Source organism: Mytilus trossulus, chromosome 8, assembly GCF_036588685.1.
Source record: "Mytilus trossulus isolate FHL-02 chromosome 8, PNRI_Mtr1.1.1.hap1, whole genome shotgun sequence".
Taxonomy (NCBI): domain Eukaryota; kingdom Metazoa; phylum Mollusca; class Bivalvia; order Mytilida; family Mytilidae; genus Mytilus; species Mytilus trossulus.
In genome coordinates, this window is record NC_086380.1 from 6,663,195 (window position 1) to 6,735,283 (window position 72,089).

The 72,089-nt window shown below is 32.0% G+C and overlaps 2 protein-coding genes across 2 annotated transcripts; both read right to left on the minus strand.

Annotated features, from left to right (window-relative positions):
* Window positions 1-22,031: 22,031 nt before the first annotated feature.
* LOC134681613 (fibrinogen C domain-containing protein 1-like) lies at window positions 22,032-53,820 on the minus strand. Its single transcript, XM_063541263.1, has 5 exons — window positions 53,719-53,820; window positions 50,593-50,732; window positions 47,025-47,121; window positions 28,784-28,948; window positions 22,032-22,683 (listed from the first exon to the last, which is right to left on the minus strand). Exons 1-5 carry the CDS (start codon window positions 53,786-53,788, stop codon window positions 22,430-22,432), a joined length of 726 nt encoding a protein of 241 aa, XP_063397333.1. The 5' UTR covers window positions 53,789-53,820; the 3' UTR covers window positions 22,032-22,429.
* Window positions 53,821-55,780: 1,960 nt separating this feature from the next.
* LOC134681614 (toll-like receptor 13) lies at window positions 55,781-57,970 on the minus strand. Its single transcript, XM_063541265.1, has one exon. The coding sequence runs from the start codon at window positions 57,967-57,969 to the stop codon at window positions 55,837-55,839; it is 2,133 nt and encodes a 710-aa protein (XP_063397335.1). The 5' UTR covers window position 57,970; the 3' UTR covers window positions 55,781-55,836.
* Window positions 57,971-72,089: the final 14,119 nt, after the last annotated feature.

Consider the following 72,089-nt stretch of genomic DNA (forward strand, 5'->3'; position numbering starts at 1 on the left):
GAATATCGTAGAAGTGGTCTTTTTGCAATACATAGGCAAAGCAAGACAGTTTATAATGTGTTGTTTTACACGTTTAAGTAGTGTCAAAATGGTAGATATTTAAAAGTATGAGAAAACGAGATAATTCAAAACAGTTAAACGAGTTAAGTTTCCTGACAAAGTTGCCAAGCACAAAATGATTTTAATGCGGATGAAATGTTTTAGAACTGATTTTTTTTTCAATTAGGTTCTTCAATTTAATGAGCACTGAATCTTTCTTATTTTTGGATGGTAGATTACTCATTTTATAATTTGTTATTTCAAAACTATCAAATAAAGAAAAATAGAACCGTTTCAATTCTTCAATTCTTCATATTTCTTATTTTTGCGTTTTCTTCTACGAAGATAATTATAGTATAACTAATCGCCGTATTTGAATATCAAAAATAAGACAACACGTGACCGAACGACGCGTGGATTAAACGAGTGCGCAGCACGAGTTTAATCCATAGCGGCGTTCGGTCACAAGTTTTCTTATTTTTGATATTCAAATACGGCGATTAGTTATACATTTTATTACATTAGCTAATGGCTTTTTTTAATGAAATTAATGTTAGAAATGTAAGGAACCAGGGTTTCCGCTGGTGGTCGCCATTTTCGCAATTTGCGAAAAAATAACAATTGTGGCGATTAAAATTTGTCATTGGCGAAAGAATTTGGCGAAAGAAATATATAACGATTTATATTCAGCCATCTTGGTTATTTACTTTTTTTCGGGTTTCTCTGACTTTACCGATCAGACAATACTCGGAATTCACCCTGAACTCGTTAAGATTTTGACCGAAAATCAATAATCGGCTGATTGCATTCATAGCTATCGACATCAAAGGACTCATTAATAAAGGTTTTGATTGTATGATATGACAAAATGATATAGTTAAATGGCTTCTGTCATATGTCACAAAAAGGTTTCTGAACCACTTTGCGACGCACATGTTTAAAGCAAATTTTTTACGCTTCCTCTCCTTCTTTTGTATGATAGTCCAGAAAAGAGAATTGCTGTTATGACGAAAAATGTTCAAAAGCAAGAAAGGTCTCTGATTTAAAACTTTATCATTTAACTTTCATGTAGATTATTGATTTGAGTGGGTACTTCAAAGTCGTTTCAGTGATACACGTGTTTCAAGCATATACTTTTACTTATTTCCGATGGTCTAGAAAAGAAAACTGTCGTTATGAAGAAATCTATTCAAAAGGGGGTATTTTTTGTTTACAAAACTTTGAATTTTTCGAAAAAAATAAGGATTTTCTCACCCCAGGAGTAGATTACCTTAGCCATATTTGGCACAACTTTTTGGAATTTTGGATCCTCAATGCTCTTCAACTTTGTATTTATTTGGCTTTTTAACTAGTTTGATCTGAGCGTCACTGATGAGGCTTATGTAGACGAAACGCGCGTCTGGCGTATAAAATTATAATCCTGGTACTTTTGATAACTATTGGCACGAGAGTAACCCTTCAATGTAATGACTACACCTTACACGAGGTATCAATTCCAAGTGATAAGATGCTTCGTTTTGTTGTAAAAAACACTTCTTACTTAGTATGTGTGTGTGTGTGGGGGGGGGGGGGGGGGGGTCGGGCTGAAAAAAGGAAAATTTTAAAAGAAAAATATATTTGTATTACTTGGCGAAAAAAATAATTAAGTGGCGAAAAATATATTGTTTTGACGAAAGAAGTGGCGAAAAAAATAATTGACCCAGCGGAAACCCTGTAAGGAACTATATGTTTTTTCCAACGCATTCACAATTTGTTTTGATCCGACGTTATCGACGTCTTGACAACGCCTATTGTTGTATGACGTCAAAGAGTGAAATAACCACGTGTATTTCACATGTTAAATTATTGGATTTTATTCAACTGGGAAATCAATGTAATTCATTGCAACCAATGTAATAATGTGGTTTCTTACAGCTATTTCAACTTTAAAAGAAGTTTTAAAAGAGCCAATTTCACTTGATCCTTTTATGGTTGTAGGGTTGTGTTTGCAGACATACATGCGGTCGGCTTATTGACATATTCTATGTATACAGAAACGTAAGTCTAGATATAACCGAGAATAAAATTGTCCAAAACAACTTTCCTTTCTGTATGCTTTAGAATTGTGGTCGGTTGTTATTAGTAGAGAAATCCGTTGTACACAAAGAGCAGGCGAAAATATTGGAAAGAAATCTGGCAATCCAGTTGGTCACTTAAGATAGACGTCTAACAAACAAATTGCGAGGGTTTGAACTTATAATACAAATGGTGACATATATGATAGTGATTGATTGGATGTTGTTTAATGCCTCATTCAACACTGATTTGGATAATATTATATTCACCTAGGATACTTTTAAAATAACAAAACATTAGAATACCAACATAAATGTTATTTGATATAGGCACATGTCTTATTGACTTGTTGTAATGACTATTTAAAATTTTAACAATCAATATACTGACCAATTAGCATCAAATATGATTTTATTCCAAAAACTTTATATTCATTGCATTGCTGGTCTATGACACTTTTAAACCCGTAAGCATATTACTTATATGAAAGAACAATGAGTCAAACATGGTTCAATCCACTGCATACTGATTGAAGCTATAAGAGAAAGACGGACGATTGAGTTTAGTTCCCGTGTATGGTAACATATCGTATGATGAAATGTTATTAAATGATCATATTTGTTGATGCCAAAATGATCAAAGTGTTATCGAGGATATATTTGTGTTAAACACATCATTACAAATATTAAATCCGAGTTAAGTACATCCGTGTTACATTATGTAAAAATGAGTTTACAATTTCTCACTTAATAGCATTTAAAAAAATCTTTTTATCTCTCAAAAAGTAACAGCTAATTATCCATGTTTAATTCGGTAAAATAGTGTAAAAGTGAAAGGCATTGATATGAAAAAAACAATTATTCAAATATAGACACATTTATCAAATCATGAACGTTTTTTCAAGGTGGATAGGTTCCTTCTCTAAAAGTATTGAAAGCCTTCAAGGTCAAACGGAAAAACAATATTTTGATTATATTTAGATCAGGAATTTGTATCTTCAAAATTTGTTTATTAGTTGGTTGTGTACTGTGGGTTGTGATGAGTCGAAGACCTTACGTTTACAATTGATTTGTGCAGTTTGTTGTTACGCTATGACCATTTGAGTGTCGTGACATTCTCCTCCTCCTCCTCATCATAATCATCATCAAAATATTAAATAGAAGAAGAAGAACGAATGTCATACGAAGAGCCGGACCTCATTATGGGCACCCCTCCACCAGTGGGATTTGTATTCTCTTGTTGTGTTTGGAGTCTTTATGGACGTGTTTGTCTTTTCGTAGGTTTTTCTTTTTCGAGTTGACTACAACGTTGATAATACTTACCGACTTTTGAATTTGGATATTCTCGTGGTAAACTCGTTTCATTTTTAAATGATGAAAATTATTTACAAATTTAATATAAATATGATGATAATTCTATAAATAAGGATATCAACAACGCATAAGTCACAATAAATATGAAACTCAAATTGTTATAAACTCAAACTTTATTTAGAATATTATTGTCAAATAAAACGTTTATCTGTTCATAAAATGGCCGTTGGTGGTAACATTAAAGACTTATTAATACTGTTAACGACAGCATTCCAAAACATACGTTCACCTAAACCTTCTGTAAATATTAAATGTGGAGTTGTGTTAAGAAGTGTTCTGAGTCCACTTGTCATGTGTTTTGAGTCAATTTGGTGATACATAATTAACACTAATGAATTCATGCCTTGGTGACGTCTTCTTTCCAGGGCTAAGTTCACTTCCCATTGACACCATTCACTTTTGGCGAAATCGTTGGACATAATAACGATAATTTTCCAACTTTTTTTCATAAATTTCTCAATATTATTTATGATTGATTCTCCAATTTCGAAATCTCGATGGTGAATACAAATCTTTAATCCATTATCTTCCAATCTATTTATCAAGTCACCATGAACCCATTGACGATCGGACTCGCAATAAACAACAAAAGCGTCAAAATCGAAATCGTCGCTGGACGTTAGTTTCAAATAACCTTTTTTAATGCGGTGATGAACACGGGCAAAATAAATCAAATTCTTTATGTTAATGTGACATCTATACAATATTACCGCTGAGAAGAATACAAATATTAAAACAGAGCAAACAGCAATTATAATAATGAATGTAAAATAACTAATTTCACATTCTGCATCAGTTGGCCTATAACTTTCTAGTAAAGAGTTCTTTAAATTTTCAGGATACGCACACGAGTAAAATTCAGGCCAATTACTAATCTTTTTTGTAATATTGGTTGATTGCAAGAAGTCTAAAAACCATCTTTGATCACATGTACACCAAAATGGATTGTGTGAAATTTCAAATACATCGAGTTTATTCAATAGCAACGCTGGAAATGAAGTCTTGTTTATAATGTGAATTAAATTTCCATCCAAATGCAAATTTCGTAAATTAGTCATATTTGCAAATGTTGATGGATTCCATCTAGCTATTTTGTTGCCAATTAGAATTAAGTCTTTTAAAAAATGCATATTTTGAAACAGTCCTTCAGGTATTGTTGCAATTCCAGTAGTTTCAATATTTAATGTTCGTATCTGTTTTAACGGAAAAAACATAGCAAGTGTATGTTGCGGTTTATGAGGCAGGTAATTTTTACTTAAATCCAATTTTTCCAAATTGTATGTGTTTATGAACATGTCTCGGAAATAATTCAAATTATTGATCTTATCAAAACGAAAACTGTTTTTGATTAGTTGTAGAGTGCAAAGAGAAGTACAGTTAAACGCATTTTGTCGAATATTCATTCGTGGAATATTATTAATAGATAACCTAATCAGACCAGTCAAGGTATAAAAACTGTTTTTATTTAGGTCTTTCAATCTATTGCCGTCGAGAATTAAACTTTGAAGACTTTGTAAACACTTAAATGAAGATGGCAAAATGAGTCTTATTGCATTGTCTGTAAGTATCAGTTTTCTTAAAACTGGAGCTAGACTATTTTTTCCTAAATCGTCACAAAAATTCGGTATTTCGAAGATATTATTACTTGTCAAATCAATTGATTCCACTTTCTGTAACCCGTTTGCCTTGAAATATGTCATGGAGCATCCAACGCAACGAAACTTCTTTAATCCAAAAATTGGATTAAATATTGAAGCATTCATTATTCTAAAATCATTCCCATTAAAGGACAATACTGACAATGAAACACCTTCTAAGGTATCGAGAAAATTTACCGGAAGTGAAGTCCAACCATTACTTTCTAAAATCAATTCGCAGAATAATGTTACGTTCACACTTCTCAATGATGATTTAAAAGTCAATGCATCTAACTGGCGTTCAAATGAAACTTCCAACGACTGCAAATATCGAAGATCTGTAAACGCGTCGGTTGATATCACCTGAATAGAATTATTCATCTTAAATGCTAATCGAATGATTTTGTTCGATGAAATATTTTGAAATGTTTGTCGACTGATATTTGGTAAATAACATAATCTTAATTCCAGAGCCGTCACAGATTCTTTTAAAATAGGTATATAATGTAATTTTCTGCATTTTGCGACAGTATTCTTTTTATAGTACTGGCACGGGATGACACCTTTTCGATAAATGTTATAGTTTTCTGTACAAAAGATGAATTTGATACATACGTAAAATAAAATAAGAAAAATCCTATTCATATACATCACTTAACAGAATTGTCGCTTTCACGTTATGACAAATATCGGAATGCAGTGTTAACTTACCTTTTAAAGTATAACAACTGTTTCAGTTGACTAAATTTGAATTTAAAAATCACAATCATTTCCAATCACATTATTTAAATGTTCAAATACATTTGAGAGGCCCAAAAGAGGTACGAAAGATACCAGAAGGACAGTCAAACGCAAAGATTGAAAATTGACGGACAACGTCATGACTACAAATAAAAAAAACAAACAGACAAACAATAGTACACATGACACAACATAAAGAAAACTTAAGACAAAGCAACACGAACCCCACCGAAAACCGTGATGCCAGGTGCTCCGGAAGAGAAGGCAGATCCTGTTCCACATGTTGCATCCGTCGTGTTGCTTATGTTATTACAAATCCGGTAAATATACATCAAAATCAAGATAAATGATGGCTTATACTTTAATTGCATGAAGATCATTAACACAATATAGACATCTGTTGAAATATATGACAATGTTATAGTATGCCAGTCTATTTTATTTTCTGATGACAAAATGTGTTGTTGTTTTGTTTTTCTGATAATTTATCCAATTTAAGAATATTGGTCCACTGTTTCATCTCCTGAACTGCTTGGCCATTGTTACTGCCGCTTGACGTAAAGCAGGCAATGATAAACTCACCAAGTATTTTTCAAATTTGGCCGGTAAATGTAAATTATTGAAAAAAATATCAACTTAGTGATTTTAGCCTCAAGAGTCAACATCTTCCATGTTTATTATTTTGTGAATCTTTATAAGATTGCACTTACGTGGAGTGCCAATATATTTAATTTTAAGCATATTTAATTATTTGTGTTTTCTATTTCTGCACATTTTTCTTTAGAACTGTATTTGCATTGTTTTTGCATGTCATCAATTTGCAATTATTACAATTTACAAGTATTTTTACTTTATAATAACCTGTTCAACTTACATTTCTTTATAGCAAACAAACTTTTTTTATTCAATGTAAATTGTTGTAGAGAAGATGTTTAAATTAGATGATAACATTCGGATATCGTTGTACCCAAAAGATACATTTTCAAAATGTATAGATTTTCTGTTTCCTTTTAGTAAGGTTAACATACTATTTATACTGTTCTTATATCAACAGATACGGTCAGGGAAGGTATTGTTCATTATATTTAATAATTGATGATTTAAAGGTTCTAGGTGGTTACTGTAACTAAAAGAGTAGAGATTAACGAGGAATAAAATGACTTAATATTAGTATGAATACAGAACAAAAAATTCATCGTGAAGACCCTCATCAAGTGTGTGTTCACTGAAATGATAAATTACGTCGACGTGAGTTTATGATAAAAACATTTGATATATTTCCTGTTGAAAATGGGTATTACCAATGTTATTTCAACTGATCGGGCGGAGCTAGGTTTTAATTTGCATAAGGACAGTCTATTTGAAGATGTGTGTGATAAGGATGATTGCCGTTATAATTATTATTTATTTCTAATCACCTATCAGTGTCATCAAAGGAATTTACAAAAGAATTACTGGACACTTCATTGATGAGTTTATCCTAATACACCTATCTATAAATATGGACTGGTTTATTATGAGCGAACCGGTTAAACTCCGCCCAGTCAAGTGAAATAAATTGAGTAATACATATAATGAAATTCATAACATCTTTTAAAAAGGTGTATTTTCATGTGTATTTCCTTCAATATTTTATTTGATAACACAGTGATATAGTGTCCGATTGAGATCGAGTTTGTTGGACTAAATCGATCCAGTTTTATTCGACTGTTTGTTCCGCAGTTCTATTGTTATACTTCATAATTTCTATTTCTGAAACAAGTTTAAATCGATTAGATTCATTGATACGAATACGAATGGAATTTGACCACAGGGTATGACTAGCGGGGTTTCGGGACTTCTTCATGCCTTAGAAATATTGTTTTGTAATACCATGAACAGAAGAGATTACTAATAGTGTTCACTACAAATTGTTTAAAGACATATTAAAAAACTTATTTCACGTAATTCCAATAGTTACGAAAAATATGTAATATAAATTTTTAAATACTTCTTTGCTTAAAGCTTGAATTTGATCCCAATTGGCAATGTCTTAAAGAACATTCATGCAAAGAACTTTTATTCGAATTATTCATCAAAAACATATAGTATTCATTAAAACAGTATTTTAATAACAAAATAAATTTTAATGTTTGGATTGTTGAAGACAAATGATGGCACCAGGGGCAGATCAAGTCATTTTTACAAGGGGATCCGCCAATATGTCCCCATTTATAAGCATCGATCGTGAAAATATGGGGTTTTGATCCCCTGATCATATCCTCCAAGGATAGCCCCACAACAAGTAACCACAATTTACATCCCAGCTCCTTTGTTCTAACAGGGATGATCTGAGCCGGATCACCCCTACCAGATCACCCCAGTTTGAGTTTCTTTGTTATGAATGCTTTCCTTTGTTCTGTAACATTTTGGCGGGAATGTCAAATCCACTATAATTACATTTTCCCACGTTTCAACGAATAGCGGGAAACATTTGTATTAACGATGCGTATGAATTTTCTTATTTAGTCACGTGAAAATGTTTTCATGTGCGGGAAAATATTTCGAAAGCCTTCACTTTCTACCCAACAGTCGTAATGTCAAGATGGACACCGGGATAGATTCTCCGATTCGGGAAGCATTGCAAACGAGGTAAAACGTGTCATCGCTAGTTCTCAGCAGGGTATGTTGAACAATATGAGCGCAATGATGGACTCAAGATTGAATCGTTTACAATCCAGCATTCAACAGTCTCAGTTTGATATTTCTAACGCACAGATCAACAAAATAGAGGAAAGTGTATCAGACAATTACAAGTTTCAAAGGAAACGGAATGAAAACCAGTTTCGACACAGTGTAAAAGTAATTTCCAAGTTAACGGAGGCCCGTTCCTTGCTGGATACTCCTGATGTCAGCCTCTCCAAAGTAGCCGCGGCGAAAAGACAAAATATCGGAAGGTATAGACTTAGTTCAAGAGCGTCAGAAGCTTATTAAGTTAGCGGATTCTTCCGAGTTAGGATGGCGTGTAGTGCAGGAATATGTTACAAATCCTATAGCAGACGATTCTGAGGACGAGAAACGTATGAATAGAGCCCAATCTAGAGCTGAAAGAAAAACTAAAGCGGAAAAGGCAAAAAAGCGTCCAAGACCAGTTCCATATAACAAAGACAGGCACTCTGAAGACAAGAACTCAAACTACAAGACTGGTAGATGTTTCACTTGTGGCAACAGAGGCCATTGGAGTGATAATTGTCCACAAAATAAGAAGTCAAAGATAAGTACATTCAATTTATTACATTTAAATCTGAATCAAAGATAAATAATGTTAGTTTTGATCATACATGTACTATTTTACCTTCTGTCTCAATAACGAGCAAGTACGATTTACAAAACAAGAATGTAACGACTGAACAGTTGTCATCTGATACTGTTTTATACTTACCTGGCACACCTGTAGGTAGATTAAAGATCAGGTTAGATAAATGGAAATTGATAACTGATAATCAATACATTCTCGACATAATCGAGAACGGTTATAAAATACCGTTTAAAACAGAACCTGATCGTATACATATTAAGAATAACAAATCTTCATTAGACAACAAAGATTTTGTTTCATCAGAAATTTTAAATCTATTGAAAAAGGTTGTATCAAAGAAGTAAGCACTATACCGTTAGTCGTTAACCCACTTACGGTAGCTTTCAACAAATCGAGTAAACCCAGACTCGTCCTTGACTGTCGTCACATAAATCCACACTTATTTAAATACAGGTTTAAATACGAAGATTGTAAAGTCGCTAGAGAATTGTTCAATGAAAATGATTTCATATTCAGCCACGATTTAAATCGGCATATCATCATCTTGAGATATTTAAAGAGCATCAACAGTATTAAGGGTTTTCATGGCTGTTTGATAATACAGTAAAATATTTTGTGTTTGCTGTTTTACCCTTTGGAATTTCAACCGCAGGGTATATTTTTTCAAAGGTTTTGCGAGAAGTGGTTAAAGATTGCAGATCTCAAGACAAGAGAATTATAACGTTTTTAGATGATGGTCTTGCTGGTGATAAAGATTTTACCACTGCTTTACAGTGTAGTAAACAAGTTAAACTTCAATTAGAAGATTTGGGTTTTTTAATAGCGCATGAAAAATCGCACTGGTTTCCTTGTCAAAAGTTAGATTGGCTCGGTTTCACATGGGATACAAAAAATGGTAACATATTTGTCAAGGAAGAAAGGATAGAGAAATTAGAAAAATATTTGAATTTTGTTTTGTTTCAAGTGACTAATGAAAAGATTTTGTTCAGAGCTAGATTTATAGCAAGTATTGTTGGTCAGCTTATTTCCATGCACGCCGTTTTTGGCAATGTAGTACGTAGAAATACTAGATTTCTTTATGATTGTGTTATGTCAAAAGCAAGTTGGTAAGCGTGTGTAAGAATAACGCACGAAGCTTTAAGCGAATTAATGTACTGGAATCTTCACTGTAGAAATATGAATACAGTAGGTGCTAAGATAAGCACGGTAACAGTCAATACGTTGTTTGACTGTGAGATTTTTTGTGACGCCTCAGATGTGGGCTTTGGTGGTTATATTACACCTTTTGCTGATTCTCATTTTGAGAATTTTGAAACATTTGGTAATTGGACCAAACCGGAAATGGGTGAAGATTCTACATGGAGAGAATTAGAATGTGTCAGAAGGGTATTAAAGACATTTATTAATGTCACTAAAAACAAACAAATTAAAATTAATTCCGATAACAAGAATGTTGAGCATATTTTGAAAGTAGGTAGCAAGAAATTGAAATTACAATCAATTGCTACCTCTATTATCGATTTTTGCGAAGTTCAAAAGATTAACTTAACACCTAATTGGATACCAAGAACTGAAAATAATGATGCAGATTATCTGAGCAGAGTCATGGATCATGACGATTGGGGAATAGAACCCTCAATTCATCGTTATTTGTGTAATTTATGGGTCATTTGTACGGTAGACAGATTTGCTACACACTATAACTCTCAGTGTGAGAGATTTAATTCAAAAGTATGGTGTCCAGGGACAGAAGCTGTAGATGCTTTCACACAGTTTTGGGGTAACGATGTAAACTGTCTTGTACCGCCACCTATCTTAATTACTAAAACTCTGAATAAATTAAAACAAGATAAAGCAAAAGGAACACTGGTCGCTCCTGAGTGGACTTCTGCCCCTTATTGGCCTATTTTACATAGAGATGGTGAATTTATTTATTATTTACCACAAAATAATTGTATCGTCAAAGGGGCAGGAAAAAATTGTGTTTTCAAGACAGGGTTGCTGAAATTCAGATTGATAGCTATGAGGCTAGCGTTTTGATTAAGAAATTCTATTTTGCAGGAATAGGATTGAAGCGGAATGTCGGAGCAGCTGTGGAGGCAAGCGGAGTTTCTAAAGACCATACTCTTTATGATTTAACCGGAAAGATGTCGTCATTTCTTCTCAACTCAAGAAGTAACAATACGAACAAGACATACTTTTCAAGTTTCAACAGATGGAGCGCATTTATCAAAGAACATGGTTTTAATAATTTACCCGCTGCTCCTATGCACGTCGCATTGTACATAACTTATTTGATAGACAAAAACTGTTCTCCTAACGTTATTAATAGTGCTATTTATTCTTTGAAATGGGTACACGAGCTGAATGGTTTTGCTGACCCTACTGATAATTCATTACAAGAATCAGCCAAGCGGTTAAATGGAAAACCTGTTAACAAAAAAGAGCCTGTTAGTATCGACATTATTATTGAACTATGTACAAAATTCAAAGATTCTAATGATTTATTAATTGTAAGAGATTTAGCAATGATAGTGTTAAGTTTTTCAGGATTTCTCCGTTTCGACGAGCTTAGTTCTTTAAAATGTAAAGACGTAACTGTGTATGATGAATTTTTGAAATTATTTATTTCTCATAGCAAAACGGACCAATATAGACAGAGTAATGAAATTTTGATTGCAAACGGGAAAACTATGGCATGTCCAGTCAGTATTTTCAAGAATTATATTGATTTGGCTAAATTGAACCTGAATTCAGATTTTTACATTTTTCGACCTATATTTAGGCATAAGTCTTTAGCTAAACTTATTATATAAGAAAATAAAATACACAGCAGCTAGAGAAAATATATTGAAAAGACTGAAATTAATCGCACCCACGTTGAATTTGGGTTTACATTCTTTGCGTGCCGGTGGGGCGACCGCTGCTGTTAGTTCAGACGTTAATGAACGATGCATTAAAAGGCATGGCAGATGGAAGTCTGAAAGTAGCAAAGACGGCTATATTGCCGACACTTTAGAAAAGAGACTTTCAGTATCTCAGAGTCTTGGATTATAGTTTTTTTCACTCATATTTCACCCCTTTCTTTGTATGTTTTCTAGCTGTCTGGGTTATCGGCAATATGAATATATTGTTTTGTTTTATTATAGCCTATGCATTCAAGGGGGAAAAGGTTAAGGTAAAACTTACATTTTCCCGCGTTTCAACATATAGCGGGAAACATTTGTATTAACGATGCGTATAAATTTTCTTATTTAGTCACGTGAAAATTTTCATGTGCGGGAAATATTTCGAAAACCTTCACTTTCTACCCAACAGTCGTAGTGTCAAGTTTATTTTTACATATTTCAGATATGTAACAGTTTAATTCATGTTTCTGATCATGGTTAGTGGTTTTTTGTAACGAATATTGTAACTCAAATTTTGTATATACTGTCCAAGTATACCTCTGGAGACGGTCTTCCGAGCACAGGGTTTGGACGCAGGTTTCCAACTTTTTTCCACTACATATTTGGTATTTAATGTAGTTTGACCCGAGATAACTCGTTTTGGTTGTTTTTTCCTGGCCGGCGGGATCGTTGATGAAAGAGCCTTTGCTAGTATTTGGTATTTAACTAAATATACTACATGTATGTCATATATCAGCATCCAGTAATCATCTATAATTGTATTGATTTATTTATGTATTTATGCTTATGAATTGTATTTTCAACTAATTAAATCCGCTGTCCATCAAGCTGTCTGGGTTATCGGCAATATGAATATATTGTTTTGTTTTATTATAGCCTATGTATTCAAGGGGAAAAAGGTTAAGGTAATACAACTTATATTTAAATATACAAGTATACGGAAAAGACTATATCTATCAAAATCACGTAGAAAAAATCCAGTGTATATGCTGGGATTCGAGCTCAAGACCTTTAGCATATCAAGTCACGTCACAACAACTACACCAGGACGACTGGATACGAACATTCTGTAATTTAACATACTTAAAGGAGGCAAGATATTTTTATAAGTGGGGCGGTTTGGCAGACCTTTGACCTTTATTCAGTGTGGTTTAAACCCTTTTCGTTAATAATTGAGTTGTCAGTGGTTGTTCAGTTTGATTTTACACTTTTTCAATAGTGGGGCGAGTCATTAAACAAGAGTGAGGCGATTTTTTTCATAAAGTGGCGATATAGGTTGGGCCGATTGGCCAATGGGGCGAGTAAACATTGTTTGATATCTACTCATCGTGTTCGGGGGTCAAAAAGGGTATTAATCATATAGTAATGTATAAAGTATATTATAATGGTTGTGTGGCGTTCTAAACTAGATTTTATGAATTGTAAATGGTTTTTCGTCAAATCTAAAACAGCTGGAATGTAAAATAGTAATCCCACTCGGACTTGGTGTGTCAGTGTAAGATCACCCTCTGGCCTCCGGCCATCTGGGTGATCTTACATTGACACACCGCGTCATCGTTGGATAACTATTAACTACAATTTGCTTTTGAAAAGAAAAACGAATTATAGAATTCTGGTCACTTCATAAACTTAAAACCCTCTTTCGCTGCGGACACAATTTTTGGCAATCTAATAGAAAATTCGTTCGTCGAACATGCAGATGAGCCTGCATTGTACTGTTGTTTTCTGAATTTTGTGAAGCTTAGGTTTAAAACAAAAAAAGTAAAATCCTCTAATTTGTTGTCCAACGTAATGGTTTTTGAAGCAATAAAAAACTTATGATTCGCCCAAATCTTATCCTTGTCAAATATAAATTGCATGTTCTTTACAATGAAGTACAAGCTATTACACTACACTGATTGCTTAACTCTTTGTCAGTTTTCCACAATAATTTTAATGAATTTTCCTTTTACAACGGAACTCATTTGTCTTTTTGTATAGTATGTGTATTTTTAAAAGATATTATTAACAAATGGTTCTGTGTACATATCGAAAAAGGCAAAATAGAAAACCTTTATTGAAAATACAAAACGGAACGTCATTTGTCGAATGGTCGATTGCCTTTTTCGAACTATTATGTTACAATAAATCTGTTAAACATGGGATTACATGCACAGATGAAAACGATTCGAATATGATTTAAAGTGTAATAATATTTACCGTTATAAGTACATGTAAGTAAACTTATTTGAACTCTGCGATCTATCTTCCTCCCTTCCACGGAGCAAAATGACCATGGACATGACAAACTATAAAAAACACTAAAAAGTGAGACAAGATAAAACTGAAAACAGATGTTTTCTACTTTTTCCAAAATTGTTGTGGTGTATACAGAGACCGAATGACAGGAATGTACAATGTACAACGGTTCAAACAAATTTCGAAGTTGAAAAGCATTGCGGATCATACATTTCTTTTGCCAAATACAACTAAGGAAATCTATTCAAGAGGTAGAAAATACTCCAATTTAGGACTACGACCATATTCATGATATTTTATGTCATATAAACAGTATATTATTTTGTATTTTTTACCTTAACAATAATTCACAAAGTTATTTTTTGAAATTAGCATTGTACATCTACTGCTAATGGAAGTAAGTTACTTTAGTTATCACAATACGTCTGTTTTCCAATTAAACAATTGTCTAAATCTTTTTTGCTTTCAAGTTGTTTATTTCTATTGTTCTGATTTTGTTTACTACCGTTCACATAATAATTAACTTACACAGTTAAGCAAAAAGAAAAACGCCATGAAATGAAAAAAACTGGTTGTTACAAATGTATCTAGAGAATTATTATGACAGTAATAAGGTCATACATAGAAACCCGCATATAAGTTGTAACACGATATAACGGAGCGACCTTTTTTACAGTCACTTAGCACAATTGTATGTATATTGAAGACAAAAAATATACATCTAATATAATGTCTTGTTGAGATGCACGTACTTAACCTGTTTACTACAAGTGCATTCATTGTGTAATATTCTAAAAGTGTGTATAGTGTTATGGTGTAAATGAATTTACCCTGTGTGATGCTCAACAAATGAACAAGTGTGTAACGTTATTTGAATATACACAGTGTGTTGCAATCAGAATGTTTATTATAGTATAATAAAAAGTAATGTTTAAAAAAATATCCTAGTGGAGTGTTCTAAGATTTGTTTATTTATGTATTGCAACTGGATAGCACTTTATATAATATTTATAAAAAAAATGCAAATTGAAAATAACAGTTTGCGCAAAACGACTGCATCCATGCGTTCAGCATGTAAACTAATGTGATGCTACAAGAATAGTATGATGGTACATAATGGTATGTTGAATTTGGTCGTATTTCCGCAGAATTTTTGAAAGATGAATAAAATGATTATTAGATAATATATAGTATGCCAGTCTATTTTATTTGCTGATGACAAATGTTTGTTTTTTTTCTAATAATTTTTCCAATTTCAGATCATTGGTCCACTATTTCATCTCCTGAACTGCTTAGCCACTGTTACTGCCGCTTAACGTAAAGCAGGCAATGACAAACTCACCAAGTATTTTTCAAATTTGGCCGGTAAATGTAAATTATTGAAAAAAATATCAACTTAGTGATTTTAGCCTCAAGATTCAACCTCTTCCATGTTTATTATTTTGTGAATCTGTATAAGATTGCACTTACGTGGAGTGCCCATATATGTAGTTTTAAGCATATATTACTATTTGTGTTTACTATTTCTGCACCTTTTTTATTTTTGCATGTCATCAGTTTGCAAATATTACAATTTACAAGTATTTTTACTTTATAATAACCTGTTCAACTTACATTTCTTTATAGAAACAAACTTTGTTTTATTCAATGTAAATTGTTGTAGAGAAGATGTTTGAATTAGATGATAACATTCGGATATCGGTTAACCCAAAAGATTCATTTTCAAAATATATAGATTTTCTATATCCCTTTAGTAAGGTTAACATGCTATTTATACTGTTCTTATATCAACAGAAACGGTCAGGGAAGGTATTGTTCATTTGATTTCCGCAGAATTTATGACAGATGAATAAAATGATTATTAGATAGAAAACAGTTTTGAAATACGAAGGCTTTTCTATCTCAAGAATAGATTTTCTTAGCTGTATTTGTCAAAACGTTTCGGAATTTTGGTCCTCAATGCTCTTCAACTTCGTACTCTGTTTGGCCTTTTTAACTTTTTTGGATTCGAGCGTCACTGATGAATCTTTTGTAGACAAAACTCGGGTCTGGCGTGAATACACAATTCAATCCTGGTATCTATGATGAGTTAATTTTCTACTTATTCCGACAAATTTTAAATAAAGTCTCTCCATTAACCCTGAAGGTAATAGCTTGAAACTCCTGTCAGTCATTATCTTGAGATGAGAAAAAACAATTCGACTTTAAAATTAATTCACTACGTTTGAAGGGTTATCCTGGCTATTTAGACATCACATTTGTCTGACACCCATTTGCTCGACATAACATTTGTCCAACACCCAATAGCCTTACACTACATTTATTCGATACTTATGTGTTTGACACCCCTATAGTACGATACTGGTTTTATTTGAAAATCTAACATATACAGTGTATAGTTTCCACTTGATTCAATATTTCAGGGCTCTTACTACCTAAAATGAAACTTTGATAGAGGAAGCTTCTGAAAAGAAAGCTATTACACAAAGAGTTTTAAGTGGTGAAGTTGCAATCATCCCTTTACAAATTGGTTGACCGTTACGGAATATCTGCTTCACATGTTGTTACAATTGTTGTATCCACAAGCACGTCCTCCTTTCCCAAAACGTGACCACCCGAATTAGACATATCACCGGGTTTGCACTTAAATGAGCAACACAATGGGTGAGAAATGTGGAGGAACATCTGCTCACCTTTCCGGAACACCAGAGATCCCCACCTGTGTTGTTTTTGTTCGTTTCTTTGTTTCAGTTTCCATGGTGTACTTGTATTTGTTTTGGTCTTTTGGTCATTATTTTGTCATGGCGTTGTCAGTTTGTTTTTCAACATATGCGTTTGAACGTCTCTGTGGTATTTTACGCATCTCTTTCATAGAATATCTATACGTGGTACTTAAAATTGTGTCTACTGTATCTTCTTAGTATAATGCATTGTATAAGATAGCTCTTTACATCTATTTGCCCAAATATTGCAGACTGTATAGAAGACATGTTAATTTTTTTGCTCCTTTTAATATTGTTGAATATAGTTCATATAGTTATAACATATTGTTTTGCTTCATCGACATGCGTGTGCGACGGCAACATATAAAATGAACCTGACGAGACGTCATATGTACTTGGACTATGCTGGATGTTGAACTTGAATAACATAGATTTGACCTTATCTTAGATAAATATTAGAGTTGGGTTCGTGTTCACGCTCATTCTAATATTACAGTTTAATGGTTTTATCTCTCTCCTTTTTGTTGTTTTCGGTTTTCTTTTAAAGGGAGTTATTTGACTTTTTTGACATGTAAATGAGCAGTAGCGTTTCTTTTTATAAAAATATTAAACACTTGTCAAATATTTTAAATGCCTAAGAAACGTCGCACGATACTGGTGTCACCTAACGTTACACACTCAAAGACGTAAGACAAAATAAAAACGTTGGAATGCATGTTGTTCAGATGGCTTTTTACAATAAATTTTAAAGGATTGATTTTTTTCCCAAAGAAAGGTTTTTTTTCTTAGATAAAAGATGTTAAGCTTTAGTTTTATTAACAAATTAAAAATTAAAAAGTAACTTGAATTGAAACCATTTAATTATATACATTTTAATTATACGGGCAATTGATTTCTTTTTTTTATGGATAAACTATGCACTGCAAGTGCATTCATTTTTGCACTCCAGAATGTCAAGGCAAAAGGACTATGGCATATCTAGCATGACAGTTCTGCACAAATATATGCAAGGGGATTAGCGGGGAACAATTATTATAGCTAGTTTTTTTCCCTATTGATTTGTATAATAGCGGATCCGACTATTATAGTCCGGAAAACACTTCAGTTCCGCGAGGAAATCTCTCTCCCCACCCCTTCTTTGTGAATCGGTAGAGCTTCCAAATAAAACATTAATTTTAAACTTTTCTTATTAAGCAACAAAATAAAATAGCCGTTCTCCAAATCGTCTGTGAAACCGCAATCGTGACAATAAGACGGAACGTTAGAAGCATATTTTATTAAATAACGTCAAAATCGTATGTGGGGACATTGTATCGGACATTTTAGTTTTATCTGATATCTTGTATATCAGATTTAATTTATGGGAATTTAATATCAAAATAGAGATAACTTTTTGTACTTTTATCCATTATAATTTTTTTATGTAACGAATGGCACTGTATTAAATAAACATCATGAAAACACAGAAAACGTAACCCTACGTTTAATTTGGTTTGAATGGGACAAAATGTCGGACATTGCTAATCAACTCGAATAAAAAGCATTTGTTTTTAAATTTCTTGATTATTGCATGAGACGAAAGTGTGATCTTTGTTCAAAATACTAGTATAAGAATTATTTACTTTCGACATGGGGATTGTTCTGGAATTCCCTTTTTGGGACAATTTAAAAAAAAATACGGCAACCTTTCGTGCATGGGACACATAATTTGTATCATCTTGATCCCTTTTTCTTATATTTTCGTATTTTCGAGAGAGAAAAATCGACATTACGTCATCGCCCACTTATAAATGGCTTGTTCTAGACAAACTTTTATATCGTTTGGTAAAAAAAAATATATGTTTTTTACGGTATTTAGAATTTCACAAAACTAAAAGTGTAACGCGGGACAAGGAATTCATATTGCAAAATAAAGGTTTTATTGCGTTAAAATTAATGAAAATGGTCTGTTACATTTGTGACAGCGATATTTTCCTTTTTATTTTATTGTGTAACAATTCAAACTTCATCTAAAAGCAAGCGACTATTGTTCTGAAAATTGTTAGCCTACACGTTAAGAAGTTAATCCATTTTAATCCTAGCATTGTCTATTTCTTGTTATCGTATATATGTTTTTAATTGTATTATTCGTTTATAGCATTATGTGACAAATTTCATAAGTACATGTAGTTATGATTAAGTAAGATTACGTAATACATTTTATATCGTTTCTATGCGAATGGTCAGTTGGATACCAGCGGTCAAGCTGTACGGACACGGTGCATTTATAGTGACATTCATTGTGTTTAGTATTGAACATTGATTGGAATTACCATTTGTTGTATCTTACCGGAATATTTACCGTTGAACTTGTATTGTAATTTATGTTTTGCACTATTGAAGAAGTTGTACATAAACCATCGTAAAGCTTAATTTAGTTTCGTTGACTTTATCCAGTGACTTTCCCCAAAATTCTAAATATAACAGGAACGACAAAAAACCCTGTTATACATATACAAAATTGCAATAATTTGAAAGAAGAGTTTAAAAGCTTTAAAATGATATACAACACTTTATAATATCATTGTTTATGTTTAAAATTTAACAAGATGAATGTGTCTTGTTCGTGATTTTACCAAAGAAACACCAGTAGCGTGCGACGTTTCTTTATTTACATGAATTCGGCTTTCATTTTCCATAACCAAGGGTTGCGATTCAGTCAGCTTCTCCTCACCTTTGGTGGCATAAGATAGAAGTCAGAAACACGTGGTATTGATTTCTATTGGTCGCAGTTGTTCTTTGCTGTATCCAATCAATCATCACTTTCAAAATAATAATGTGTTTATAAAGAAAACATAAATTAACATTGCCATGTGCTGATCGAGTAACAATTCTTGAACCCAACAATGTAGAATGATGTTTGGTAACAATTTAAAGACAGGGTATGTTCGTCGGGTTAATGTTGGTATGGTATCTATATTTTCAGTCCCTGCTTCATGAAATGTTATGAAAACACTAGACACTAACATTGTACACCTCTACACCGAAGATAGCCCAAGCCTGCAATTGGCCAGGAATGATGATGTAGACATGGGCGTGACTTATTATCCTTCGGTAGACGGCTTAATCTGCCAAGGCTGGAGGGATGGGGACTGGATCGTAACTTATGGGTAGCAAAGATGCAGTTATCATTTTTATGATTATACGTACGGGGCGATTTCTGTTTCCTACAGTGAACAGAAATTGCGCTGGACACATAATCATGAACGTCTCATGAACGTATTACTGTACTAACAGTTTTCATTATTAAACTAAACAATTATGTGGGGTCAACATGATATCAATAGCAGTGTAATTGTCACAGGTGTAATGGCTTATTTGATAATATGTTTTAAAGAAAAGACATTATGGTTTTCTTGCTAATGATACAACTCTTTGCAAGATACCACATGACACAAACATTGGCGACTTTAGATCTTCAACAATAAACACAGCCCATACCGCATTGAAAACTATAGAAAGCCCCGAAATGACAAATGTGAAACCAAAAAATAACGGCCTAAATGTATAAAAAAATGAACGAGAAACAAGTGAACAAATGTGTAACACAACAACAAACGACAACTAATGAATTACAGGCTCATGACTTGGAACATGCACATACATGATGTGGTAGGGTTAGATATTTGAGTGTGCGCCCAACCGTGCCCCTAACCTTTAACAGTGGTATAACAGTACAATCAGATGGATACATATAGAAAAAGATTTTATAAAACCACAGAGTGGACGAGACTGGGTGTTTGTACATGTACATTCCTACAAAACAACACTAAGTGCAAATTGTGCTAAGTGTATAACTTTTGAACTAGTTTGAATCTCGGTCTATTTCTGTAATTTATTCTAACATACTTTTGTTTTTTTAACTCTGTATGTGTACATTGCCTATGAAAAAAAATTTAAAATTGTTTGTATGCACATTGAACAACAAATTTATGTGACGTATATAATTTTTCTAACGTCAGACACTCAAATCAATCCATGTGTTCTTAGACAGTAGATGTTATTGTGTCCTGTTAAATTGTTCCCTTTAAAAAGTTTTGGATTCTCATATATTCTATGAATAAAAAAAAAATTTAAATTGTTTGTATGCACATTGAACGACAAATTTATGTGACGTATATAATTTTTCTGACGTCGGACACTCAAGTAGATCCATGTGTTCGTGGATAGGTTTTTGTGTCCTGTTAAATTGTTCCCTTTTAAAAGTTTTGGATTGTCATAAATTCTATGTATAACTTTTGGACTAGTTTGATTTCTGTAATTTATTCTTACATACTTTTGATTTTTTAACCCTGTCTGCGCTCATTGCCTATGTAAAATTTAAAATTGTTTATAATCCAGGTACTTTTGATAACTATTGTATGCACATTGAACGACAAATTTATGTGACGTATATAATTTTTCTGACGTCAGACACTCAAATCAATCCATGTGTTCGTAGATAGTAGATGTTGTTGTGTCCTGTTAAATTGTTATACGATGATGACTGATGTGCTCATATTTTGACTATTTTATTGATTGTGACTTTATTTAACGCATCATGTAAATGTAACGGAATTTGATAAGACTGTTATTAAAGTGAGAGGATTAGCGCTATAGAACCAGGTTTAATCCACCATTTTCTACATTTGAAAATGCCTGTACCAAGTCAGGAATATGACAGTTCTTGTCCATTCGTTTTTGATGCGTTTTGTTTTTTGATTTTGCCATGTGATTATGGACTTTCCAAATTGATTTTCCTCTGAGTTCAGTATTTTTGTGATTTTACTTTTTTTTTAGAGTACTCGCAGTTACTGGCAGTTAGTAGTTATGCATCTAATAATAAATTGTTGTCGTTTCTGTTTCTGTTTATTTTATTTTTCATTTTTTTACTTATAATATGATCAAAGTATTTAAATTAATGAACTGTCTTGGCAAAACATTTTGATATAAAAAAAAGAAGATGTGGTATGACTGCCAATGAGACAACTACCCACAAAAGACAAAAATGACATTAACAACTATAGGTCACCGACCGGCCTTCAACAATGACCAAAGCCCATGTCGCATAGTCAGCTATAAAAGGCCCCGATAAAACAATGTCAAACAATTCAAACGAGAAAACTAACGGCCTTATTTATGTCAAAAATGAACGAAAAACATATGTTAAACGCCAAAAACAAACGACAACCACTGAATTACAGGCTCCTGGCTTGGGACAGGCGCATACATAAATAATGTGGCGGAGTTGAACATGTTAGCTGGATCCCAACCCTCCCATAACCTGGGACAGTGGTATAACATTACAACATAAGAACGAACTATAAACATCAGTTGAAAAAGACTTAACTCATCAGATAGACATTGATACAAATGGTCGTGGCCGGGTATGTTTATTCTACAGTTTATTCAATTTCCTTATCATCATAACAGTGGATTTCATTGAATAATTTGTTGTCTTCCATTTCCACCAATAAAGACCTTTTGAGCTCTGCGTGCCCCCTTTTAAATACTGTCCATTCAAATTGGCATGTGTGCAACTTTTGTACCACCAGGCACCATATCGATTAACCGCACAATTAAGTGACCACAGGTCATTATCTCTGTCCTTTGTACTAAAGCTCATCCCACTATTATACGTCATACAATCTCCTATAAAAAAATGGAAAAAAATATTAGAGCTACGCACTAAAAAAAAATGACTCAATCTTAACAGTGTGTTTTTTTTTCGGGAAAAACTCAATAAAAATAGTGTTTCAATTTCCTCTTTATCTATTTCGGCCGAAGGCTTTTTTAAACGTCTTTCAAAGTTTATTCATTTGAAGCGGCGTTCACACAGTGCCGATTATGGCTCCAGTTTGAGATCAGACAGCGCTAAGACACGAAATGTGATTACTATCCTCATCGATCTGGAATGTCCTAAGTTTATAACGAAGTCGTATACGTTCGTATCAGATTCCTACGGATTGGGAATGATACGGAGAGGTCGGCCAAGCATCTCGACAGTTAGGTGCGTCCCGTAACCTTCAGGGAAACTCACCCGATTGTGTCTAGTCGGATTAGAATCGTGACTATGTCGTGACAGATTCTGATGTTTCGGATTAAAATCGTAAAGATGTTCTGTGTTTTCTGAAATTTGTCCTCTGGAATGTGCATGATCTAGAGAAATTTGTCATTGCTGTTTTTTTGCCGATTGAGTCCAGATTGCATCCAGATCTTGCCGAATGCAAACTGTCTTTATTGAAACCATTCCGGAATAGTCGCGTAATTAATACAAAATTCAGCATTGATACCTACGTCAGAGTCCCGACAATTTCAGAACACAGTTCCACTGAGTCCAGTGAAAGCCGTATGCATTGCCTGTTCAATGCGGAATAGCATAATGTGATGGGATTGCTTTCCAACAGTACCTGATCATTCCGAATATGGCGACAGTCTTCTAACGGACATCTTCCGTCAGTTCACTGTCTGATTTCTGTTTGATCTCGGTATGGTCACACTCGGTAGAATCGGGATGCTGTCGGGACAAATTCTGTCGTTTTGTAACATGCGAAAGATATAAATCGGATAAGAATCGAATTGAGAATGGGATAATCGGTTGGAAATTGCGGAATTTGAATGCTTCCTGAACAGTATCTTATTGTTGTCGCGATTCAATAAATGTGTGTTTACACATTTAATTAAAACTTGAATTTCCAGCCACGATTCATAGAATATTGATAAGACATTTGAAAAAGTCTTATCGGGAATGGTTTTGTCAAAGACGGCAGTAAAAATCGTGAATGTGTGACCCCAGATTAAGTATGTCGTATACTTGAATATATAACCAAATCCCAAATGAATCTATAATATCTAAACAACGGCGTTATGCTAATCAACAGGAATGTGCATCTGTCGATGCTAGATAATTTTTGTATCAATATATATCAAATAGCATAATTTAAGAAATAGAATCAAGTGGTTTATGAATAGCATATAAACATGTTTTCGCTGTTATAAAAATTTAAATTCCTCATTAGATATATTTATCAAAGTTATGTACACCGGTATGTAAACATTACTACGTGTATTTGTTTATAAAATTACACGTGTTTGAAAGTATATAATAGGTTAAATGTTTTTCATTGGTCGAGTTAGAACTGACCATAATATTTGAATGAGGTCATTTCAAATATATCGTGCTATACTTTTGGCGGTTTTGTATATTAAAGATATTGTCATTCGAGGTTCGCTTTTGGTGCAGTTAAGTTGTAAGCTTGTGCTTAACCTGGGTATGTCTGAAAATAGAAAAGGAAGTCCAATGTCCGAAGGTGAGACTGAGCATTCACACATTTCAACCGGTAAATCACATAGTAGCAACCACATAGTAGAAGAGCGCCGTGATTTAGGTGATACTTTTGAACTTTTTAAAGTATATTTTGACAATAAGCTTGTAGATCTTAAATCAGATTTGGTCCATGAACAGGCCGTAAATTCCAAAAAGTTAAAGGAAGAGGTTTCCCTTAAATTCAAGCACGAGGGCAACAAAATACAATACAAATTTAACGAGGAAACTATTACCGAGTTAAACAAGGTTTATAGCTGTGTTCCCCGTTCAGAAACCAAGGTATCATCATAGACCTCATAGATAAGGTTAAGGGCCGAAACAAACTGATACGCATAGCAGATACTTCAGTCGGTGGTTGGGTTACTGTCAGAGAGTATGAAGCAAATGTTATCGCCTCAGACTCAGAAGATGAAAAGAAAATCCGCCAGGAGGAGTCCAGAGCCATGCGTTCGACTAAAGACAAATCCCTACGCCCAAATCCTTACAAGACAACTTCTAGACCGGCTCCCGTTGAAACTGCTCCTAACCCTTATTATTCCAATCAGTATCAGCGTCAGAACCCGCCGCCCTTTCAAGCTGGCAGCGGGCGGCATTAGCCGCCCAGCACGATATGTGCCATGCCTGTAAACAATTTGGCCACTGGAGGAAGAACTGTCCACTTGTTAAACGCAACCAGTTCAACTTCAACAATACACAACAGAACAATTAACAATGAACAGTTAGTTAATGATAAGTATTTATATTTATTTTCTGAATTTGATAGTGATTATTGTTTAAATCATGATAATGAGATTTTGCTTAGACAAGAAAGATTTTTTGAAAATTTCAAATCTAACACGGGTATTTTCTCTGGTGTACAGGGAAGGTTAGCTAAAAGTATTCAGTACTGGGAGCATATCGGTGCTAATTCATTTATTTTAGACACACTGAAAAATGGTTATCTTATTCCATTTATTGATACTCTTTCGAGCATGTACATGAAAAATAACAAATCTGCTCTTAAGAATGAGGATTTTGTTAGCAAATCTGTAAATGAACTTGTTCGTTCAGGTTGCGTCATTGAGGTCCCTTTCAACCTTACATTGTCAATCCGCTCAGTGTAGCTACTCAAAAGTCTGGGAAAAGGCGTCTAATTTTAGATTTGAGCACTTTGAATTTATCGGTGAAAAAGGAAAAGATTAAATTTAAAGATTGGAAAATAGCTGTGCAATACTTTCAGAAAAATGATTATTTGTATAAATTTGATTTAAAGTCTGGTTATTTTAATTTGGATATATGTCCACAGCAGCACACGTTTGTAGGTTTTTCGTGGGAAGATAAATTTTATTGCTTCACTGTTTTAGCATTTGGTCTAAACGGGTCCTTACATATTTACAAAGTGTCTCAGACCATTGGTCAAGTATTGGAGATTGGAGAAAAGAATGGTATAAAAATAGTTTTATATCTTGATGATGGATTTGGTATAATAACGAAAATATTAAATGCATCAAAGATGCTGAATTTGTGAAACAATCACTTTTGAGTGCTGGTTTTCTTTTGAACGAGTTTTTACTCCTGTACAGAAGTTGGAGTGGTTGGGAATCATTTGGGATTCGAGTAATTTCACTTTATGCATTCCTCAAAGGAGAATTGACGAATTATTTCAATCTATTCATAATGTTTTCAGGGAAATTCCATATATTTCTGCCAGAAATTTAGCCCAGGTAACGGGTAGAATTATAAGTATGTCTCCTGTGATCGGAAATATTACTAGAATAATGACTAGATATTGCTATATGTCTATTGCAAGTAGAATGTCATGGGATAGTTATTTATTTTTAGAAAGTAAAAGTTTTGTGATATCAGAATTAAAGTCCTGGCTTGATAACATTGCTAATGTAAATTTTAAAACATTAAATCAATATAGTCAGTCAGATGTATTGGTATACTCTGATCCTAGCAGCATAGCTGCAGGAGCATGTACAGTAGAGTTGGAAAGTAAAAATGTTCACAACATGTGGAAATCCTCTAAAATGTTAGAGAGTTCCACGTGGAGGGAACTAAAAGCCATAGAATTTGCGTTGATGTCTTATCAACATGCATTTGCGGGAAAATCCTTAAAATGGCTAACTGATAATCAAAATTGTGTCAGAATTGTTCAAGCAGGAAGCATGAAAGAAAAACTGCAAGATATAGCAATTTCCATTTTTTCTATTTGTTTACAAAAGGGAATCTCCATTAACATACAATGGATTCCTAGATGTGAAAATTCTTCGAAAGCTGATTATATCAGTAAAATCATTGATTATGAAGACTGGGGAGTCTCAAAATTGTTCTATACTGTTATTAACAACCTTTGGGATCCTTATACAGTCGATCGTTTTGCTAGTTCTCGTAACACAAAATTAGAAAGATTTAACTCTTTATTCTGGAATGTAAATACAGAAGCTGTAGACTGTTTTACTCAGAATTGGTCTGGTGAAAACAATTGGATTGTACCACCTATTTACTTAGTATTGAGAGCTATAAAACATGTAATTGCTTGTAAAGCTAGAGGTACTTTAATTGTACCAAAATGGATATCTGCGACCTATTGGCCTTTCATTTTTGATAAAAATATGAATATCAGAGATTACATATCTGATGTTATTGAATTTAAAAATACAAGTGGTATTTTTGTTAGTGGTTCTAATAGACAATCCATTTTTGGCACTGAGCCTTTTATTGCTCTAGTATTGGCAGTGAAGTTAGATGCAACAAGGATAACAATGCCCTAGTGCACTAATGTGTATTGAAGCTGGCGAGGTTAAAGTTGCGAGGCCCTAGTACACGAACGTGTATTGTAGCTGGCGAGGTTAAAGTGACGAGGTCCTAGTACACGGATGTGTATTCTAGCGGGCAAGGTTAAAGTTACGAGGCCCTAGTACATGAATGTGTATTGTAGCAGTCACGGTCGTTGTTGATAAGGCCCTAGTGTGTATATACATTGTAGAAAGCATGGTTGTATTCAACACGGCACTAATGTATATAGCATTGTAGCTGGCATGGTCAAATAAATATTGGACACGGTCCTGTTATGTTAACAGTGGCATGGTTCACTTGTATATAAGTTTTTAATACTTTGACATTGTATAATGTTTGTTTCACGATTGCACATTTTTCAGATATTTTTCGAGTTGGTAGATGGAAACAGAATTCAGATTATTCGGATGAACTTTCTACATTGAAAGCTAGATTACCAGAGTACTGCTTGAGCTCACGTTCTCTGAACACTCGTAAAAAGTACCAGTATGCCTTTAATGCTTTCTGGAAGTGGACTAAAATACATAATATTACTCCATTACCTTCATCTGATTATACAGTTTCTCTATATTTGATTCACATTTCACAGAATGCAAAATCGGCAAGCAAGATAAATGAAGTAATATACGCCATTAGGTGGGCACATAAACTGGCTGGATTTAATAATCCTTGTACATCTGAATTAGTAACGTTTGTAAACGAAGGAGCACAGAGAAAATTGGGACATTTTATCACTAAGAAAGATCCTATGACACCAGACATTTTACGACAGATTGTTCATAATTATGGTACTCTTAATAGACTTAAGAACTGTTTGTATGTGTTTATTAAGCTATGCAGGTTTTTTAAAGGTTTTCAGAACTAGTTAATTTGAGAGGTATCGATATAAAGATTTATTCTACACATGCAAATTTATACTTGGCAAAGAGTAAAACTGATATTTACAGAGAAGGGAGGGATGTGGTTATTTCTAAAACTTATCTTGTAACTTGTCCTGTCTCTATGCTAGAACGTTATCTCAAATTAGCTAGTATTACATCAAATTCTGATGAATTTGCTTTTAGATCCGTTAATTTTTGTAAGTCTGATAATTCTTATAAACTTAGAAGTACAGGTCCGTTGTCATACACGAGAGCTCGAGAAATACTACTTTCAAGTTTACAGAGTATAGGCTTAGATAGTAAAAATATTGGACTGCATAGTCTCCGTTCAGGAGGGGCATCGGCTGCTGCAGCGGCTGGTGTAGAGGACAGATTGTTCAAAAGCATGGTCGGTGGAAAAGTGACACGGTCAAAGACGGTTATGTTAAAGAGTCGTTGAAGGATAGACTTTCTGTAACAAATAATATTGGAATTTAATGATGTATTTTTTCGTTTATTTTTTCTTTACCCTTTCTTTATTTTTCGAAGCTTTGCTGCACACTGTCAGGCGAGCTGATCCCATACAAAGGTGTTGAGTTTATTTTGTAAATAACTTATGTTCGCTTGAAGTTATGAATGAGAACATAAGTTATGTAGTTATTTCCCATTATACAACAGGGAAATGTTTCTTCTTGATTGCCAATGATTTTCCTTAATCCACAAAGCAGATACTAATAAAATTTTAAAGAAAGATAAACATATCTGAGTTGAATTGTTTACTCACCAGCATTCCCGCTATAGCCACTTATTTTCAGTTCATATTTGGTTGTTATATTTCCAACCAAAAACGATGAATATTTTGCAAACCGTTTGTTACCGTTGAAATCTGATATCTCTAATCTGAGCTCATATTTCCCTTGCGATGTCAAGTCATTTATCTTTTGGTTACCTGAAAAATGAAGAGTGTTTTTTTTTCAATTTATACTAGGGATGTCAAAAGATCTGAAATTTGATACCCTGATACTCGGTTATGATACTAGAGTACTCGCCAGTTCTCGGATGAGTATTAAACGTCTACTGAAGAGTTAATAAATTCCAATATAATAAAATAAGATATTTGCATATACAATCCAACAAAGTAGACAATACATGTATCATCTGTTCCTGAGGAGTTGGTACTTAATATAATACGAATATTCATTAATTTGTCAACAACAATATGGACTTCAAATTACTTGTGCCTTTTCATAATGCTTATTTTTACTTTTATGTGTTGTTTTTTTTTTTGCTGTATCATTTGTCTTATTGTCTTTCTTTTTTAGCCATGTCGACGTTGTAAGTTTATTTTAAACTTTTTGTGTTTGACGTCGCTTCCGTAATTTTGCCTATCTTTAATTCGTAAAATAAATATATTATTATAGCTAACTTTCAAATACAAAGTAATTAGATTAATTTACATTTAAATTCAAATCTGAAACCAATCACGTTTAAGGGCATACGATACAGTTTTGATCCTGTATTTACAAGTTCGTGAAAATTTGCATATGGGCTATTTTTTACCTGATTAAATCAAATATGTAATAAAAAATACACCTTCATGTGCTACTTTTTGAGTTAATTGAGGTCAACATTTTGCATATTTGCTCAAAATTCAGATTTGTGGCCGTAATTTCTTTTTCGAAAGAAAGACATAACTTTTTTGTTATTAAAGATAAACACAAATTGTTTTTTGTTAAATAATCGGTAATTTCTGTATTTTATAAATCATTTTTTTATTCAGAAATAACTCATATTTATTAAATGTTCATGAATTGAGGAAAACACGTCTCTAATCAGTTGCAACGGGTTCACCGCATGTCACTTTGATTCTGTTCTTGTTTAGAAATAAAACATGTATAATCGGGTGCATAATAGTGCATATAAAAACATTTCACCGGAAGGAAAGGACGTTGCTGGTACTACTATTACAAGTAATATCATCAGGAATAACATATTTATTCTGTTCATTGATTTTATTAAGTAATACGTAGGGGATATTTCAACGGAACTAAAGTGAATGGAAAAGTCATGAAAAATGTCTCAAGATGTATAACATGCAAACGAGTATCCGAGTACTAAAACTTATCTCGAGTACTCGGCCTTCGGAGCGAGTAACCGAGTAATCGAGTTCTCGTTGCCATCCCTAATTTATATATTAGAGTGCATTTCTTTCTTACCACAGTTTTGTAAATGTTGTGTTCCTTCTGTTATATGGTGCATTTCTTTCTAACCAAAATTTTGTAAATGTTGTGTTCCTTCTGTTATATGGTGCATTTCTTTCTAACCAAAGTTTTGTAAATGTTGTGTGCCGTCTGTTATAGAGTGCATTTATTTCTAACACAAACTATGCAAACGGCTAAGCGGATACATGTTTTGATCATTTTCTTTCTAACATACGATTACAGAGTTTACATAAACTTTGAAAAACTAGTGGTGCATTTATTTCTAACCAAAATTTTGTAGACGTTGCGTGGCATTTATTGTTGTTTTTTAAACGATTCACAGGTAAAAACAAGTACTTCGTTAAATAAGTCTGAGTTAAATAAACTGACCCTGTTTGAACTTTCAATAATGCATGCACATGTTTGTTGGTAAAAAAAACTTTTAACAAACGTAGAAAAAAAATACATCGTTTAATCAGGTTGAAGTAAGCAACAAATGTAGCGTATGTATTAACAAACGAGGAACGACAAACCTTAGACTCATCTTTAGCGAGTGCATAGTTTGTCTACGTTTATGTAATCTTTGCAAACGTATAGAAAAAAAAATGATCAAAACATGTGCGCGCTTAGCCGTTTACATCGTTCGTGTTAGAAAGAAATACACTCTATGCACTCGCTGAAAATGCGTCTTCAAAATCATTTATAAAATTCAGGACTTAATATCACATTAGAGGGCATAACCAGGGTTGGTGAAAGAAAAGATTTCACAATTGTGAATTTTAAATTCCCATAATATTAAATTTTTTAGAAATTTTTAACCAATTCAAATAAAAAACATGCCCTTCCACCCTAGTTCAAACCCTTAATACGCCTTTATCAGTCCTTAGTACTTAATAATTGGCATATCCCATCTATAAACAGTTATATCATAAAACAAAACAGTGTAATAATGTTAGCAGATCAGCAGTAGGATGACACCAGGTCATTTCAGTCTGAATTATTTGGCTTATGATACATCAAAATATCAAATTTAACAATATGCTTTCATGGTCTTCGTGCAGTCTTGACGTTTAAGCTTGTGATACGCCATACCAACAAGTCAATACTGTTATCCCCCTATATCCAAACAAAATTTGGTTTCTCCTTGAGAACGCTTCATTTATGTTTTTAAATCCTGAAGTTTGTAATGAAGCTAATACATCTTTACATTAATTTCAGGTAATCGCTAGGCTAATGTTTAGGTCTTTTATGTCAACGAAAAATCGGATAATGTCACTTTTCTTCCTTATTTTCTGCTCAAATCACAAAGCAAGATAAAATATTATATCATTTCTACAAAAATAACTGTCTAGTAACTGTATAGGCATAGTCTTACTTTTTATCAGAACTTACCGTTTTGATCATTTTTTTTTGTGATTTGAGTAACTATGTTAACGGCGCACTAGCTACGAGATATATAAACAATCGAAAGTATGACTTGTTTTTGTTCAGTCAATAATGAAAATGGAATACTGTTATTGTTTTCATTTTCGTGAATACTTATGTTCGCGAATTTTGTAGGTCAAACAAGTTTATTGGGTTTTTTTCTCGATTTGTTTCCGAAAATAGAATTAACAAATCGTTTAACAGTTATGATTATTGTCGCGTTTGTCAATATGAACTGTATTTAAAGTAAATGCGTAAATAGCCGTCAGGTAAAGTGGATAAACGTAATTGAGTAATTAGCCGTCGGGAGAACTGTAAGTATTCAGATTACCGCTATTACTCAACTGATTTCAATTTTAATTCATAAATTTGTCTTTCTCTTTTTTTTTAAATTCAATATGTTCAAACGTTGGATAATTCAGGAAAAGGACAAACCTCCGATATAGCAGAAATAGCTCTGTAAAGTTTAATTGTAGACATTAATTAACTAAGTAATCGTCGTGTGTATTTATTTGTGCTTGTTTTATTTTCATTATTAGGTCTTTCCACCTTTCCGTGGAAAGACCTATTGTATTTGTTCTGATTATTATTATTTTTTTTATTTTTTTTCTTCCGCATAATTTTTTTTCTTGCGTAGTATTGAGGTTTCAAAAGATGTCGCTTAGATATTTGAAATATGATATCATATAGTTTATACGCTTTAAAAATTTACAACGACAAAATAAAATACTTTACGTTTTAAGAGTTATCTCCCCTAACACTGTTTTTCTTGTGGCCACTACTCTTTCGCAACCGTAAAAGATTACGACAAATTTATTTTACCAAATTGCTCGTTACATCTTCAGGATAAGGATATTCATTTGGACCGAAGCTTTACGGAGACTCCATATGAGAGTTATTCCCCCTTTTTCATTTGAATCAAGTGATATGCATTTCTAACTAGTAAACCATAAGTGATAGAGACCTAGGGTCTTCAGATTTGAGGTCCTTGGTCGAAAAAAATGAAAATGAGGTAAAGGTCAAAGGTCAAGGTCATTTTCTAAATTTTGATTTTGACTTATTTTGACTTATTTTCAAATACCTTATGACATACCGACAAATAATTCTTCATAAATTGTTAGTTGCGACATGTCCTTACTTGTATTTTTTGGTTGAAAGGGTGCGCAGACAATAAATTGGAGTTTTTGACCATCTTACATTTAGAATAATGCGTAAAGTGATATTTTTCATAAACCAAACATATTATAGACCTAGGGTCCTTTAATTTAAGGTCCTTGGTTTGTGACCTTGAAATTGAGGTCAAGGTCATAGGTTAATAGGACGCTCTAGATTTTGACCTTTGCTTTAAATTCATATAAATACATCATAAAGCCATAGAAACTAACATTTTTAACTGATTTTTTTTATATTTCAATATCAAAATAGATCTTTAATAGTGGAAAGACCTTCAATTGTTCTCTGAACAATTGGTTTTTAATTATTTTTTTGTTTCTTCCGCCTAAATTTTTTTCTTGCGTAGTATTGATGTTTCAAAAGATGTCGCTTAGATATTTGGAATATGATGTCGTATAGTTTATACGCTTTAAAAATTTACAACTGCGTAACAAAATACTTTACGTTGTAAGAGTTATCTCCCCAAACACTGTTATTCTTGTGGCCACTACTCCTTTGCAACCGTAAAAGATTACGACAAATTTATTTTACCAAATTGCTCGTTACGTCTTCAGGATTAGAATATTCAATTGGACCGAAGCTATCCGGACACTCCATATGAGAGTTATTTCCCCTTATGCATTTGATATAAGTGAAATGCGTTTCTTACTGGTAAACCATCAGTGTTATAAGCCTAGGGTCTTTAGATTTGAGGTCCTTGGTCCAAAAAAATGAAAATAAGGTCAAGGTCAAAGGTCAAGGTCATATTTTAAATTTTGATTTTGGCTTATTTTCTCTTATTTTCAACAACCGTGAAAGATATTGACAAATTATTTTTACTGAATTGTGAGTTGCAACATGTTGTAACTTATAAATTTTGGTTGGAAGGGTGCGTAAACAATAAATGAGAGTTTTCGCCCATCTTATATTGAAAATCATGCCTATAGTGATATTACTCATTAACCATACATATTAAAGACCTAGGGTCTTTTTGTTTGAGGTCCTTGGTTGGTGACCTTGAAATTGACGTCAAGGTCAAAGGTTAATAGGACGTTCTAGAATTTGACCTTTGCTTTTAATTCATATTTATACATTATAAAGTCATAGGAACTGACATTTTAGATTGATTTTTAATATTTTGATAATAAAATAGATCTTTACTTGTGGAAAGACCTTCAATTGTTCTTTGAACAATTGGTTTTTAATATATAATTATGATTATAATTTTGTTTCTTACTTAATGATTACAGTAAAGCTTACGAAATCATCGTCCTCTACTATTCACATATGTTTGTAAGTCAATTGATAACAACTTCTATAGAAAAACCGTATCTTGAATCATTATTGTTCTTTGATCTTTAATTGTTTTCTACTTGTCACCTGTTAATATTAATCTAGTTTGTTTTCAACGGATTAACAGGGTTGTAAAAATGTCATGTCATCGATGTTAGGTTCAGTTTAAATGCATATATTAACAGTATTGTTTTAGTTGAAAGGTTTGATTTAAATTCGCGTGCATCTATTTTCGGGATAATATACCAACCGCGAAATTCGTGAATATAAATACATCGCAAAAATAAGTACAATAACAGTAGTGAAACAGTAGTTTACTTTTCAAATTAACATTGATAATGAAGTATTCACTTGCAAGTTAATATTTTGACCTTACTAAATCCGTGTTCGTGTGACCTTCAATTTAACCCCTTGGCTAGCGATGGACAATGCATGTATTGTACATGAACTGGTTATTTAAAGGGAAAATATATTGAAAGTGAAACAGAGGGAAATCGTTTGAAGACTGATTCGATCCACAAATTATCTTTCTTATACAGGTTAAAACGATGAAAAAAACATGTATTATTAATCTTTATAATAAAATCAATCAGACCTATACAAATCGAATTGCACGAGTTGGCTTTATCTATTTATATCTATATTTATGTTTACATCGCTTAAATGATCATCTGAGGTCAACTCGACATTAAATTAGATGGCGTCAAAACCTATTATACTAGGCAAAACAAGAAACGTTAGATTGGTTCTTAATTTGAAAATATCACATAAATTAATTTCAAATATTTTCGTGATTAAAACTAGTAACCTGAATGCTTTATTTATCAAATTTACTCATTTATAAAAATGTCGGAATTGACATAAATATGTAACGTCATTTTCTGATATAACAAATCGTCGTTGGTAACTTAAATGCTACAAGGTTTTTCAGCAGGACAACGCCCGTTGTCACATGGCACACATTTCGATGACCTTTTTGGAGAATAACTATATTCGTCTGTTGCCTTGGCCAGCAAAGTCTCGGGATTTATCACCAAATGAACAAATGCACGACGAATCAGAAATAGTCAAAATCCTTCAGAAACGCTAGCCTAGCTCCGAACAGCACTTTTATTTTAAGGGAATGGAACAACATCCCTCAATATTTTTTCGACTTCTTATTGATTCCATGCGATGGAGGTGTCATGTGGTCATGAATGCAAGAGGTGGTCATACATAACTATTCCATCAAATTATTGTTATCAATTCGTGTTATAAAAAAACATGAAATGATCTTATAAGCATATAACGTTTCCTTTTTTGCCTAGTACATATATATAAAATACACACGAAACAAAACTACATATTATCGATTCAAGGTTTTGTTAATTGTTTACCTTAGACTTTTGATAATTTGGATACATTTTTTACATTGTTTTAAATATAATATAAGAATTAGAGTCAAATCGATGACTATGAACTTGACAGCTAGTGCCCCTTAAACATATGTAGTAAAACACAAAACATTTTTGTAAAAATCGTCACCAAAGGGTATTTATTCCAATAAGAATTCGTAAAACGATTTCCTTTTTATATTCTTAATGTTAGATTTTGACTTGCTGATACTATTCGCTAATTGAAGTTTGTATGTATCTATTATAACTGTTTGAATTGAAAAAATATTAATTCTACAAATCTATCAGTTTATGAGGTTGTTAAGTTATGCAGACTCTTATGTATGCAAAAGGGTAGCTAAGCACATAAACATGTGTTTTTACTTTGAATAATATTGTGATAATTTTTTTTATTGCTTATAATGTACCTATAAGTTTTTTTACTACAGTTTCACCCCTTGAAACACATATACTTTGCTACTTGTGTAGTATTTATTCTAAATAAGAATGTTAAATAAAATGAACAGTACTAATTTTCTTGCACCAGATGTGCATTTTGACAATACATGTCTCTTCAGTGATGCTCGTGGCTAAAATATTTGAAATTCAAATGTTATTCTTTGTTGTCATAAATTAGCTTTCTTTAATAAAATATTTCGTATTTTTTATTTCGTATAATTTTTCAGATATAATATTATATATTAGGCAATATAGCAGAAAGTAACACAAATTGTCGTCAAAGGCCTATTACTCTTAACAGAAGTAGACCGAATATGCAGACTTATAGTAGAGTTGCAAATACGTGGATGCAAGCTATTACAGCTTATAGGAATTCTGTGCATTTCTTATTACCCATTGTTATGAAAAAGATCATAACAAAATTAACAAGGTTAGTTAAACAAGTGAGTATATTTTCAGTGAGTTTATTTCATGTTAACATTTGATTAGGACTGGAAAACGTGAAAATGTAATGTTGTTGTGTATATAGGTACTATAATGATCAGGGGTATTATTGTTTTTTTTCTCTATCTTTCTATTATGTTGCAATCAGGTTTGAGTGAATAATTCAACTAAACAAGAATATCTTGAAGTACACGGAGCGCAACTAAACGAACTGGTAAATATTAGATTTACTCAGAAACATAAATTATTTAAAAGTAATCCAATGAGAATGCGGTGTGTCAGTGTAAAATCACCAAAAGGCTACAAAACAGAGGATTGTCGTACATTGATACATCAAGTCCGAATGGTATAACTATTGAACATCCCTAGATTAGAGAAAAAACGCCACACAATTATTAAATACACTTTATGAATTAGAATGAACCTCTTATGACCTCATGACATTAATTTAAAGATGTTAAACTTACAAATAGTTTATATATTCAGTAGAATTTGTGTAGGGCTATGATTTGTGGGTTGATAAGCTTGAGGTCTTGATGTCTATTTCCAGCACAAACACTGGATTTATTAACATGCATTTTGATAGTAAGTCCTTTAAGAGCCAGTCTGCCAGAAAACCATGCAATAGGCTCCAAATACCAAGTTATCATATTGACCTGAAATTTTGCATACATGATACCTTCATGACAATTACTCTTTGTGCAAAATATTTAAAAAAAAAATAATGGCTATATGAAGCGCCATCTATAAATAGCCGTTTTTGGTCAAAATAAATCAGAAAATTAGGCAATTTCAGCAGTTTTAGCTGACAAATATCACTGTTTATCATCATGTAACTGTTTAAAAGGTGAGACAATGTTGTAATACTGTATTTTAACTGTCAAAACATGTTAATACCTGAGCTAAAAAAAATCCTATATTTGCGAATTCTGGTCTATATATCCGAAGTTTTACGAAATATCCAAAAAGGTGAAAATTTCAAATTTTTAAAAGTGTATATTTTCTAAAGTGGGAAAAATATTTTCATGCCATTTGTCTTTTCTTAAACCCTGCTCATATATCTACAAAATATAAAAAAATCAATTTTGGCAAATGATCATAGTACTGATGTGAATATAATTAGTTTTACAGGATTTGGTTTTTTTCAGGAATTACCCTATATTATGGTACATCTATTCAAATCTGTCATACCCCTCCCCCCTTATGGATCATTGTGGGAAATAAATACATGACTCACAAATATAATATTTAGTCAGTATCTTATATAACGTCACATCAAACCCTTTAGTGGTTTAGCATGAGTTGCAAGTTGCAGGGAGTTACATTACACTGCTACTGATTTTCTCCTTTTTGGTCCAAAGTTCCCCCGATTTACCCTTGATGGATAAAAATATACATGGTGCACAACTTCATTTTACCCCCACAAGACATAAAGTTTTGTAAAAATCCATTAAGTACTTTAAGAAGAGTTGTGGATTATAGATAAATAACGAACATACAAACTGACAGACAACAAACATCATGATTTTAACACCCCAACGTATTGCTCTTATCAATCTTCCGTAATGAGTATCTAGAAAAACCTATCAACTCGCCAATAGCTTTATCTTAAATGAAAGAAAGTGACATGTTATATAGATTCATGACAAAAATCCCTATTTGTACTTGATAAAATTCCAGCAAATGAAAGAACTTTTATTGTTGTTCTTCATCCAAAAATCACATTATACAGCCATGGACTGAAACCTCACATCTCACTGCTAGTTCGAAATGACCCCTAGAAATGGTTTATTTCATCCAGATTTCAACTGTCAGATCTTTTGGAAAATTAAGCAACATGTCTTAATCATTTTTCATTTAATAATAATTCAAAATATCAAGGCATAATACTGGAAATTAAAACAACAATACAATGACAGTGTCAATTTTTTTCATACAAGTTTCCACAAAAAGATAAAAAAAAAAAAAGATTTGCAAAACTCCAAAACAGGTAGACAGATTTTTCTTCAATTTACAGGGTAGATACATCTTGTTATGCTAATCTTGTTTGCTATCAATACTCTAACCATAAAAGTCAATTCAGCAACTGCTAAAACTTTGAAAATAAAACAATATTTCGGGAGCAACAACTCTAAAAAAAAAGTAGTTATATTTTTTCTCTGATTTGCATGATGGATACACCATGTAGTGTTGATAATTTTTTCAATTTATACTTAGCTTCTATAGTTTTGAAATATTGGCAAGTAAAAAGTGTTTTTAAACTAGAGGCTCCTAAAATCCTGTGTCGCTCAACTGACTCTACTTGGATTTTTGAAATCATATAAAACTAGATGTGTCAAAACGACACGAATGATCCTGTCTCAAATAGTTGAAAAAACTGCAATTTCAATAACACATGTGAACACAAACATGAAGGTAGTCTCACAGCTTAAAATCTGTAGGCGTAGAGAAAAATGTCTGTATAACTTTGATTTTCAGCAATTATTAAAGTTGTAAACCCTTAATTTTGGCAAAATAAGTAGAGCTGAACGCAACTTAATCTGTAACAAATCATAGTTAGCTTACATACCAAAATTCAGTCCATTATCTTAAAGCATTTAGAAAAAAGCAACGTTTGATGGTTTGTTGCGGAATGACAGAATTACGGAATGATGGAATTACAGATTAACGGAATTTCGGACAAGGGTAAAACTATAAGAGGCCATCTTGGATGACAGATTGGTCACGAAGTAACATCACTTGGTCAGCACCTTATTAGGAACATTCTAACTCGTATATTCTATTTTCGTACATGTTGGTTGATAAATCTAGACAAAAATCACAAACAGTATTTTTGACATCCTAGATGAAGCAGACAAACTTTGGAACATTGAACTTTCTGAAGAAAAGATTTTTAAAGAAAGTTTAGGGACAATGAACAGACAGACAGATGGATGCAAAGTTATGGCAAAAGATGCAATTTTTCAAGCAGCACCTGTGTATACCTTCATATAGGAACTGACCCCCCCCCCCAAAAAAAAAAATGACAAAGGGCCTTCATAATTACAATGTACAAGTTACACTGTACTGTTTCTGCAACAAGAATGAAAGTTGTGATGAAATGTCTGCCATAATATCTGTTGTGAAGTCCTCAGAAATAGCATGAACATTCAGCACTTTCCATTTCTGCCAAGGTGTTTTGCAAATCCTCATCATCAACTTCATTCAAATTCTCAATTTTAACTAAAGATGACTTTGTTGGCTCTTTAGATCCAAGTTTTACAAAGTTTGCAAATAAACTCTTCACTTGAGATGTAGTTAACCACTCATCAGTGTTACATTTCTTTGTTCCATAATCGTTTCTTAATAGCTTCAAGTTACCACAGATTTGATCAAAATTTGGTCTTTTTTCTGTAGCACTGCATTCCATATATATCTCATGTAAAAATTCTTAACCTTAGCACTGCCCAGAGCTAACTTTAAGAGGACTTGATATGAAATTATCCCTGTGCCTGGTTGCACACTGTTTGCATATTCCTAAAATAATAAATATACATGTGATTTACAATACTACAGCCAAATAAAATAGTTATATTTAGGTATTACTAAATTATACGTGTTTGTATAAAGTAATGCGGGTAAGTAACCAAAACTTGTATTCTATATACATGATATATAAGTTACTTAGTAGTGAAACAACATTTTGTGTTAATGTTTTGCTCTAAAGAAATAAAGAGCTGCGATATAACTTCATGATACGTCTGTTGCCCTTTTAACTTGTCTTTATATTTTTAAATGATTTTTTTTGGTACCGTAATTATACTATTAGTTAACTCATTTGAATTGTATTACATTTGTAATTTCAAGGTCTTTTATAGCTGACTGTGTGGTATGGTATGGGATTTGCTCATTGTTGAAGGCCATACAGTGACCTAAAGTTGTTACTGGAAAATCCCCTCTTTTCAGAGCATAACAAATCATAACACTGAAACATAAAATCTTAAATTTATAAAAATTGAAAGGGAGCATAGATTACGTCAATGCATATAAACAATTCACCAAAGTTTAATTATAGTTGATGGTAGTATGTTTTAGTAATTGTACGAAAACTGGATAAAACTTCATAACATGGAAACAAAAAATCTGAAATTTATGAAAAAATAAATTGAAAGGGAACTTACGTACAGTGATATAAACAATGCAACAAAGTTTCATAATCAATGATAATAGTTAGTGTAAGTGTATTTCAGTAAGTAACCAAAGTGTGGGCGACGGACGGACAGACAGATAGACAATGATATACCATGATACGTCCCGTCTTAGACGTGCGTTTAAAATGTGTTTTTGTAATTCTAATTCAACACAGATACATGTTGTATTTAATTAAGAAAACCCAATATGAGAGCCCACAACTTTTTGCATGTGCCTGTCACAAGTTAGGACCCTGTAATTGAGTGGTTGCCGTTTGTTGCTGTATGTCATAATTATTTTTCATTTATTTTTTTGTACATGTACCATAAATCAGGCTGTTAGTCTTAATCTCTCATTTGAATTGTTTTATATTTGTCATTTCAGGGTCTTTTATAGCTTGCATTATGGTATGAGTGGTGCTCATTGTTGAAGGCTGTACAGCGACTTATATATAGTTGCTAACTTCTAGTTCATTGGGTTTCTGGTGGAGAGTTGTCTATATAGCAATCATACCACATCTTATTTATATACTGAAAAAGAGTGAGATACATGTAAAGTCACATATCATGCCTATGCAGTACTTAGTTGCCTTTACTCACTCCTTCTGTGGTGAATTCACATTAAAATATCTGTATGAAGGCTTGTCAGAGAAAATGAATTTCAACCCCTAAAGAATACAAAAATTTCTAACCATGCGAGTACTCTCAGATCTGTTCCTAGTGTCTTTTTGTTGTCGGGATTTACAAGTATGGTACCCGGACACGTCCACTTGTATTTTTGTCCAAGTGATGAGTTTTAAAGCCTTTTTTAACTGATTTTTATAGTTCGTTCTAATTATCTTGTACTGTTATACCACTGTCCCAGGTTAGGGGGAGGGTTGGGATTCCATTAACATGTTTAATCCCGCCACATTATTTATTTAAGTGCATGTCCCAAGTCAGAAGCCTGTAACTCAGTGGTTGTCGTTTGTTTTTGTGTTACATAATTTGTTCTTCGTTAATTTTTTATACAAATAAGGCCATTAGTTTTCTCGTTTGTATTGTTTTACATTGTCATATCAGGGCTTTTTTGAGCTGACTATGCGGTATGGTCTTTGCACATTGTTGAAGGCTGTACGGTTACCTATCATGCCTATAGTTGTTAATGTCTGTGTCATTTTTGTTTCTTGTGGACAGTTGTCTCATTGGCAATCATACCACATCTTCTATTTTATATGGCCACAAATAATACCTGATGAACAATAGACACCAAAAAAACCCTGATATCAGACTTTCTGTGCCTACGTTTTAAAAACTTGATTTCGGAGTATAGAATTTGTGCTCGAAAAAACAAATCCAGAATTTCTATTGGATAAATTCAGAGTCTGAGAATACAATGTATCTTTAAATAATTCTTTCTTAAAGTACCATAATTTTGTTGAAAATAAATGTGTAGCGGCAGATGAAGACAATAAATAATTTGTTTGCTTCAGTCTCAGATATAATCCCATTTCCCCTCGATCTTCATTGTACCCATATAAGAAAATAATTAATTTTACTAAGCCTTTGACTAAAAATGAAATTTAACCTTGTAAACCTTGAACAAAATTAGGTCTAAATAAAAATCCTAGCCCACTCTTCTCCCAAAATTCAATGGTTGTCCTCTTTCATATTTTAAGCAAGCTTTAAAAGCCGGTAATAATATGTTACAATGTACATAGTATTCAATACCATAGGGCTAAATAAAAAAAGTATATGGGTTTACTCTATCCCTACATGTACCTTCCCTTACCATGCTAATTTTATCCCTTTAAAGTTTTTTTTTTCATTTTTGATTAAGCCCTGTTAAAGATTAAGTCACAATGCTGCCCCAATAGACTCAATGTAAAAAACTATTTTTTTTTTAAATACCGTCCTAACTACCCTATTTTTTCAGCATGTGTTAGTAAACACACATACATTTTGTACTTCTGTTTTTTGGTTTTATAGAATACATTTCAGTCTATTTTGCCCCATAAATCTTATCTTTGTGTGTATGTATGAAGAGTGGTTGTGTTTTTACCTGATCCTATGTTGTTGACCTCTCTTGTCTTCAACTAATATTCCTTGCAAACTCTTGGTGAGGCACATCTGTCTACTTTTGCCTTGCTGGATGCTTGTTGTTCTGGATAGCAAAATTTCAGCTTTCTCCTTCTCCAATAAATTCCAAAGAAGTCTCTGTGTTGTTGGCATATGTTTAAATTGAGCAATCTAACATCAATATTAAAATATCTGGTACGATATACAATTATTAAACCCTCTGGGTAATTGTAAAAGTCAAGACGTTTGCCCTTTTTGAAGATAGAGTTTGGTTCACTTTGACTTCTTTCCAGACTCTGCAATCCACTCAAATGTATTTGTGTGTTCTTATCACATTGTGAAATAGTTATTGTTAGTGTGTTATCGTGATAATTTGGAGGTTTTCCATAAGAAATACCAGTAAAATGTCAGAAGTCACATTTCACATTTTCATTCTCCATGACAGACAAGTTGTGATAACATTCTGTTTTCAAAACGGAGAGTGTAAATAAGGGGAGTTAAGTCAGTCAACACCTGTGACTGTGTTTCCCCTTTTTAAAGGATTTTTTGGCAATTATACATAAAACTAATGACAAAATGTATGTAAAGTGTATCATGCAATAAATTTATATGATTCAGGTCTTAGGTAAACTAAAAGTTGAGGGTTACCGGGTTTTAATTAGAATTAAAAAAAATCAGAAATTTATCAAAATAAAGGGAAGTTAGATGTAAAATTCAATATTTTGCAATTATTTGCCGAAATTGGATTTTTGATATTTTTGACAATATTAACTTGTCTATTCATTGCAATTAATTTCGTGAAAAAATAAATCCCACTTTAGAAGATTGATGGACTCAAACTTCCTTCAAATCTCATTATGGCCAACACGGACTTCTACACTACCCCCCTACTGAATAATCGTTAGAGACAAATCTTTCAAGACATGTTTTTTTTTTGTCTATTAAGGTGATATTTAGCAAATATAAGTTTAAATGGTCAGTAAAACTGTCAAAAACCACAATTTACTGAGTTGAAACTATACACATTTTCACTAATTTTTAAGTGATTTTTTAGGCATTATGCAAAAGAAGCTGTTTCTAAAAATAGACATGATGCAACAAAGTCTAGGAAAGATTTTCCCTTTTCCTTTATATATAAGATTTCAAAAATATAAAAAAAAATCAAAAGTTCCGACCTGCCATTTGGACAATATTTTCGATTTTGCATGGTTGTCTGGCAGACTAGCTCTTAAAGTCATAAGAAACCTCAAATTAAAAAAACATAATGCATATGTTTTTTATAACTCAATGGATAGTTTTCATTATAAAACTTATGTACATATACTTTTTTCTGAAGAAAATTCTTTAATTTATTCATATTTAGAAAAAGTTTACTTTATTTTAATTGCTTCCTTCCAGCAAGCAATTCTCCCGACATATTTTCCGTATGCAAAGTGACCTCAGTGTGACCCATCTCGTAAAAACCCGGTGGTGGCAATACGCATGGATGTACTTAAAATAAACTATTATCTGAATAAACATGTTAAACACGTGCTCAATTTCCATGCTTTATTGTTGATTTTTTGTCGATTGTTGACAAACAGGTGACAATCGTTAAACTTCGGTTTTAAAACACGAACTTTAATTACCTGCCATATTTTCACAACAACACTGACCGATTGAAAAAATAATGACAATTATACGAAATTTCCACGAAAAAAATGATAAATTCGTGCACAGTAGACTAAGTTTATGATGTTTGTATGTATTGGTTCAAGAATTGGAAGAATATTATTTTTCACCGGTCACTCGTTTCTTATGACTTAAAGGATAAATACATCTAAGCTTTATTGAAATTTGATATTCTCATCAAAACATAAACCAACAAGGTAAGATTGCAGAACAATGAAACTCAGGCTAGGGTGGTTTCGTAGGGGTGATTTTGCTCAAACCACCTGTAGCAAGTCAAAGGAACTAGCATTTAAGTGAATTATCAGTCCAGTGGTAATGTTTGAAGTCTTTCTATATGACTTCTAGCAAAACTTGTCACTCTCATAATATAACAATTGAAATTAACAGTGAACTGCAATATTAACCACCCTTACACAGTTCTAAAAACCCTGCGGCAATTTCCAGAGGAAATGAGCAGAAGAAAACAAATCATGCCTTCTGTTGTTCGCCTAATTCTTTTGAATTAAAGCAAGATAATAACATTTTATAACGTTTTGATATATCGTACTTGTAATTTGGATCTTTTGGTTGAAGTGAAGCAAAAAAATATATAAAGGTGCAATATGTATTAAATGTATATCGCTTTTAGAGATAAAAAAAAAAGAAAATTGTTCTAGTTGACAGAACTAAGTATGGTTATGACATCTGTAATAATTGTATTTCGAAAAATGTATAATGGCTTTGTCAATAACCTATCAACGAAAAGTGTGACATCCCTTGTGTATTGAGATTACAAGTAAATCGTGTTTCGTAAGCTTAAAGTATTTACGATCCATATTTTCCCCGATTTGGCAAAACTGATTTATTATGATATGTGTTCAACCATTGATAAGATACCAAAATAACTGGAGAGGTATTTTTCAAAATACTTGTTTTTAGTATTGTTTTAAATAGAATATTGATATTAACATGAGTGCTCTTTCTTTTCTTTTTTTTAGGAAATACTTAATCGTGCTCTCAGGAAAATATAATTCTCAAATCTTAATTAGCAGGAGTAACTTTCCCTGAATTACTCTTCAAACAAGAAAATACAAAATGTTTTATGAATTTCTACAGAAACCTTTTCACACAATAAAATTTGTTAACTCACTGATGAGTCTTATGTAGACGAAACGCGCGTCTGGCGTATTAAATTATAATCCTGGTACCTTTGATAACTATTTATTATACAATGTCTTGATTCAACCTACTTTAAATCAAAATGAATGCAGTCATAAGGATTGATTATATATGCATACTGTTTGAGTCAAGGTCGGAGGTAAAAACAGCATGGAAAGCTTATACAGTCAATTCTATTTTAGATCTGTTTGTTTGATATAAAGTATTATTTTCTTTGACACGTGACCAATAAATACATACATCTTGCACAGGTGAGCCACACCACGTCACCAAACAATCAAAGTTTTTCGAATTTGGTCTAAATATACATCCCATACTAATAAAACGTCATTAGAGCTATGTTCATTATTGTTCATAATGCTTTTAGTTCAAAAGAGTGGTTGGTTGGGTTTCTTTGTTTTGGTAATTTGTTTAAGCAATGTAATTATGATGGAACAAACATTTTTACGAACAAAGCAAGCAAATCAACCAAACATTTAAATTACAATCATTAGGAAAATACATGTAATGTGCAAATACCGTATTAACATTAGACACAAAATACCGAAAGAAATACTGGTGACATTCGAAAGAGAAGACTACATATGCTTAACCTCTCGAAGGTGTATTTGAATAATCAACATTAAGGATGTATTCCTCTGACTTTTCAGTCTCGTTCAGTCTCGTTATTTCCAAAACATGTGATACAAGTGGAAAATATCAATGAATTTTAAAAATAATGTAATCAAACATAACTCTGTGAAAAAATTGTGTATTTACAATGAACGGCTTTTGAGTAATCCAGTTATCAAATGTTACGACCAATCAAGTCGGTATTTTTAGCCAAAATTTTAGAAAATGGGTGAGGGATACAAAAAAAAAATGATTTTACAAGAATCATGTAAATCCCATATCATTTTGGTCTTTTCAAATATCTTAGATATATATTTTTTCAATCATTTATAAAAAAAAAGTTGAAATAATATGCACTTTGTTCTAAAAACTGAGAAAAATCACAAAAACAGAAAATGGACAGAATGGTAAATTTTACACAAAATGCGTAAAAATATGATAAAACTTTCTTATATTGACACCTACCTATAGTTTTTTTTAAGTTAAATTTATTTAGATTGGTCCACTTCATCTTTATAGAAAGTATGAAAAAAAGTTTAATTGTAGAACTGTGATTTTTTTACGATAATAGCCCAAAAATAGGAAAAAATCGATAAAAAAAATAGGAAAATCATCAAATTTGGCTTTTTCAAAGGGCCATACCAAAAAAAAAAGCACAACCATATGATTTTTTCTTCACCAATTATTTTGCTACAGTCTTATAAACTCAAAAATCAGGTTAAGAAAAAAAGTGTAATTCTAGAAATTTTTGGCTCCTATGAGATGTGCATCCTTAAATGAGAACATTTTATAAAAAAAAAAACAAGATTATGAGATTTTTATATGTTGTTACTTCTTGCTCAGAATTCAAGCTTAATATAAACTAACTAAAATTTTAATTTATTTTGGGTAATTCATAGACAGCTTTGTCTCCAGCACACCGAAATTAAATCACTGAATCGTGCATGCGTTGATAATTGGAGGACAATGATTTGACATGATTTATGTTATAAGTTGCAAATCATATCTACCTAGCCAGAATTCCGCCTCTAGATCTCCAAATCCATTTTCATAGGCTTCCCATCCTCTGTAAAAATCTGTCTTCCCGTTTATTCTTCTTTGAAACACCTAACAAAACATATCATGAGAAAAAAAAACCAATGAAATTGTCTTTTTGATAGTAATGCAGATGAATAATGAATACATGCGTGTATTGAAACTGTTCTAAGGGGAATGAAACTGAAGGTTGCACTTTTTAAATAAAGCTGTTTCTCAAACCACGCCTCGTTTAAGGAGATTAAGAATATTCATACAAAATTAATTTTGTTTATATACAGGTTCCCAGTTATGCTCTCTGTCTTCCATCTCATAAAGATATAACTTGGGAATGTTACCAGTAAATATACATGTGCATATTTTAACATTGAAATCTGTGGTAACCCTTCATTCGAGGTAGGGGTAGTTAAGAAATTAGTGTTAGTTTAAACTCTGAAAAGTTCAGGGCATATAAACGTTGAAAAAAGGCCCAGCCCTATAATTTGATCTTTAAAAAAAAATGTAATGCATATGAACTTTCAATTCTAGAATAATTTTTTTTTCAAAACTTCATAATAAAAGTGGTACGGATTTTGCCGTAAAAAGGATTTCCTTTGAAAAATTGCATTGTCAATATTTACAGAAATGCAACTTGTAAGTAAGCTAGAGCAGATTTAAGAAGCATAAGTTGATATGGTGAAAACTAGTTATTTTTGCCTCTTTAATGAAATTTGCAATATGCATCTAACAGATGTAGTCTGCGTTATGTGATTTCTGTTTATCAAAGGGAACATAATACAAAGGGTGCACACAGCTTTGAGTAATTGCTACTTTGTATGCTCACTGATTAAATTTACAACAAAGACACATGAATGATTTCATTCATTCGACGGATAATCTTGTATAAATGTTAAACGTTTTAATTTACCTACTAGAATTTATAATGTAGAATCAACTTCCGAATAAATAGATAACGGTGTTGAAAATGAACAAAAAACTCAACTTTTTGTCAAATTTTCATCCTTTTATATTTACAAAGTGGGTTTACACACTGTGCCTTTAACACACACGATACTCCCTTTACGTATTTATATGTGTTTTTTTTTTTTTTTTTTTTTTAAGATTATATTTTTTATTCATCATTCATATCTATACATACTCATGATACAATCGTTATACACATCATATTTTAAATATTATGAAGATAGTCCAAACAACACTACATACATACATACTCTCACACATTACATCATTTTCATTAAGAATTTTTATCTTTTTTTTCTGATCTTTAAATTTAAAAGAAGTTTAATAAAAAAAAAACTATCTCAAAAACAACAACAATCAATCGAATTCATATTTCACAACATTACTCTCAGTCACAATGGTTATTATAGCATGAACATAAATATTGTATATATATATGCAGATGGTTTTCCAATTCCGTCACATAACAACTTTTTTTTTACATTCTAAGCTGTTTACTAAAAGACTTGTTAGTTGAAATATTACAGAAAAGAAAGTTATTCGAAAGCATGGAAATCAATATTCTCAAAATTTAAAATTTATCTAATATAAACATCAATCATTTCATACAAACGAACAGTTTTTTGTCAAAAGCAAATTTAGCCATCAACAAAAGTTTATCGTTAGTATCATTCGGACGGAATCCATAAGTTCTCACGTCCATAAAGTCATGTTCTACATTTTTCTTATATATTTGATAATCTACATCATTTGGATTCACTTGTTCTACTTTATCAGATCCTCGATCATATTTTATAATATTTCCGGTTCCTTTCAATTTCGCGATGAATTTATCAGAAAACAGTCTACTTTTCTTTATCACCGCTTTTGAAATGATATCGTCGATTTCAACTGCAATTATATCATCATTATGACCATCGTCGTCATCTTCATCATCATCATCGTCTTCATCGTCGTCGTCATCATCATCATCATCATTATCATCATCATTGTCGTCGTCATCATCATCATCATCATCATCATCTCCATCATCATTTTTATCAGATTCATATGACTGCTCTGGATTTTCATTTCGAGTTGGTATTGTTGTATCGTTATCATCTGTTATCATAGTTTCGAATAATTGATGCTCACTAATTTCCTGTTGTTTTGTTTCTTTGTTTAAATCTTCCAATTCAACTTTTTTGGAATGTATGTTTGAAAAAACTACATTCTTTTCCTGTAATGTAAGGTCACCATTCTCTACTATAGTGTTAGTTTTTGCGCTCCTTATATTTGCAGTTTCATTTTCAATTAATTGATCATCATCCATATTGACAGTTTCTTGTAAAATACTTTTATTTCTATCTTGACTTGCATCTACTTTTGTAATTTTTTGAATATATTCAGCCATTCTTTTGTTATTTCGGTGTTCCGTAGATTTTGATTTTCGTTTACTTTGTTTATTATCACTATGTCCGAACATTATTGATATTCGTGCTTTACTTTCATCCCCGTGTATTGTGAATGTTAAATTGTCAAATATACTACATGCATTTTCTATAGACTTCATCAAATAAACAGGTAATTTATCCATATTGATAATAAATCTCAAGGTTAATATCTAGGTCGATGTTACAGTTATAATAACTCGGCTTAAAATGTCTTTGTGAAACAGGGACATCAAAGTTTTCAACATAGAAACACCACTTACTTTAAACTAGTAAGCTCTGCTGCCAAAACATGAATACGGATCCTGGAAATCCTGGAAATCCTACATATATTGGAGATTTGTTTTCCTGATGAAATTACCGTCCTTGCTTATCAAAGGTGCGTTCGATTTTTTCTCGATGTGTTTTTTTTTTGTATCAGCATGTGGACAGCGATTATGATTTTGATATTCAATGTAGAGATAAAATTATTTGACAAAATTCTAATGCATTTGCGCTTCTAGATTAAAGCACATCTGTTAAACAAACTTTCACATCTGATAGGTGTTTGAAAATTTATAATTTAATAAGAAACTATAGAATTAATATCAAATTTACGAACTTATTTTTAAAAATCTTGAAATTATGACATATTATTGCCGCTCCACTCTGCCAGTCATGACATAAAAATTAACCCTTCTTCCAAATCGTGTTATCATGTCAAAAGGGAATTGGCGAATGAGCTGAATAATAGGAATGACGCGCTCTGATTATACATGACACTACAATGTTTTACAAAAAAGGCACACGTATTGTGGTACAAAAGGATAACAATTATATAACAACTATGTAGAAAGACACACAATAAATAAATCAACGTTAGCATACACGCAATGATTGAAGTGTTTATATAAGTTGGTTAGAAGGATAAAAATCGTGTATATTTCTTTAAAAGAAATTGTTATATTCATTTCATAACAAATAAACCCTTAATAATTCCATGTATCATACATACAAAAAAACGCTAATTGATGTCATGTTTGTTATTTTGGGAAATTAGCTAAATTGGTATCAGTTTATTACTCAAAATATATATCTAGTGGTTATTTCAACATCCGTATCGATTCCGGAATAGATTAAAGTGTCGTAAGCTCTCAACAAAATAAATTACCGTCCAGCCGCCGTTGTCAATCTCAAAATCACAGTAGACGTCAAATCCAAATTCTGAATGATTTGGATATATCTTGTAGATTCCGTTTCCTTTTTTTGTTTTCACATCTTCACAATCAAGAGGGCGGTGTATGGACTTCTCTGTGGGAATGAAAAAAATAATTTATAATACTTTTTTATTAGAATAATATTTGCTAACCCTCAAACTATATAAATCTTAACAAATAGAAAAAAAAATAGAACTGTTGATATGGACGTGTTACGAAAGTAGCCCTGTAATATTAAATATAGGGTTACATTGGGTATACAGTTGTCAGAATTTCAGTATCATTAATATTTACTTTCATAATTATTTGATTTCATCGCAGAGTGATAAAGGTTACGATAGTATATCATGTAATAAAATAGAGAATGGAAATGGGGAATGTGTCAAAGAGACAACAACCTGACCATAGAGCAGACAACAGCAGAAGGTCACCAACAGGTCTGCACTGCAGCGAGACATTCCTGCACCCGGAGGCGTCCTTCAAATGGCCCCTTAACAAATATATATACTAGTTTAGTAATAATGAACGCCAAACTAAACTCCAAATTGAACACAAGAAACTAAAATGAGGAATAATACAAGACTAACAAAGGCCAGAGACTCCTTACATGGGACAGACACAAAAATGCGGCAGGGTTAAATATGTTTATGAGATCTCAACCCTCCCCCTATACCTCTAGCCGATGCGAGAAAGTAAACGCATAACAATACGCACATTAAAATTCGGTTCAAGAGAAATCCGAGTCTTGTATATGTATATACACACCTATACTAAAATGTTCAAATGCACAGCTCAAAATCTGACTCTTTTTCAAGAAATCAAATTCAAAGTATACAAGTATTGAACTTTGGACGCCAGACGAGAGATTCGTCTACATAATACTAAAAAAACGTCAAAACGGTAAATCAAATTAAATTTATATTAAGACATGCTTCATACTTTCGATAAATCAGATAATTTGTGTTACCAAAGTTAGTATGAAATATCTATTGTAATATAGTTTTTGTTCTACATTTATTAGACAGTTTAACACTTTGCGGACCGGAAATATATTTTCTTACAAACACATACTCGTCCTAAGTTGAACGAATTATACCTAGTAGCATAATCAGTCTAGTGAGTTAAACAATTTCCAACCATTTCTAATGTTGTGCTGGTACATCACTGCTTCGAATAAATTACCCCAGGTTAATTAAAGATTACTAGCTCACAGACAGAGAATGAGATTGTTGGGGTCCCGCTAACATGTTTAACCTCCCCACATGCTGCATTCCTATATATATCTGAAATCAGGAGCATTCAATTCAGTGGTTGTTGATTGTAACTGGTATACATATTTGTTTCACGTTCATTTTTATACATTAATTAAGCCGTTAGATTTCGCGTTTTCATTTGGGCGCCTTTAATATTTGACTATTCATGACGGGATTTGCTCAATGTTGAAGGCCAAACGGTGACCTATAGCTGTAAATTTCTTTGGTATCTTGTTAAGAGTCTCTTTGGCATTCATACTAAGTCTTCTTTTCTTATATTATACAATTTTCGGTTTTTCAAATATTTTCACCCTGAGCATTACCGAAAAAATATATATATACACTGTCGAGATGTGCCCCTGGATCAACACAGTTCTTCTCGTTAATATTATTAAGATGAATGTTTTGAAATATAATGGAGTAAAAATTTGTTATTGTGTAAATATCAAAGCAATTTGCCAAAATTTTCTTTGGGTAAAATCATATAAAACAAAGTACTTAAAGTCATAAGAAACCTCAAATTAAAAAAAAATATGCATATGTTTTTTTATAACTATATGGATAGTTTTCATTATACATCTTATGTACATATACTTTTTTCTGAGGAAAACTCTTTAATTTTTCCACATTTAGAAGAAGTTTACTTATTTTTAATTACTTGCTTCCAGCAAGCAATTCGCCGACATATTTTCCGTATGCATAGTGACCCGAGCGTAACCCTCCTCGTAGAAATTCGGTGACCACAATACGCATGGATCTGTCATTGAAATAAACAAATATCTGATTCTACATATTAAACACGTGCTCAATACCCATGCTTTTTGTGATTTGTTTACTATAAGATGACTATCGGTAAAACTCGGCTTCAAAACACGGCATTTAATAAGCAGCCATATTTGTTAAGTCATAACAAACAGAGAAAAAATTGACGATGATATGATATATTTGCGAAAATATTGATAAAATCATACACAGAGAAATAAGTTTATGATGTATACATGCATTGGTTCAAGAATTGGACAAACATTATTTTCACCACTCACTCGTTTCATATGACTTTAAAGTAGATTCATGGTATAACGTCATCTTGAAAATTGCACAGAAAGTTATACTTTTTAATATATTTTTGATATAGCAAAGTGAAATCTTAATTTTTGCAAAGAATAAAAAAAATTATGTCTTAAAAAATAAATACTTATGATCTACCTTAAAACATTATATGTTATACTGGTACAAAAGTCTGTAAGGTATTTGAATATTACTTATTTAAGTATCAGTGTATTATTTTAACCATTTTGATTCCTAATGTTCGGACATTTGTAGCAAGTGTCTTATATAAACAAAAATACAACATGTTCGACAGTTCAGAACGGTTTTGCTTTAAAGGCCTGGAAAGCTGAAAGATAAATTCGTTGATAAAATATTTCCGGTTTCAACATTTGTTATGTGGTAGCTTTCACATTGAAGTATACACCATAACTCTTTGTATGTATATAAATGTTAAAGAGGGACGAAAAATACCAGATGGGCTGTCAAACTCATAGACCGAAACAAACCGGCAACGCCATGACTAAATATTTAAAAAGACAAGCAGACACATAATATTACAAAGACAAAACATAGAAAAAACTAAAGACTAGGCGACACCAAGCCCACAAAAACCTGGGTGTTATATCAGGTGCTACGGAAGGGTAAGCAGATATTGTTCTACGTGTGTCATATGTATATGATTATGATTGTTGTGGTCAGTTAATGTCGATAAATTGAGAACAAATCATGCAATTAATACTTTAAAGAACACCGTATCAATAAATTTGTACATCTTACCGTTTTCTCCATCTTTCTTGCCAAGCGTTTCATTAATATATTCGGTCAAATTTCTTTCAAAATAAGTCATTTGTGATTTCAAATTCACTTCTAGATCTTTCATTTTTGTTTCAAGTGCATCACTTACAAACTGCTCAGATTTCACAGTCTTCTCTATATTTCCTATTCTTACTTCTAGTGCATCACTTAAAAGCTGCTTAGATTTCACAGTGTCTTCTATAGCTTTCATTTTTGTTTCAATTGCATCACTTACAAACTGCTTAGATTTCACAGTCTGTTCTATTGTTTTCATTTTTGCTTCAATTGCATCACTTACAAACTGCTTCACACGTTCGTTTGCCTTCGACATGTCAATACTGGCAACTAATGGAGCATTTTGATTGTTAAGTAACCGAACCTCTACATCATTACTAGAGTTTAATGTGGCCGTTGATACTAACACAAACACTGATAATCCATGAATCAAAATTGTTAACATTTTTATTTCTTCTTGATTATGTTGCATGTAGCATTTATGACTGCTATATTAGCACTGGCACTTTCCAAATTTTATACTAACATTTCTTCTCAAATATTTTTGAAAGTATTCCAATTACTTTGTTCTTCGTGTTTCCTAGCTTAATTAAATCCAGCTGGCTTTTTCAATGGAATGTTTACTTTCTCAGTTTTAGATGAAATGAAGGATGTTTATGCTTCGTCGTAATTATGAGTCGAAAGAATAAACTATTTATTGAAAATTCCCTCTCCTCTTTCATGAATGTTTGGAATAAAAAGATTATATAATAATATAACATACTTTATTTAAATAGGGTAATATGTTTTGTTACAAAACTCATCTCCGGAGGTCACTTTGTATATCTCAAAATATAATATAATATAATAGCCCAGGTGGTCGTGTGGTCTAGCGGGACGGCTGCAGTGCATGCGATTTGGTGTCACGATATCACATAAGCATGGGTTCGAATCCCGGCGAGGGAAGAACCAAAAATTTGCGAAAGCAAATTTACAGATCTAACATTGTTGGGTTGATGTTTAGACATAATGTACACAGCCATGTATCACCATCATTGATGGCGATCCGATGGATACATCTGTTGTAGGGTTGTCACTGACTCAGACGTACTTATGAATATAATTATTTTCTGTGACTGTATCTTACATTAATTTGTAGGATCCTTTACTATAGATAATTTAGCTGATCTGTAACAATAACATCTTCATGCCTTATATATCATGTACTGTTGTACGCCGCTAGATTCAAACTGACGTGGAAAGGTAACACATGCCCACCGGCTGTCATACAAGTAAGAAGTGTAGCAAGCTTTAAAACCAGGTTTTATCTAAAAGTTTCTACCTAACAAAATAACTGTACAAAGTCAGGAATATGATAGCTGTTATCCATTAATTTTTATGTGTTTGAGCGTTTTATTTTGTCATTTGATTAGGGATTTTCCTTTTTGAATTTTCCTAGGAGTTAAATATTTTTGTAATTGTACTTTTTATTAATGATAAGAGTTTTTCAAGAAAGAGAGGTTCGTTAAAATGGTTAAAACAAATATTTTGATTATTTTAAGATCGGGATATGTAATTTTTTTCTTTTTTATTTGTTTGCCATGGCTTTGTCATTTTTTTTTTAGATTTATGAGTTTGACTATCCCTTTGGTATCTTTCATCCCTCTTTCTTTCCAATGCTTTGCCAAATGCAACCACATATATTGTCAATAATATGAGGTAAGACAAATACGAAGCTGAAAAAAGACCACGGCTTTGAGTAATGTAACGTCACGTTAACCATGATCTTGCGATAATGATCTCATCAAAGATACACATACATACTATCAACGCATGCACATTTTTGCAGTTGATACTTTAGCACTAAATATTTAAACAATTATCTTTGAATAAGTATAATGCTATATACTTTTAAATAATAATCCTTGTACATTTGATAACTATATATACATATATTGATATGAACAACGCAAAAATCACAAACATCCATTATGTTTCTGTAAAGCTATAATAAAGATAGAAAGCAGAAAGTGTTAACTAAAATTGATATAAAACATACAATAGTCGATTTGAAATATTAATATTCAAATAACAGTTTTAGCTTTTTCATAAAATGGCCGTTGGTGGTAACATCAAAGACTTGTTAATACCGTTAACGACAGCGTTCCAGAACATATGTTCACCGAAACCCTCTGTAAATATTAAATGTGGGGTTGTGTTTAGAAGTGTTCTTAGTTCACTTGTCATGTGATTAGAGTCAATGTGATGATACATTATTAAAACTAACGCATCCTTGCCTTGGCGACGTCTTCTCTCTAAGGCTAAGTTCACTTCCCAAAGACACCATTCGCTTTTTGCAAAATCATTGGACATAACCACGATAATTTTCCAACTTTTGTTCATGAATTTCTCAATATTATTTATAATTGGTTCTCCAATATGAAAATCTCGATGGTGGATACAAATTTTCAGTTCATTATCTTCCAATCTTTTGATCAGTTCATTATGTACCCACTGTCGATCAGATTCACAATAAACAACAAAAGCGTCGAATTCGAAATCGTCGCAGGACGATAGTTTTAAATAACCTTTTTTAATACGGTGATGAACACGGGCAAAATAAATCAAATTCTTCAAGTTAAAGTGACATCTATACAATATTAGCGCTGAGAAAAATACAAAAATTAAAACTGAGCAAACAGATATAATAATAATGGATGTGAAATAATTGATTCCGCATTCTGCCTCTGATGGTCTATAACTATCAAGTAACGAGTTCTTTAAATTCTCAGGATATGCACAAGAGTAAAATTTAGGCCAATTACGTATCTTTTTTGTAATATTTGTTGACCGCAACATGTTCAAAAACCATCTTTGATCACATGTACACCAAAACGGATTGTTTGAAATTTCAAATACCTCGATTGTATTTAACAACATTGTTGGAAATGATGTTTTGTTTATAATGTTAATTAAATTTCCATCCAAATGCAAGTTTCGTAAACTTGTCATATTTGCAAATGTTGATGGATTCCATCGAGCTATTTTGTTGCCAATTAGATTTAATTCTTTTAAAAATGGCATGTTTTGTAATAGTCCTTCTGGAATTTCTGCTAGTCCAGTAGTTTCCATATGTAATTGGTGCAACTTTTTCAACGGGGAAAGAATCCGCAGTAAATGCTGTTTTTTATGAGGCAAGTAATTTTTACTTAAATCCAGATTTCGCAAGTTTGTGGTGTTAATAAACAGATCCCGGAAATGGTACGAATTATCGTTATCGAATCGAAAACCATTTTGTCTAAATTGTAAAATGCGAAGCGACGTATTATTAAAAGCCTTCATTCGAATTTTTTTAAGTCGCGGAATAGAATTAATAGATAATCTAATAAGACTTGACAACATAGAAAAACCGTTTGTTGTCAACTCTGTCATTATGTTACCATCGAGAACTAACATTTCCAGACTTTGTAAGCAATTAAATGAAACTGGTAATATGAATCTAATTGCATTTTCTGAAAGTGTTAAATTTTTTAACACTGGTGCGAGACTATGCTTTTCTGTTGCATCACAAAAATCTGGTATTTTAATTATATTATTACTAGTTAAGTCAATTGCTTCCACTGTCTTCAACCCATTAGCATTTACATCTGTAATAGAACATTTTCTGCAAACGAACTTCCTCAATCCAGATATTGGTGTAAATATTGAGGCATTAAATATTTCAAAATTATTTTCACTTAATGACATTATTGACAATTTAAATCCAGCTAAGTTGGCAAACAAACTCTCCGGTAGTGAGTTCCAATCGTTACGTTCAAAATACAATTCTTTCAATAGCGATACGTTTAAACTTTTCAATGATGATTTGAAATGTAAAACATCAAATTGTTTTTCCCATGAAATTTCTAAACTTTGCAAATATGTTAGATCTTTAAACGCATCAATTGTTATTGTCTGTACAGAATTATATTTCTTAAATGCCAAGTGAATGATTTTGTTTGATGAAATGTTTTGAAAAGTCTGTCTCGTCATATGCGGTAAATAACAACATCTTAGTTCCAGAGTCAAAACAAATCCTTTTATCATTGGAATATAATGCAAATTTCTGCATGTCACTTTATTATTATGAACATAGTTGCACTTAATGGCAACTTTTGGACACTTTTCATAGCTTTCAGTAAGACACACACACATATATCCAATGCACACATAAAATACATTCAGAACAAACATCTTCATATCCTTCACTTCAAAATAACAAATTACTTATACAACGATAACATTATGCTAACTATATAAATGAAATGTTTATATTTCCTTATTTAAGTTTATAATTTCACTTCATTGTTAATTAGATGCAAACATTTAGTTTTTATTTCCGGTCACAGTATTGTTAAAATGTTCATATAATTTGAGCTCAGTATGATATCAACGTCAATAATTTCCCCAATTCTTTATGTTGTTTTCATTTCAGGTGCACGCATATCATTAACAAACTGTAGACATTTATAAATATATGGAAATATTGTAAAAATCATGTCACGCTGTTTTCATCCCTGATATAAGAAGTGTCAATGGGGTGTTTTCTTATTATCATATTCTATATATGCAGATTGGTCACAGGAATGTTGTTTTAAGCAAGACCTTGCCATAAGAACTTATGTATCTTTATCATTAATGCGGATATTTTAATATTCTTACCCTATGTACATTTTTCGGAACTTTTGAATATCCATTAAAAAGGCAATGGTAGACCCTTGTACGATATGAAAGTTTCAATCCAAATTTAATGTAAACAAACTGTGAAACTTGTGTTTTCACGAAAAAAACATGCTAAATCCGTGATCAGATAAACAGTTGTAATTTGGGGTACCAACTTTACTTTTGTTTGTGTTCCCGTAGATAATGCAAATTCATATTAATTAAAGAGGTTGTTAAAAATATTTTTAATATTATGGCATGGATCTATTTAAAACATCTTTTAAATGTAACGATCTAATTAATCTTTTCAATCAGGTATACTGTACAATATTGTTTACCCATATAATTATGAAAAACTAGAAGAGAGTACTAGTAACTGTAGTCAAATCTCATGACGTAAACGTTGTATATACTACAATACTCGTTTTAATCAGAGTGAAATTTTGATATGTTATTTTATTCACCGTGAAGATCCTCTGTCATCATGTGTTTGCTCTAATGATGAATTAGGTTGACGTGAGTGTATATTCGCGTTCGAAATACTTCCTGATAAAAAGCGATAATTACAGTGATAAAATTTGCAAATCAGTCATGTTGTTTTATTTTTAAAAGTCATTGAATTTAATTGAAGTAAAATGTCCGGTTGATTGGCATAGTGTTTGTTCGACTAAATCGATTTTTTTTATTTCCGTAATAACCAGGCAGAAAATAAGAGAAAATAAAACCGATTAAATGCTATTTAGCAAGCATAAAAAATGTATTCATTATCTTTCATCTTATTATAAGAACTATGCATGTGTATATCATAAATGATGCATAATTTCTTTGTATTTAACAAAACATTCAGATTTCACATTGATCAGCCTTATAAGTTTACAAAATTTAAAACGCGAAGGAAATACAAAAAAGTATGAATAAAAGGGAAGGATTTGGTTAATTTTATATCTGTAATTTGGGGGAAAACGATAACATATACTCGTCAAAAAAATTAATTCTGTGGCAATCGAATTTCACTGGTTTCAATTATAATTGTGAATTGTGTTTACTCAATGCTCTTTAACTTCGTACTTTATTTGGCCTTTTTTAACTTTTGTGGATTCGAGCGTCACTGATGAGTCTTTTGTAGACGATACGCGCGTTTGGCGTATATACTAAATTTAGTCCTTGTATATATGATGAGTTTATTTACTCTTATCTCGAAGTATGCAGATATAGTAGAAGCCATTGAATTCTTTGTAGTATGACACATTGTGCTATCTTGCATATTTAGTTCAAGTGTTTGTGTCGCGTCTAACCTAAAAGACGTTTGGTTAGGTGATATTCATTCAAAGAAAATTCACACTCGTAAAACTCGTTGAAATCACTCGGACGACGGTTCCATCCGAGTAAAAAGATAAATTACAAAAATACCGAACTCCGAGAAAATTTTTAAATTGGAATCAAATGGCAAAAACTAAAACAAGTAAAGCAAAATTAACCGAACTGGCTTTAGTTTCAGTAGAAATCACAAATGAACGTGTCTTAACTAAATGGGGTTTAATGAATAAGGAAGTGGGCTCAATTCTTGGATTATACATCACACCCTATGTGGATAATTGAGTTTTTACAGAATAGAAAAGGCTGATGTATATTTGAAATTCAGCAATGTGTCATGTCGAATTTAACTGTCTACAAATTTGAAAAAAAATTATACACGAGCATTACTTCGATATAAAGTCAGCCGCCAGATATCATATATATATATATATATATATATATATGTTTACTGAGATGTAAAGATTGATTCTTTCAGGAAAGCCTGTTCGATAAATCAACCTCTCGGGTATTTATATGAGAGATGCATAAAAACTGCCTCTATACTCTTATGTATGAAACTGTGAGACATTTAATTCATTATCCCTCATGAGATGATTTGAATAATGTTTATGTTTCTTTTTCATTATGGATTTGAAGAATAAACTATGTATCAAAATTTCTCTCCCCTATGTTGTTCATAGTGTTTCCCTTTTTTTGTTTTTATATAGATTTATTCGTTACTTATTCCTTATAGTCTTTATTCGATGCCTATTTGTTACTTATTCCTTATTCAGTGTGTATATGCTATTATATGTATATATGCTTTGTGTTCATTTGATAAGTTAAGCCCCTTACAATTGATTCTATAGTGTTGTCCTAGGTGATGGGAAGGTTTGACTCAATCTAACTAGTTTAACCCCGCCACATTCTTTATGTCATGCTTGTGTTTGTCCTTAGTCAGGAGCCTGTAATTAGGTGGATGTCGTTTGTTTTTAAAATATCTTTGTTTTTTTGTTCAATATTTCTACTAAAATCAGGCCGGTTTTTTTTTAGTCCGTATGGTAAACTATAGCAATAATTTCTCTACCACTTGGTCATTTGGTAGATAGTACCTCATTGGCAATCAAACTACATATTGATATTTCTATATCATAGAAAAGCATGATAGTGCTCAAAGTAGAAAAAGAAGCACGATTGGATTCTAACTCATGTTATCAGCTCCACAATTTTTTTAAATAAAATTGAGAAAGGAAATGGTGAATATGTCAAAGCAACAACCACCCGACCATAGAGCAGACAACAAACGAAGGCAACCAATGGGTCTTCAATGTAGCGAGAATTCCCGCACCCGTAGGTTACAAATGTTTGTTTATAGATCTATTGTTGTAGAATTTGCATAAAAAATAAAATTTGTAAATAAAAAGAGATATTTGCTTCCTACCTTCATTTAAAGTTAACTTGTTTATGTTTTGGGTTTTGTTATTGGTATTTATTATTGTAATAATCAAAACAATAGACATTATATATATTTTCAGATGAAGGAGAGTACGAATGTACTGGATACCTTTCAAGTAGTAATGGGTACAAAGGAAAAACAATCTTAATTTTAATCTAGGGATTGAATATTGACACAATTTAAACAATACACGATAGTGCTTGAATAATTCACCGTTTTTTCATCTGATATATTATCTCTTATTCATATAATTTTTTTTGGCTGTAATTATCAAATACATTAGATAGAGAATTGAACCAAACATAAAGATAATCGTACCTTGAGTTTCAATAAATTTTATAAAAATCTTTTGAATGTATTTTCGTTGTGTGCCTTTCATTATATGTTAACGTTGCTACCCATGGTAACCAAAGACGGGTTTAAGGTAAAAAAAATAGTTAAATATGTGAATGTCAGTATCTGTATATTTTGTATACTTTTGTTGATGTTTTATTTATAAAATATCTCTATTGGCATGTCACAAAGACACCCCCTTGCTCTTATGTAGTACACGTTGTACAACTTTATTTGACCTTTCACTAATATTAGTTTTAGTGCAGACATATTCTTGGCACTTAATAATGTCGTTTTGTACATAAATATCAAGTTAGTGTTACTTTAGAATCCCAAACGTTGTAGGTGCACTCGACTCTTAATCTGAAGTGACAAGGTTGTCAGTTTTCTGACCGAAAGTAGGTTCTTCTCCACCAATAACAACTGATTGCCACGTAATAGCACATTTATAATGAAAGTGACGTAAAATACCAATCAAAAAATCCAAATGGTAAAAGGACCAGATTTATTTTGTGTCAAATATTTTTGTGGGACACTTTTTTAACAAATTTTGAAGAACATGGAACAGAAAATTTTGGTAGGCTATTATATAAGCTTCTTTATATTTTTTTCTGCTTATTATCCACGAACATCATTAATTTAATTTAATTGGAAAACCTAGTTTAGACAATTAGAAATCAGTCAAGATCGGCCTAAATTTACAAAAAACATAAACACTTATAAAAAAAAAAGAAACCGTTGACGAAGTTCCATACACATTTGCGAGCATTCAATTCAGATAAAATTGAAATATATAGCAGGAATGTATGATTGCAGTGCGACACTCCGGTGCTATTATTTAGGTTTCAAATAGATCGGCGGCTGTGTCTTATTACAAGGTATGATATACCAAATTAATTTTTACACAAACAATCTACACTTTTAAAACATGATTTTTAAATAATGTATTATATTTTTACTTTAGTATATGTTTTAAGTATTTTCCTAACTATTATTTTTTTCAGATATCAAATGCATGTCCAGATCTTCAAATGTTCCAAAATCATCTCTAAATGTTATCTTTATGCATATATTGTGTAGCATTGGCGGATCCAGGGAGGGTTCCTGGTGATCGAAACCCCCCTTTCTGGTTTAATTATCTACCCGCTTCATGGTTGAAATCCCTTTTTCGTGATGACTGGATTCGTGTCTATAATTCCAAAGTAATATTACTGGCCCCAGAAAAATATAATCAATCGTTTTCTGAAGTGATAGACAGTAAACACATTAAAAGCAACGTTTTCACAGGTTTTAAATCCCAACAGATCGGTTTCCAATTATGCAAAAACAGTTTCATGTATGTAGTGGTTGACGTCGACGATAAGAAAATTATTAATCACTAATTTTCAAATGAAATCCAAACTCACTCATCAACGTAAGTAACTCAAATTGTCTTTATAAAAAAGATCAGTTATTTTTTATTTCATTGATTAGCACACAATTTTTTCATTATCTCTAAATTCATTTGATAGAACATAATTTTCCGATTATCTTTAATTTCACTAATATTCACACTGAAGGAAAATAAAAAGTTCTAGATGTAGTTATCAATTTTATAATTGAATGTATAATTCTATTGTTTTGGAATGAACCAGTAGACAGCCAGACAGACGATGAATTAGTACGCATCGTTCTAGATACTTACACTACCTATATACGGTCTAACTACTCATATTATCCGGGCGTTTAATAACAACAAAACTATATACGCATATGCCATGGAACATATTTACGAGAAGATCATGCTAAACATACATTTTAAATGTAAATACATCAAATTAATTTAAGTTTAAATTGTGTTAAAAATTAAAATAAAATACCCCATAAGGATTTGATTACTATATCATTCAACAAATGATGAATATATTTACTTTTGAGAGTTGGGAAAAATCACTACCGACGGGTCCCATTTGTTCCTAGCAGTTGATATTTTATTTTTACATCTCATTCGCATGGTATCGTTGTTCTGTTCTGTCTCTAATACTTGCCACTTTGTTGAACCATAATCCGCCAATAGCATTATATCCACTATTCGTGAATATAAATGTTAACTATTGACGAAATATTTTCCAAAAACAAGAAGATCAAAGAAGCCAGAACATTTAACTTCACAGTTAAATATAGTAAAGATGTTTTATCAATTATTATATTAAATATGACGAAATTAGTATGCTTAGTAAATTAACCAATGCTCGAAATCCAATAAAAGTTGTTTGCACATGCGTATATTGACGACTGTAGAAAAATTCATTTCATCAAGTTTTTCATTAACTTCATTAACATGTGTTACAATTCGCAATTGACATATTTGACCTAGTTACGACAAAGTTCGCTTAGTGTTTAAAACCACTCGCTATGAAAAACACATTTGTTGGATTATAAACAAACAAAAAGGGCGGTTCAAAACATTTTTTGCCTTTTATCTCGAATTCGCATACGCGGTCCTCTCAGTACCAGAATCTATGACAAACATGACGATTTTGATTTTGAAATGTTCTATATCCCCTTCCTAAGTAGCAATATACCAACGTCACCTTCATATGGGATATACATTTTCCTTTATTCGGTATAGAAAAGCTTTCAGCTGCTACTCAGACTTATTACACAAGAGAGCGAAAGATACCAGTAATAAACTGACAACGGCATGGCCAAAAATGATAAAACAGATAAATAATAGTACACATGACACAACATAGAAAACTAAATACTTAGCTACACGAATCCCGACAAAAACTTGGGGGGATCTCAGATGCTCTGGAAGGGTACACAGATCCTGCACCACATGTGGCACCTGTTGTGTTAATCATGTTATTAAGAACCCAGTACCTAGTCTAATTGGGTTGACATTTTGACATTTTAACCTATTATGCCTGTTTGTTTTGTTTACACATTGTTGCCAATAAAATGCAATTTTATGAGACGATCATAAAGTGAGAGTTTTAGCTAGCTATAAAACCAGGTTTCTTCATAAGGAAAATATCTGTACAAAGTCAGGAGTAAAACAATTATTATCCATTAGTTTGAAAGAGTTCAGTATTTTTTATCATACTTTTTATGAGTGCATATCAGAAACTGGTTCTGCAAATTAATAAAAAAAAAAAAAAAAATGACAATTTTTCGAATTTGATTTCAGACCGTTAATGTGTAATCGTTATCTCAGTGTTTCACATGAATTCCAAAATGTGTTCATATTGTCTAAAATGTAATTGGAAAGCATTTAAATTACCGGTAATTGCACAAATACAATTGTCATATGAAAACAGAAATACTGTGAAAATATTTTAGGATTAAGCTGAGGAATAAACATTATACAAAAATATATATTTAATATCAGTCTATACGAGATTATGAGATTGATACTTTAACAAGAAAATGAGAACGAATGGAGTGATGATGATGATAATGTTGATGGATGACTGCTTAACTTCAAGTGGCAAATTAATATGCACATTTAGGTCGATAGCATGTTAGTATAATATGAATATTAACCCTGCTTTGTACTAGACCGACACGCTAAGCCGGATTTTTAATGTGTTAGTTTACAGGAAGACATGTCACTTTACTCGGACCCATTATTTTGATTCCGAGCCGACCAGTCATTGTTCTTACTCCTTAATGCCGCGTGCTTGGCGGAAATTAGCAAATACCAATTTAAAAATTTTCGGTTTGAGACCTCCCGCACTTTAGACGAAAACGCTACCACAACACCAATGAGGCGGTACCAAAACGGAGATGAGGGGGGACTTCAATAAAACAGAATTCCTCCCAAATATAATACATATGTTAATCAATGGAACATAAAGGATAGTGTGTATCAATACATGATATAGAAGCATTGAACGCACATGATAAAAAACCAATAAAATGCTCTTTCATTACTGCTCTTCATCTCAAGTCGAATCAATTTTTAAAATTGGGGCAAAACTGAGACCTCTCTGAAAGTTCAAGACAGCTTCTAGCATTGGTTTGAGTGGATTGTGAATGCTGATCACGACTCATCTGTGTATTGAACATATCAACAAATTATAAAATATATGAGGCAGAGATATCTTAACAATATTATCATTACATTTCCAACAATTATACTATAAATTACAGAAACAATACCCGTAAACACCACAATGTAGCACATTAAGTATATGTTAGATAACTAGGCAGGTGCTAAAGTATAAATAGGGTACACAATTCATGTAGACTGCGAAACAATATCAATTAACAATCTAAAAAGTAAAGTCACATAAATACTGACCTCCGAGGAAAATTCAAAACGGAAAGTCACTAATCAAATGGCAAAATCAAATGATGAAACACATCAAACGAATGGACAACAACTGTCATATTCCTGACTTGGTACAGGCATTTTCAAACCGGTAGCGAGAAAATAACACAGCACACATAAAATAAATTAATACAAGAATAAATACGTCAAAGATGTATAATAATATAAAGTTATTCACCTCAAGAACGGGAAAACATTTAATGATATACACAGAGCAAGAAAACATATTTTTTAATATAATGGAAACGAATGGTCACGGATATATATGGTATATCAATTCACAACACAAAATCACTTTACGCGCATGCCAAATCAAAAGGCAAAGAAAAGGCGCTTTGAGTGCCGCTTTACATCATCAAACAGCACACAAAACACCATCTTTATAAACAGACACGGGTGTGTTTATGTCAAGCCCTCGAACTACCATAAGACGTTACCAGTCTTCTCACGAAAAATGTATCTATTTCAAAAAGAGGATACTAAACATCTTCCATCAAATCAAAATCCATGTTTTTCTGCACAAAGTATTTTTTAAGAAGTAAGCGATAAAAAAAAATTTCAATTTTGTTTATATTTATCAGTTATATTACCGTGCACAAGTCAACAACTCTAGATCCAAGAATAGGTCGTTAGAAAACCAGGCTGAACAATAACTGATATCAATTAAGAGCCGGAAGTGACAATAGAACCATATGATACACATGCGTTAATGTCCACTAATAGACATAGTGTATAACTACCCAAAAGATGATGTGGACTGTCACGATACAGGATTTATTATCAAATAAAGTAATTGATATAAAAACGCTTTCTATGTAATACAATTGAAAACACATTGATCACGATTTGAATCCTATCATGGCGCTCGAAAACAATGAGTCAGATACAATAAAGCTGAATGAATAAAATGATGAGGTTCTAGACCCAATGAAAAAGTACTTAGGACAAATAGTGTCTTTTAAATCTGCAAATGTTTTCAGTTAAACTATTGATATTTTTTCATGAAGCTTATTTACGTATAGATATATTTTTAGTATTTCATTGTTGTATAATTGATGGCCATACTAGTTTTCTGGATAAGGATAGTCTGCAAGAAGGTATATTAATATCATCAATTCACCATTTCTCAAGGGTTAGTCATTAATAGTTTAAATTAAAAGGGACATTGACTTTCAAAGGTAGGGAGGAGCATTTTCCTTTTAAATATTATGTAATAACTAATTTTCGTCTTTTGTGGTATTTTTGAAGCAGTTAATACATGTATGATGATAACGTTGGTATTGGTGTTACTCTTGGTGAGAGCCAGTTATTCCTGTTGGTGTGTTGACAGTTTAGTTAACTGCACGTGCACAGATGAAATAGATGGATATATTTATGACTGTAAGACGCTAAATTGGACAGAGGTGAACGATGGATTTCCAGTCAATACACAAAAGATGTAAGAAATAAATATCTGCAACATGTGAAAATATCAGATTTGTTTATGATAAAAATAAACACAAATTACTGCAATCAGTCATGTTAGTATGCGTTATTTGTACAAATATTCCGCTTGTATCCTGCTTTAATTTTGAGCAAACGATATCAGTCATATTACAGTGAACGTCACATACTACTTTAGTGCCCTTTTCACGTACATGGTTTTTTCGTTATCCTATGAAAAAATACAAAACTTGATATTAAATAATCTCTATCTTATTGCGGGTCGAAAACTAAATGTACCAAAAACATTACAATTACTTGTATTCTTTTCGAAACAGGAGAAAAGCTTGGCGATGTTAGCTTTTCTTATTGTTGATAAGACTACACCATTAAAGAGAAAGTTCACATTACCTGGCATTTGTTTAACTTACAGTGTATATAAGAAACTGATATAAAGTAGCTAATGCATGGCGTCAATCTTCAAATATCAAAAGTTCTATATTAAAAGTCTTAAATCCATATGGTATGCAGCGCTTCCATAGTAATCTGCTAATCGAAAACAAAATAAAGCCTAAACATGGGCTACCGCGATAAGTGATCGGTTATTATATAATTTGGCAGACACCTGAAAAAAGACAAGCACAAAATACATATACAATGCCGTGTACCTGAATAAAAAAGGGGAAATTTTTTGGTTTATTTTTTTTATCATCAGCTAAATATTCAGTAAATCGTAGTGTCATGATTTTAAACATGTACTTATTTAATTCAGTTTCCATTATCAGGTGAAATAAATTGAGCAATGAAACAGGTATATTTTTTTTGTTCAGCATGCTACAGCATAACCGGATTGGATATTTATCAAGAAGAGATTTCAAAAATATAACTAATCTGAGGCGATTGTAAGTAAATGTAGTTTAAAATAAATTAATATGTTAAAGTACAGGTTTCTGAAATAAGAATTACAAATGTGTTGACATGCATTGATTGTTGATTTCATAACGGCACAGTTTTATTGTGATACATTTAGCATTGAAACTATTGATTTTTATAATCAGGGCAGTAGGGAAATATAGATACCCACACTGTAATAAGAGTATTACGATATATTTTCACTCGAGATAGTTAATGTTTATTATTTAAATCTCGAGGCTTGTCTAGCTTTTAAAATAATTAAAATTTTGCATTTATTACGACATTTCTCAACTCTCAAAAGTTAAATTTGAATTATTTCAACGGCTCGGTCAGCCCCGCGCTTGTAATTTTGAAATTGAACTATCTCGAGTAGAGAAATATCATAACAAACTTGTTGAAACACTCTACTTAGTAGATTCTAAATGTAAAATACAAATAACTCATTGAATCTTTTTTAGTTTTGATGAAGTAGACACCTTTCATCCGTAGGAATTGGTTGGAAAGGAAGAAAAATATTATTAGTTATTAACTAGACATATAACATTTGATGGAGAATTATGTCATTGGTACTTACACCACATCTTCCTACATCTATCTATGAAATCTGAAAACGTATCCAAATAAGAACTAGACAAATTTGTAGCACATCTTCTAAAAGTGAAAACCAGTTTGGCTCTATGTAAAGCATCATGTTTTATCAGTAAGACTATTGTGAATCATTATCTACAATATCTTAGTTCTTACGTTAATTTTATTATTTCGTCCTATTACTAAGTGAACCTTTTATCTCGTGCAATTCATATCGATAATGCAAAACAAAAACACAAAACAAAAACTCAAAAACAAAAATATTTCCAGCATAATTAATAGTGGAATCCATGACTGAGCATATAGATGGCATAAGTTTAAGGATGTTCGAGGTTCTGTTCCAGAATAATAAGCTTTTTAAAATTAAATTGAGAATGGAAATGGGGAATATGTCAAAGAGACAACAACCCGACAATAGAAAACAAAAACAACAGCAGAAGTTTTTAAAGTATGTTAAAGTTATAGTTTTTATTAAGAGGAACTTAGAAAGCAGAAAAAATAAAGGTCCGTGTCCTTGTTTTTGAGACATACTTAATTTAAATTTTGCGGGAAATAAACTAATCATAGATATTACTTGACTGGGCGGAGTCTAACCGGTTCCTTCATAATAAACCAGTCTATCTATAGATAGGTGTTTTAGGATAAACTCATCAATAAAGTGTCCAGTCATTCTTTTGTAAATTCCTTTGATAACACTGATAGGTGATTAGAAATCAGTTATAATTATAACGGCAATCATCCTTATCACACACATCTTTAAATAGACTGTCCTTATGTAAATAAAACGTAAGCTCCGCCCGATCAGTTTAAATAACATTGGTAATAGCAGGTTTGAAAATTTATATTTGCGTTTTAGAATTTATTTCAGTCAAAACAAGAGTAGCAAACATCTTTAATCTCATATCTGGGGGCCAATAGATATAAGAGCATTTTTAACGTCATGTCTTTGCGTGAATTTGTTTTTGTTTTCACATTGGGACATAGGCAAAAGCTACAGACACCCAAAGCTTCCCCTAATAATGATAAAAACAAATTTGTACGAAATACATCAATTTATTTAGCCTCGCTCCGCTTGGTTCAAGTACTAAGATACAAATCTTTAGTTTCAACATGTTTTCCCGGGAAAATCTTATTTACTAGATTAAACATTATGGGGCAAAGTACGGTCTTCAACACGGAGCCTTGGCTCACACTTTACAGCAAGCTATAAAGGGTCATAAAAAGGACTAGTGTAAAACTTTTCAAACGGAAAACCCAACAGTCTAATTTATATAAAAAATGACAAGCACTTATGAACCACATTATCAAACGACAACTACTGAACATCAGGCTCCTGGCTTAGGACAGGTCTAAACAAATGCAGCGGGTTTAAACGTTTTCATAGGTATCAATGTTCACTTTTACCCCAAAACAATAGTGTAAGATCACAAATTAGAAAGACACACTATAAAATATCAATTGACATGTTAATTCTAGTGAACATACAATGAACGAATACATTTTATCTATGACCCAATGTTAATATGAAATCAATAAAATAAGGGGTGAATAATGATAAGACAACAGTAGTATACCGCTGTTGGTTGTTAAAATAATTTTACAAAGTCAACCATAACTTTTTACAAATAACCTTCCCTCCTCATAGAATGATGTACACAGGTAAAAAGAAATTAATTTTGTTGTAAAACAGTATCAATGGAGAACGGAAATATTTTATACAAAAATAAATAATTGTATAGTACGAGAAAAAGAAACACTAAACAGTTATAAATATATTTAAATAGAGAGACGAGATATAATCCTAAACAAAGAGTCCATAACAGCCATCTCCAAAATGTTGTTCCCTCTAGTCACCTTCAACTTTCTCCACTTGACAATGGTAGATACAGTGGCAGATACAGGGGTGTAAATGGCGTACTCTCACTGTGACCACAAGAAAAACAATCGTCTTGTCATGATTTTTATGATTTTGAGCAAAAATTAGACGAATTTTTTTTATTTCGCTACTCTTTGCATGTACCAATGTCGAGAATAACGACCAACATTTTCTATTAATTCGAGATCGGCCTGTAATCTAAACTCCAGTTATACTACAGACACAATATCATATTGATTAATCATATGTAGGTAAAAGCTGTTTGCATGTATTTCTTGTATTATGGTTGGGAAGAGAGGTGTACATTTTTTTTTTTTTATTCATCAAGGTGAGGGACTTAAAAAATAATAATATGAAAAAACAAGGTTTCCTTTCAGGTTAATGACGATTCCTTAAAATATTTGTTATTTTTCGTAGTTTTTTTAGAGAAAAGAAAACCCAGTCCAAACAAAAATGTAATTTTTTAAACAGTAAAATGAACATCATAAAACTCATTTTATTTCAAAGGTAAATGATGAGGAATTCGTTGGTTCTGCATTTATCATATTGGCTTAAGGGTTAAGTTAAAAGTCGATGATCTCTGAAAAAATGTGTGAAGTGTGCTGTTTATCGACTGTTCGTTTAAATAGTACAAATATAGAAGGGTACCTCATTTCAATAATATTAAAGTTGAAATGACTGCGTTTAACAGTTGGTCATGTTTCTTATAGATCTGTTAGTTATAATCATATTACAACAGTGGATCCAGATTCCTTTGAAAAGAATTTTCAACTGAAATACCTGTGAGTAATTGTACAGTAGTTGTGATCAATATATATTAGTAAAACAAATATGTTTCTACCAAAAACGAAGAGTTATCAATGGAATGAGGATGGATGAAACAAAAACTGCCTACAACTAAATAGAAATAACACCATAAGTTCGAATCACACGGAATGTAAACGAAAATATGTTTAACATTGTCTTAGTATCATCGGTACAGAGGGAAAAACATTCATAACAATTTCATAATAAAAAGAATATCGAATTTTAGATCATTTTAGTATATGTCTAAATTTACCCAAACAAATAAATCCACTTATAATCAAAATCCCTACTAGTTAGAAATTCAGTATGCCTAAATAAACATGTAAATATAGACGGGGATTAAATGTTTCTTCTTATAAGCACTGAATCAGAAATCAGAGCCATGGTTATATAAAACATGAAATTTTCCTGCTAACCATTGGATGATTCTGGTAGAAATTTGAATATGTGTTAGTTAATAAAAGTTGAAACAATATCTAATACATGGTGTGTGGATACAAATTATTATAATAATTTTAGCATAATAACATAATATACATTTATACTAATTCGGAAATAACAAAAAAATATCCTTTAGGATCAAGGAATATACCAGGGCAAAATAGGTCGAACTAAAAAAAATAATAATACATATGTCCCGGTTTCCA

Coding starts and splice junctions, on each gene's coding strand:
- LOC134681613 (XM_063541263.1), bottom strand. CDS start 53,788: ATGACTTATTTTGAAAGAAATTTGACCGAATATATTAATGAAACGCTT. Junction 47,122..50,592: donor TTGACAACGGCGGCTGGACG/GTAATTTATTTT, acceptor ATGTTTTGTTAG/GTGTTTCAAAGAAGAATAAA. Junction 28,949..47,024: donor AGAGGCGGAATTCTGGCTAG/GTAGATATGATT, acceptor TTCATTTTTCAG/GTAACCAAAAGATAAATGAC.
- LOC134681614 (XM_063541265.1), bottom strand. CDS start 57,969: ATGAAGATGTTTGTTCTGAATGTATTTTATGTGTGCATTGGATATATG.